We start from the raw sequence: 72,089 nt of genomic DNA on the forward strand, positions 1-72,089 counted from the left end.
ATCTGTTTCCTACAAAAAATTACCAACTATTTACTTCATAGAGAGCCAAGGATTTACATATTCTGGATATTTCATGTAAATGGCATCATAATATATTATCTTTTGTGCCTGTTTTATTTCATATAATGTTTTAAGGTACACGTTCTACCATGTAACAGTACTTCATTCCTTTCCATGACTGAATAATGTTTCTATTTTTATTTGAGAGTCTTATCTTAGTTATATACTTGTTCACTTACATCTCCATTTATTTAGCATTCCTTACAGTATTAATTTCATTCCTTTTTCTACCTAATGACTTAATATTTTTTCTCACGTCTTCCATTCTAGTGCTAGGCATCTCAGATGGTGGAAAAAGCACAGGCTTTTTACTCAGAAATGTCTAGGGTCAAACTGTGGTTATGTAAGGGATAAGAAGATGGTAGTCAATGAAACACTGCTACACAAGCACTAGGATAGCTAAAATTATTAACACCAAGTTTATAAAATAAGAAATACCAAGTGTTCAGGAGGATGTAGAACAATGGAACTCTCACACACCCATTTGGGAAAACTGCTTGGCATTTTTTTACAAAGTTAAAAATACATGCATTTGCCATGTAAATCAATAATTTCCTTCCTAGGTATTTATCCAAGGTAAATGAGAGAACAGCTCATAAAAAGACGTGAACAAAAATGATCATAGCTATCCTATTCAAAATAGCCAAACAATGAAAGTCATCTGTGTGAGTCTGAGTCCTCTGATAGGGCTGGGTAAAATGTGCTAGATATGTATCAGGGAAAATCCCGAGAGAAAAAATGAGGACAGAGTTAAGGGAGATTAGAAGAGCCATCAGATCATCATGCAGGTCTGATATCGACTGAAGGAGAGAGAGAAGGAAGGTTGGCTGAAAGCATTTTTGACTATAGTGCTGTTCTAAGAACAGTACAGTGAGCCAGTTCAGGAGTCCTTAAACCAAAATCGCTCATCAGAAAAGTCCCATCATCCAGGAATGAACCTGTCTTGGTATTCATATCACACTCTCATTGCAGGAAGCACCCTGTGGGAAATGTGGCTTTGGTGACAAATTCTAGAGCACAGATGAAATGTTCCTTAACAGGAGAATGGATTTTATTTATTTTTAATTTGAAAAAAAATTCCACATACAAGAAAGTTGTTTATTTTTTCTATATATGCTAGCTTTTATTAGTAGTGTTTTATTGGAGTATAGTTGCTCCAAGTGGATAGTACTGTTAGTTTCTACTGTATAGCAAAGTGAATCAGTCATACATAAACTTATTGGGTTAACCAAAAAGTTCCTTTGGTTTTTAAGTAAAAATAAGACACATTTTTTTTCATTTTCTCCAAGAACTTTATTGAACAACATATTCACCATTTTGTTCCACTACCATTTGCCATTTTTCAGGCAATTTGATAATTCCATCTTCACAAAACTTTTTATCTTTTTGAGCAAAGAAATGTTCCAGGTGTCTTTTACAGTCTTCCAGGGAATTGAAATTTTTTCCATTAAGAAAATTTTGTAAAGATCAAAATAAATGGAAATCTGAAGGTGCAATGTCCAGTGACTACAGCAGATGAATCAGAACTTCCCAGACAAGATTTATCAGTTTTTGCCTGGTCATCAAAGAAACATGAGGTCTTGCATTATCCTAGTGGAAGATTATGTGTTTTCTGTTGACTAACTCCAGACACTTTTCATCAAGTGCTGCTTTCAGCTGGTCTAATTGGGAGCAGTACTTGTTGGAAACCATCCATTGGTTTTCTGGAAGGAACTCATAATAGAGGACTCCCTTCCAATTCCACCATGTACACAACATCACTTTCTTTGGATGCAGACCTGTCTTTGGTTCCCGTGTCCCACAATCTCTTCTGTTCCACATTATTGTACAGTATCCACTTTTTGTCACTATTTGTTTTAAAAACAAATTTAAAATATTTTAGTTACATTTCAGTAGAGAATCACATTTGGAAGTATGGTCAAGAAGTTTTGTTTTGTTTTGTTTTTCTGCTTATGTGGAACCCAAACATCAAAGTGATTGACATAACCAAGCTGGTGGAAATGATTTCAATGCTTGATTTGGATATTTTGAATATACCAGTAATCTCCTGCATGACATAACATTGATTGTTCTCAATTAATGTCTTGATCACTATTAACTTCAACTGACCTACCCAGCCATGGAAAACTGTCACACAAGAAATCTCAGCACGAAACTTCCCAAACCACTTTTGACATGTTCAATCACACAGAGCACCTTCTCCATACATGGAGCATTTTTTGTGTGTGTTTCACTTGCATTTTTAACTTTCTTGATATAATAAAGCATAATATGCCAAAATGTTGCTTTTTTCTTCCATCTTCAATATTAAATTCACTAAATTTTGTAACTTTTTAAATGCATGCTGACATAACAGCTGCATTCTAACAAAATTGTTAGAATGTTAAAAACAAGTAAGCCCTACTAGAGACATCTTACCAAAAGAAGAGAATGAACTTCTTGGCTTTCTAGAACTCTTTTTTTAGATTTCCTTCCCATTTAGGTCACCATAGAAAACCAAGTGATTTACAGTAGGTTCCCTGTGCTTTACAGTAGGTTCTCATTAGTTATCTGTTTTATATATAGCAGCTTATATATGTCAATCCCAATCTCCCAATTCATCTCCACCCTCCCCCCATTACCCTTTGTATCCGTACATTTATCCTTGACGTCTGTGTCTCTATTTCTGCTTTGCAAATAAGTTCATCTACACTATTTTTCTAGATTCTACATGTATGGATTAATATAGGATATTTATCTCCTTCTGACTTACCTCACTGTGTATGACACTCTAGGTTCACCTATGTCTCCACAAATGACACAATTTCATTCCTTTTTATGGCTGAGTAATATTCCATTGTGTATATGTACCACATCTTCTTTATCCATTCCTCTGTTGATGGATACTTAGGTTGCTTTTATGTCCTGGCTATTGGAAACAGTGTTGCAATGAACATTTGGGTGCATGCATCCTTTTGAATTGTGGTTTTCTCTAGGTATATGTCAAGCAGTGGGAATCCTAGATGATATGGTAGTTCTTTTTAAGGAACTTACATAATGTTCTCCATAGAGACTCTATCAATTTATACAATTTATATTCCCATCAACAGAGTAAGAGGGTTCCCTTTTCTCCACAACCTCTCCAGCATTTGTTTGTAGATTTTTTTATGATGGTCACTCTGACCCATGTGAAGTGATAACTCATTGAAATTTTGATTTGTATTTAAAAGACACTCCTTGAAAGAAAAGTTATGACCAACCTAGATAGCATATTCAAAAGCAGAGACATTACTTTGCCAAAAGGTCCATCTAGTCAAGGCTATGGTTTTTCCAGTGGTCATGTATGGATGTGAGAGTTGGACTGTGAAGAAGGCTGAGTGCCGAAGAATTGATGCTTTTGAACTGTGGTGTTGGAGAAGACTCTTGAGAGTCCTTTGGACTGCTAGGAGATCCAACCAGTCCATTCTAAAGGAGATCAGTCCTGGGTGTTCTTTGGAAGGACTGATGCTAAAGCTGAAACTCCAATACTTTGGCCACCTCATGCGAAGAGTTGCCTCATTGGAAAAGACTCTGATGCTGGGAGGGATTGGGGGCATGAGGAGAAGGGGACGACAGAGGATGAGATGGCTGGATGGCATCACTGACTAGATGGACGTGAGTCTGAGTGAGCTCTGGGAGTTGGTGATGGACAGGGAGGCCTGGAGTGCTGCAATTCATGGGGTTGCAAAGAATCAGACATGACTGAGCGACTGAACTGAACTGAACAATTAGTGATGTTGAACATCTTTTCATGTGCCTCTTTGCCATCTGTATATCTTCTTTGGAGAGATATCTGCTTGGGTCTTCCACCCATTTTTTTTGATTGGGTTTTTTGGTTTTTTTGGATATTGAGCTGTGTGAACTGTTAGCATATTTTAGAGATTAATCCCTTGTCAGTTGCTTCATCTGCAAATATTTTCTTCCATTCTGAGGGTTGTCTTTTTGTGTTGTTTATGGTTTCTTTTACTGTGCAAAAGATTTTGAATTTTATTAGTTTTATTTTTATCTCATTTGTTTATTTTTGTTATTCTCATTACTCTAGGAGGTGGATGGAAAAAAAAGATCTTTATATGATTTATTAAAGATATTTATCAAAGATTTATCAACACTCTTGCAAATGGTATTCTGCCTACGTTTTCCTTTAAGAGTTTTACAGTGTCTGGCCTTTCATTTAGGCCTTTAATTCATTTTGAGTCTATTTTTGTCTATGGTGTTAAGGAGTGTTCTAATTTCATTCTTCTGTATGTAGCTATCTAGTTTTCCCAGCACCACTTATTGAAGACATTCTTTTCTCCACTGTATGTTCTTGCATCCTTTGCTGTAGATTAATTGACCATAGGTGTGTGGGTCCATCTCTGGACTTTATATCCTGTTCCACTGATCTATATTTCTGTTTTTGTGCCAGGGCCATACTGTCTTGGTTACTGTAGCTCTGCAGTATAGTCTGAAGTCAGGGAGCCCGATTCTTCCAGCTCTGTTTTTCTTTCTCAACATTGCTTTGGCTATTTGGGGTCTTCAGTATTTCCATACAAATTGCAAAAAATTTTTGTTTTAATTCTGTGAAAAATGCCATTGGTAATTTGATAGGGATTGTAATGAATTTTTAGATTCCTTCGAGTAGTACAGTCATTTTCACAATATTGATTCTTCTAATCCAAGAAGATGGTATATCTCTCCATTTGTTTGTGTCATCTTTTATTTCTTTCATCAGTATCCTCCACTTTTCAGAGTACAGGTCTTTTACCTCCTTAGGTAGGTTTATTCGGAGGTATTTTATTCTTTTTGTTGTGGTGGTAAATGGGATTTTTTCCTTAATTTGTCTCTCTGATCTCTTGTTGCTAGTGTATAGGAATGCAAGAGATTTCTCTGTGTTAATTTTGTATCCTGCAAATTTACTAAATTCAAGGATTAGATCTAGTAGTTTTCTGGTGGCATCTTTAGGATTTTCTATGTATAGTATCATGCCATCTGCAATCAGTGACAGTTTTACTTCTTCTGTGCCAATTTGGATTCTTTTTCTTTCTTTTTCTTCTCTGTTGTGGCTAAGACTTCCACGACTATGTTGAATAGTAGAGGTGAGAGTGCTGAATAGTAGAGATGAGAGTGGACACCCTTGTCTTGCTCCTGATCTTAGAGAAAATGTTTTTAGCTTTTTAACATTGAGAATAATGTTTGCTATGTGTCCCTCATATAAAGCCTTTATTATATTGAGATAGGTTCCTTCTATGTCCACTTTCTGGAGAGATTTTTTTTTTAATCATAAATGGGTATTGAATTTTGTCAAAAGCTTACCTATTAAGGTGATCATATGGTTTTCATTCTTCAATTTGTTAACAGTGTATCACATTGATCAATTTGTGTATATTGAAGAATCCTTGCATTCCTAGGCTAAATCTCATTTGATCATGGCGATGATCTTTTTAATGAGTTGCTGGATTCTGTTTGCTAGTATTTTGTTGAGGATTTTTGCATCTATGTTCATCAGTGATATTGACCTGTAATTTGTGTGATGTATTTGTCTACTTTGGTATCAGGGTGATGCTGTCCTCATAGAATAAATGTGGGAGTGTTCCTTGCTGTAATTTTTTGGGAAGAGTTTGACAAGGATAGGTAGGTGTTAACTCTTTTCTAAATTTTTGATAGAATTAGCCTGTGAAGTCATCTGGTCCTAGACTTTTGTTTGTTCGAAGATTTTTAATGATGGTTTCAATTTCATTACTTGTGATTGGTCTGTTCATATTTTTTTATTTCTCCCTGGTTCAGTCTTAGAAGGTTGTACTTTTCTAAGAATTTGCCCATTTCTTCCATGTTGTCCATTTTATTGGCATATAGTTGTTTGTAGTAGTCTCTTATGATCACTTGTATTTCTGTGATGACAGTTGTAATTTCTCCTTTTTCATTTTTAAGTTTATTAATTTGAGTCGTCTCCCTTTTTTTCTTGATGAATCTAGCTAAAGGTTTATCAATCTTGTTAATCTTCTCAAAGAACCACCTTTTAGTTTCACTGATATTTGCTATTGTTTTGTTTTTACTTCATTTCTGTTCTAATTTTTAATATTTCTTTCCTTCTACTAACTTTGGGTCTTTTGTTCTTCTCTCTAGTTGATTTAGGTATAAGGTTGGGTTGTTTATTTTTCTTATTTCTTGAAGTAGGATTATATTGCTATAAACTAATGCTTTTGCTGCATCCCATAGGTTTTTAGGTCATAATGTATTGGTTGTCATTTGTTGCTAGGTATTTTTTTATTTCCTCTTTGATTTCATCAATGATCCATTGATTATTTAGTAGCACACTGTTTATTTAGCCTCCATGCATTCCTGTTTTCTATTTTTTTTTCCTGTAATGTACTTCTAATCTCATTATGCTGTGGTCAGAAAAGATGCTTGATATGATTTCAATTTTCTTAAGCTTACCAAGGATGGATTTGTGACCCAAGATGTGATCTATCCTGGAGAATGTTCCATGTTCACTTGAGAAGAAACTATATTTTGCTAATTTTGGATAAAATATCCTATAAATAGCAATTAAGTCTATGGTATAATGTGTCCTTTATGGCTTGTATTTCCTTACTGGGGCTTCCCTGGTGACTCAGCGGTAAAGAATCTGCCTGCAATGCATTTTCTGTCTGAATGTTCTATCCATTGGAAAATGGGATGTTCAACTCCCCCACTATTGAGTTACTGTCAATTTCCTCTTTTATGGCTGTTACCATTTGCTTTATGTACTGAGGTGCTCCTACATTGGGTGCATGAATATTTACTATTATCTTTTCCTTGGATTGAGCCCTTGATGGCTATGCAGTGTTCTTCCTTGTCTCTTGTAATAGTCATAAAAGTCTATTTTGCCTGATACAAGTATTGTTACTCCTGCTTTCTTTTGCCTGGAATATCTTTTTCTGTTCCTCCACTTTCAATCTGTATGTGTCCCTAGATCTGAAGTGGGTTTCTTGTAGACAGCATATTTACTGATATTGTTTTTGTATCCATTCAGACAATCTGTTTCTTTTGGTTGGGGCATGTAATCCACTTACATTTATCAATATGTATGTTGCTATTACTATTTTCTTACTTGTTCTTGGTTTGTTTTTGTAGGTCATATCCTTTTGTGTTACCTGCCTAAAGAAGTCCCTTTAACATTTGTTGTAAAGCTGGTTTGGTGGTACTGAATTCTCTTAGCCTTTGCTTGTCTATAAAGTTTTTGATTTCTCTGTCAAATCTGAATGAGATCCTTGCTGCGCAGAGAATTATTGGTTGTTGGTTTTTACCTTTCATCACTTTAAATACATCAGGCCATTCCCTTCTGGCCTATAGAATTTCTGCTAAAAAATCAGCTGATAACCTTATTGGGATGCCTTTGTATGTTATTTGTTGCTTTTCCCTTGCTTCTTTTTGTTTATTCTTTGTATTTCACTTTTGATAGTTTGATTTTATGTCTCAGTGTGTTTCCCCTTGGCTTTATCCTGTATAGGACTTTCTGTGCTTCTTGAACTTGGGTGACTATTTCCTTTCCCATGTTAGTTTTCAACTATAATCTATTCAAATATATTCTCAGACCATATTTCAAATGTTGGTATATTTAATATTGTTCTAGAGGTCTCTGAGACTATTTCTTTTCACTCTTGTTTATTCTGCTCATCTGCAGCTATTTTCACCATTCTATCTTAAAACTCACCTATTTGTTCTTTCTCATTTATTCTCCTATTAATACCTTCTAGTGTATTTTTCATTTCAGTTATTGTTTGTTCTCTTGTTCTTCTAGGTCCTTGTCCCTCTAGGTTTCTTGGATCATCTTGATCCATACATCCATTTTATTTCCAAGGTCTTGAGTCATCTTTACTCTCATTACTCTGATTTTTTTTTCAGTTATATTATCTATTTCACCTTCATTTACTTTTTTCTTGTGGGTTTTTACCTTGCTCCTTCATCTGAAACATATTTCTCTTTCATCTTATTTTGTCTAACCTACTGTTTATGGTATCCTTTCTCCAAGTTGTAGGGTCGTAGCTCCTCTTGCTTCTGTTGTCTGCCCCCTGGTGGGTAAGATTGGTCCAGAGGCTTGGGTAGGTTTCCTGGTGGGAGGGACTGGTGCCTGCACTCTGGGGGACAGGGCTGCATCAGGTATGTGTTCTGGGGTGTCTGTGAGCTTACTACAACTTTAGGCAGCCTGTCTGCTAATGGTTGGGACTGTGTTATTATCTCTCTGGTTGCTTGGAGTTAGGTGTCCAGCACTAGTACCTGCAGACAGTTGGAGCTGGGTAGTGATGTCAAGATAAATACCTTCAGGGAGCACATGCCAATTAATATTCCCTGAGTCAGGCACTTCTCCAGCACTCCAGTATCTTAGACTCAGTGTTCCCACCCTGGAGACCAAGGCCCAACTCCTGCCTAGGGAACCAAGAGCTTGCAAGCTGCATGGCATGGTTGGAGAAAAGGGAAAAAAGTAAATAAAGAAACAAAGCCCCCCCCCCTAAAAAAAAAGAAACAAAGCCCAAGACAAGTTATAAAAAACAAACAAGTCAACAAACAAAACAAAACAAAAATCCAAGAAAAAACCCAAGAGAACAACCAAAACCTGACCTCCAAAATGAAATCAATCAATAAAGAGTAAGCTAACAAAAACAAAATATAAAAAACATAAAATAACCAAAAGGTAAAAAGAAACATAAAAGACACATTTTAAAAAGACATATTAAATATCTTTAAAAGAATAAGAATAAAACAACTGAACAAGACCAAACAATCAAAAAACAATAGTAATAATATTTTCCTGTGGCTTCCACTATCAGTGTCCTTGCTCCCACAGTGAGTCACAGCCAACCCTCATCTCCCCAGGAGGCTCTCCAATACCTCTATCTAGTCCTCTGGACCTGCTGTGGGTATTGTGGGGTGGCTTAGACTCTGAACCCTGGGCTTATCTTTGGTTTTGGCCCCACCTCTACATGTGCACTACCCTCAAGGGTCTGTTCCCCACCTAGCTGAGAGGGAGTGAAACCAGGGGCTGATTGGGGCACACTTACTTACTCAGGAGGGTCATGGCACCCACAACTGGGGTATGTACATAGTGCCAGTGGCAGCAGACAGTGGCATGCAGTTGCAACAGACTGGGGCATGCTCTCTCTGGTGGAAGTTTCTTCCAGAGCCCACAGAGGCAGGAGCTGGCATGTGGTGGTGGTGGTGGTCCAACCCTTTGTGCACCACTCAACAACAGCTCCTTGTTTCCTAGGCAGACCACACTTCCTCTAGGAGCATTCCTGGCCACAGAGCCCCTCATTCCTGTTCCCTCTGTTGTATCCATGCAGCCAACAGCAGTCTCTTCCCCAGATTTGATCTCCTAACCCCACACTTTAGCACTCAGTCCCCTCCAGCGTTGGCTGAGTTTCCCAGGGCTGATTTCTGAGAAGTCTTTGGCATGGGTGGTACTCAGGACCTCAGAGTCTACATGGGTAGAGGCTTTGCTTGAGGGGTGGATTAGCCTGCTCAGATGAGTGCCCTTTCCAGTGCCTGCAGAGGCAGAATCCAGCAGGTGGGAAAGGGGGTTGCAATGGTGGCTCCAACCCTTGCATGCCACTCAACAATGATGCCTTGGCTCTATCGTGTTTCAGGCATCTTCCACAAACTTCTCCTGCTGTGGTGCTCCTCACTCCTGTCCCTGCAGGCTGTCTTTTCACACCCAACAGCTGTCCCCTCCCTGGATTTGCACTCCAAGTCCCACTTTCCAGCACCCAGTCCCCCTCCATAAGAGGAGACAGATGACTCAGGCTGGGGTGCTGGGCTGTGACCCAGACCATGCACACAGTCCCTACTTTGCCCAGCCTTCCACATAGCATTCACTGCATTCCCCTCCAATCCTCAAAAGGTCCCAGCAGATTTCCCCACTGTGAGGGAGTTTTTCTGAGTGCAGGGACCTCTCCTCATCTTCAGCCTCCTGCCAGGCATGCTGGTCCCTTCCCAATTCCTCCTTTTTTTCTTTCTTTCATCCTATCTGGTTGCAAAGGAATTTTTCTTATTCTTTGAGGTGTCTGAAGTCTTCTGTTAATGTTCAGCAGGTGCTCTGTGAGAATTTTTCCATTTGTAGATGTATTCTTGATGTATTTGTAAGGAGAGCTGAATACTGCATCCTCCTATTCTGCCATCTTGACTGAGAATGGGTTTTTAAAACCGTGGGATATTTACACCATACAATACTGCTGCTGCTGCTAAGTCGCTTCAGTCGTGTCCGACTCTGTGTGACCCCATAGATGGCAGCCCACCAGGCTCCCCCATCCCTGGGATTCTGCAGGCAAGAACACTGGTGTGGGTTGCCATTTCCTTCTCCAATGCATGAAAGTGAAAAGTGAAAGTAAAGTCGCTCAGTCGTGTCCAACTCTTCGCGACCCCATGGATTGCAGCCTACCAGGCTCCTCCGTCCATGGGATTTTCCAGGCAAGAGTACTGGAGTGGGGTGCCATTGCCTTCTCCACCATACAATACCACTCAGCCATAAAAAAGGAACAGACTATGGATACATACAACAAAAAGAATCAACTTATAAACATGCAGAGTGAAAGATCAGACACAAAAGACTACATGAAATTCTACTGGGTTGGCCAAAAAGTTCACTCAGGTCTTTCCCAAATGAACTTTTGGCCAACCCAACAGAATGGGAAAAACTAAAGTGACAGCAAATCGCTGATTGTCTGGGACCAGTGATTGGAGGACATTGTTTACAAGGGGACACAAAAGGCCTTTTAGAAATGATAACAAAATATTTAATATCTTGATTGTGGTGCTGATTATACAACTGCTTACATTTGTCAAAATTCATCAGCTTGCACATTTAAAATGAGCCCTTTATTATATGTAAGTTATTCCTAAAATGTACTGAAACAATATTTTTACAGAGATTGCTTGGTGCACTGAATACCTAGTCCCTCTTTTTCTTTAATAGCAATAGTCCACCTTTATTTGGGGTAGCAAATTCACTTAGCTGAAAGAGTGCATTTCTCTAACTCCCCTCCCCACCCCAGCTATATACACCTGATATAAGCTTCCTAGCAAGGAGATATAAGCAGAAGTGCTATGTTTAACTTCTCAGAAGATAGCATAAAGAGAGCTGACTTGCCTGGGGGAAAAATTACTCTTTTGTTTTCCCCTGCTTCTAACGGCTGCCTGATGTGCATATATAGCAGACTAGGCTCAGCAGCTGTCTTAGACTATGAGGTAACCTCCAGGAAGGAAACTAATACTGAGGATGGCAGCACCAAGAAATTGGAGCTTAGGTCCTAGGTGGTGCCAGGGAATCACCATACCAACTCCAGACCTCCCACTTCTAGACTTTTGTATATGAGAGGGAAATAAACCTCTATCTTATTTAATACATTCTTATCTGGCATTTTTTTCCTATTATATGCAGTAGAACCTAATAATAACTGATTATGTTGTTTAGAATCAGACCTGGGCTCAAGTCCCAGCTCTGCCACTTACTAACTGTGTGGCCTTGGATAAATAATTTCACCTCTGAGTCTCTGCTTTCTCATTAGTAAAATGGTACTAACACACTTTGCAGGGCTAGTATGAGGGAGGACTCAAAGAAAGCATACACTGAATGTCAGCATATAATCTCTCCCTTTTAGTAAAGCAGCAGGCTTTCCCCTTCCCAGAAAAGACTACTAACCATACAGAGTGAATAGCCTCATGGGTCACCAACTGCTTAAATACACTGGATAAAAACACATCTCTGGGCTCCCATAGCCTCTACTAATATGCTTTCCACATTGTAGTCACATTTATGCCTTTATCTCTCTCTCCAGCCTCTCTTTCCCTGTCCCCACTGAGATCAGACCTAACTCTACTCCTCTTTCCCTCCTACCTGTATTCTGGAATGACCCTCCTGAGTCTAAATCAGTCGACAAATATTGAGTGCCTATCATGTGCCAGTTTCCAGGCCAGGTTCTAAAGATAAAAAGTTAAATTGGCCATGTTTTTTGTCCTTTTATATCTCATGATCTAGCAGAAAAGTCAAACAGGTGAGTATAATTCAGCTTAATTCAGTGTAAAGTGCAGTGACTGACAAGAACTTTACCACAAGGCAAGAAAATGTTACCTCCATGAAGGGAGAGGCTATCTTGTTCAATTTAATCAGCACTCAATAAATATTTATTGATGGAATGAAGGCTATTATGGTAGCACAGAAGACAATACCTAAACCAGGTGGAATAGGGCAGGAATTAGAAACTGCCCAGGAGGAGGGTAGTTAACTTCCTGGAAGAAATAAGGCCTGGCTGATTTTTAAAGGAAAAGGCGGGTATGGAGAGGAGACAGCATGAGCAATAGCACAGAGGTGAGAAACAGCACAGTGGGCATTTGGGGACAAGTAGTTCATTGTTGCAAGAGCATAGAATTTAAGGCCAGGAACTGAAGCTAGAGAGGAAAGCTGGGTCAGATAACAGAAGACCTTATAATTCATGTTATAAACACTTTCAGCTTTATCCTAGAGAAGATGGGGAGGCATTGGAGAGATTTAAACTGAGGAGTTGTTCAGTTGCTCAGTTGTATGACTCTGCAACCCCATGGACTGCAGCATGCCAGGCTTCCCTGTTCTTCACCATCTCCCAGAGTTTGCTCCAACCCATGTCCATTAACTTGGTGATGCCATCCAACCATCTCATCCTATCCTCCCCTTCTCCTCCTGCCTTCAATCTTTCCCACCATCAGGGCCTTTTCCAATGACTCAGCTCTTTGCATCAGGTGGCCAAAGTATTGGAGCTTCAGCTTCAGCACCAGTCCTTCCAATGAATATTCAGGGTTGATTTCCTTTAGGATTGACTGGTTTGATTTCCTTGTTGTCCAAGGGACTCTCAAGAGTCTTCTCTAGCACCACAGTTCAAAGGCATCAATTCTTTGGCACTCAGCCTTTTTTTTAATATATATATTTTATTGAAGTATATTGACTTACAATGTTTCAGGTACATAGCAAGGTGATTCAATTATATAAATACACATATTTAATTTTTGAAATTATTTTCCATCATAGGTTATTGCAAGATATTGACTACAGTTCCCTATGCTATACAGAAAACCTTTGTTGCTTATTGAGTATATATTTTTTAATTAGAAATCTAGCATTCTATTCAGACTAAATCAAACAAGTGGAATCAAAATGTCATAATTTTTTAGTTAGGCAAAAATTCATAAGTTTTCTAAAATATATATTATACATATTTATATCTATGTATACAAAAGCTGTTTTACTATACTTGATAAAGGCTTGAGAAAGAACATTAAAAAAAGAGATGGAGAAATTGGAGAACATAAACTAAATGAAATGGGAGCACTGAATATGAAATAAAAAATGTGAAACAAACTAGATAAAAGTAAAAGATCATCATATAGTCCAGTTGTTTTTAAACATGACTGTTCGTTAGAAACATATCTGGAGCTCTGGAGAAAAAAGCCTCTTTTATTGCCCAGCTCTCACATCTGTACATGACTACTGGGAAAACCATAGCTTAGACTACATGGACCTTTACAGGCAAAGTAACATCTCTACTTTTTAATACGCTGTCTAGGTTTGTCATTGCTTTTCCTCCAAGGAGCAAGCATCTTTTAATTTCATGGCTGCAGTCACCATCCACAATGATTTTGGAGCCCAAGAAAATAAAGTCTGTCACTGTGTCCATTGTTTCCCCATCTCTTTGCAGGGGAGATGTGGTCAAATCTACAAAGGAGGTAACTCTGACAACAGTATGACAAACAGATTTGAGCAGGTCAACTACATACAGGTTTCTTGCTATAGTCCAAACAAGAGAAAATGAGGACTGAAACCAAACTGTAAGTGAGGATAGAGAGGAAGAGATGGAGTTGAGCCGGGTTCAGTGAGTAAAACTAGCAATATTGTTGAGAATAAATATAGGGAAGTAGGAAGAAGTTTAGGGCAAATTTTTAGATTTTTAACTTGGGTAACTGGATATAATGGTAATGATGTTCTCTACAATAAGGAACATAGGAGAAGCAGGCTTTTGGAGGACCAGTCAAATCCAGTTAAGACATGACAAGCTTAGAGACCATATGGGACTTTCAAGTGACCATCTAGGAGGCAGCTATTTCTATGTCATGTTATATATCACACATCAAAGTTCTGGATAAGATTTCAGAGTTATCAGAATTCCTCAAACTAATTATTGGCTCATCCATCCAGGAGTAGAGCTTGCTGTGTTTGGACACAACTAAATGTAGGGCTCAAGCCTCCTGAAGTGTTCCTCAGTTGTCAGATTCTCTTTCTATAACTCATACTCTTTAGCTGTTTCCTCCAGGTGGAGAAAAAGTTGGCCACTGACCACCCTAGCCCTGTATCTTTACAACACACTATCCAAAAGGAAGACAGTCTTTCCTATTATTTCTAGCAGAAGACTAAGGAGGCCTCTGATTAGGCCAACTTGGACAGATACTCATCCTTTCATTAATTACTGTGTTGAAGAGAAAGAAATAACATGATTGGCTCAGTTGGGGCTTCCTAGGTGGTGCTAGTGGTAAAAAATCTGCTTGCCAATGCAGGAGACATAAGAGACGTAGGTTCGATCGTCGGTCAGGGAGATCCCCTGGAGGGTATGGTAACCCACTCCAGAATTCTTGCCTGGAGAATCCCATGGACAGAGGAGCCTGGAGGGCTACAGTCCACAGGGTTACAAAGAGTTAAACACAACTGAAGTGACTCAGCAAGTGCACACAGGTCTCAAGTCTACTTCTGTGGCAGGGAGGATATGAGCACCACAGATGACACCTCACAATACCAGTAAGGGAGGAATTCTTCAAAAGAACCAGAAAGAGGATGGAAACACACATTGAACAGGCAAAAGCCTACTGTGGCAGTTGAAATTATGAGAGTAGATTTCACTATGTAGGGAGTTTGTAGATTGAGAAGAGCAGGAGGCAGAGAGGAAGAGGAGCCCATTAATAAGAAATAGATGATTATGAGAACACACAGTTTGATATCATGGACAAGAGGAAATTATTTCCAGGAGAAATTAGGAGTGATGGATAGTGTCAATGCAGAAGAGTAGTGTAAGGACTTGGCAATTAGGAATGAGAACACTAAAGTGAGCATAAAGCCAGACTACAGTTAGTTGAGGTGTTTGTTAGTTACATGTGAGTGTAGACAAGTTTTTTTGAGAAGTTTGGATGACAAGCTCTAAAGCTTAACCTATCAACTATATTCTGAATCAAAGTCCTTTTCATCTTTGGGGTGTTGCTCCCTCAATAAACCCTTTTCCCTGGAGCCTATAACTCTCATGTTCTCCTTCCTATTTCATTGTTAAATATGCACCTATCCACTGACGAAAAAAAGTGTTGGTTTCCTTTTTTCTTTCTTTTTTGGTATCAGGTTACAGTCCTATTTAGGTATTCTACTCTGATGTTATAGAAAGAACAGAGGACCAAAAGCGAAGAAAACTAGGTTATATTCTGATTCCTTTCAGTAACATTGGATAAGTAACTTTCCCTCTCTGGGACTTAACTTTTCATTGGTAAAATGAGCAAATTGAAATCAGTTACCTCTTAAATTCCTTTCATGTCTAATGTTCTGTGTCTGAAAAGACTCTTCCTTCCTTCTCATCTTTCTTTTGGCAGCCCTGCCCTCTATCAACTATGCTTGTCACCAAGACTGAGACAACGCATTCTCTCAACATGCCATCACATCTGTCAGCTCAAACCTACATATCTATGATTTCTACAACTCTCCAGACTCCTATTTCCAGTTGTCTCCAGGATATAACCATTTTGATAGCCAAACCTGGCACCTCTACAACTGTTCTCAGAAACATGGCATTTTCCCATACGTACAGAAGAGCATCTTTCTTGCTCTTGGCACTTTCTTCTATCTTTCTCCCAATCCAATTTCTCATGTTCTCACTTATTCCTTCAAAGTCACTCTCATCAAGATATTACCATTTCAGAACATTTGGAGGTGCCTGATTTCTTACCATGAGACCTAGCTTATGATTTCCTACTTTTCAATACGTTCAATAATTTGGCCTCACCTTATTCTACTAATTTCATTTCCCCAATTCAGTTGAATTCACTTCATTATGTGAGTTATTAAAAAAATCACTGTATTAACAACTTTCCAATTGTGTTCTTAAGAGACTGGCTGGCTTTGTAACCCAAGGCGTATTATTTCATTTCCCAAGCCTATTTCCTTAACTATAAAATAAGCTTAGTTTTACCTACCTCACAGAGTGAAGGAAGATGTATAAAGACAGCTAGAAAAGTGTCACAAAGCACTGTGATTGGGTACGGGACAATGTGTCACACTCACACATGCACACAGATGGCTTTACAGGCTTGCCTTCTCCCTCTCACCTTTGCTCATGAGTATTCTCTGCCATCTGGAATGCTCTTCCTCCTCTCCTCTTGGATGAAACATTCTCAATATTTCAAAGACTTTCTCCTATTCTTACTGATGACTATGACATCTTATGTAGTACCAAAAATAAGAATCACCATGTATTTCAACTATTATATGTGTCAGTGGAGTAGAAGATATAGTTTCTCCACACAGACTGTAAACTGAGAGGGAGGATAGTCTACAGCACAAAGCTGAAAGCTGTTTTTCACCACACTCTTAAGCTGCATGACTGATCTGGTTTAGTTTAATTGGGTAAACATTTTAGTTTGGCAAGAAACTGATATAGGGGACTATGGAGTCATAAAACGTGAGTCTGAATCCTGGTTGCACCACTATATCCCTTTGGGAAACTTTTTTTTAAATATAATTTTATTTAATTGGAGGCTAATTACAATATTGTATTGGTTTGGCCATACATCAACATGAATCTGCCACAGGTGTACACGTGTTCCCCATCCTGAACCCACCTCCCACCTCCCTCCCCATACCATCCCTCTGGGTCATCCCAGTGCAACAGCCCCGAGCATCCTGTATCCTGCATCTCCTTGAGTCCCGGTTTCCTCAACTGTGAGATTAACGATAATACCATCAACCTCAAAAGACTGCTGTGATTAAAGATACTGTGGCAGCAGGCAGGTAGCTAGATATGAGCAGAGAAATGGGGGCAGGAACCAGGGTGCAAAAGATCGTGCAGCTTGTAAACAGCAGGGGTCCATGGACAGACAAAACAGACTGACATGAAACCACACCTTTTGGGTGATAAGTGTTGGGGAAGCAAAGAAAGGTGGGGAATCTCCTATGTTCAAATGTGACCTGTTGCTCATTAGGCTCTCATTACATAAAATTGGCCTTATACATAAGGACCCATCAAGAGCCAACACCATGACAATTACAAACTAAATAAGGACAAAAATCCCTCCCACCCTCTGGAAGATGAAGCTGGGATGAAAATCAGGGAATACTACCCCCAAACCCCTCTTTCCCCAGTGATTATTCCATCCCTTCATTTGTGTACCTCTCATAACTGGCTCGCCAAAGAAACCCAGAGCAACAGCTCTGTCTGCCCACTCTTCTCCTGAGAGTATTCTTGCTCAAAGTCACTTTGCTTTCTTAACTTCCCTGCTTGTCTCCTAATTCTTTTGCAATGAGGCAAGAACCTTAACTTCACTGGGAACAATAGTGAACAGCTATTATGGAACTTCCCTGGTGGTCCAGTGGTTAAGACTACATGCTTCTAATGCAGGAAACATAGGTTCCATCCCTAGTCAGGGAATTAGTCCCACATGCCCGTGGAGTGGCAAGAAGTTTAAAAACAAACAAACAAACAAAAAAACAGCACCTGGTAAATATTCTTTGCTCAGTAAATGTGACTTCCTTTCTAACTTGCTGGCTGTGCAATCCTACACAGCATTCAATATTTTCTGATGACAGTATATCTGAAAATACTAGCAGCAAATATCCCCCTGCCTTTCAGCATAAGAAAGGCACATGCAAATCCTCCTTTTCCAGTGTTTTTTATTTGTACATTTAATATTCACAAATCATTTTACAGACTTATTCTTTTCACAGGTTCTTTATAGGAAAGATGAGGATTAAAACAGCATATTGAAGAGGACCAAGAAATACCAGCAGTGATGATGCAGAGTACAAAGGCTCTGAAAGAGAACAGAGTGAACAAAAGCAGAATGTGGCCAATTCCTAAGAGGGTGGAACACTAACTTCATTAAGGCAAAACCTTTATTTACTGTGTTATTTCTCCCTCCCACCTAGTTTACTCAAGTAGAAAAGCATTCTATTCTCATACTACTACTGCTCTCTGAGGTCTTAGGAATATAGCTGGTACTATTTGTGACCAGCGGCATCTCTTGACTATAAACACATGAATAGACAAGTTAAATTTTGATGTGTTAACTATCCCTCTAGAAGAAATAAAACAAAGAGGCAGAAGCTGCTTGATTCTTAAGACTTGATTCTTAAGATTCTTAAGATCCCTTAATGGGGAGGGATATATGTGTCTGGTGGTGCGAGGAGGGGAGGGGCTCAAGGAGTGAGGGCAGCAAACCTAACTCTTCCCAATGTACAACTGCTCTTGTGTTTTTCTCAGATGCTGCTAATGTACTGCTCTAGTACTCAGAAAAAAAAGAACAAGTTATTGACCACCTACAGCTGTAGGTTGTAATGGCTAATAATGGGGAACATACCCTGGGGAAGGGGTGTATTTATTTCATATGCATAACAATGTAATTCAAAACTATTGTCCTACTATGATCTCAGATAATGTGTTTTTCTATTTTAAATCAATTTACTGTGTGACCTTGGACAATTTACTTAATCTTTCTGTCCCTCAATTTTCTACCAGTAAAGTTAGGATTTTGGAAAAGACCCTGATGCTGGGAAAGACTGAAGGCCGAAGAAGAGGGCAACTGAGGATGAGATGGTTAGATGGCATCACCAATTCAATGGACATGAACTTGGGCAAACTTCGGGGGATGGTGAGGGACAGGGAACCCCAGCATGCTGCAGTCCATGGGGTAATGAAGAGTCGAATACTATTTGGTGACTGAACAACAACAAAATGAGGATTGTACCACTTTATGTTGAAGATTGGAGGAGACGCACTGGCCAAATCAACAGACACAGAAAGATTGATGGCTGCCAGGGGGTGGGGAAAAGGGAAAAGGGGAGTGACTGCTAATGGATATGGGGTTTCTTTGTGGAATCATAGAATGTTCTAAAATGAGATAATGGTGATAGGTGTACTATTATGTGAATATACGGAAAAATCACTGAACTGTACATTACTTTAAAAAAGGTGAATTTTGTGGTAAAGTGTATCCCAATAAAGATGTTATAAAAATTCTTAAAAAAATAGAAGTGTCTGGTTCACAGTAAGTGCCCAATAAATGTTAGCTATTATTAGTAGTAATATTACCGTCACATTATTATTTAGCCATCCTATGGCTCAAATAAATCCCTAGAAATTATTTTTAATAAAAGCCCACAGAATCCAGAAAAGTATTTCTATTTTACATATATGATATATGGATTAACATTCACACATTTATTTCTACCCAAATTGTCTGAGAAATGAACAGTTTAATTAAGAATCACAATTTCAGTATTCTACTCTGGAATAAAACAACTGCATGCAATGGATCTCTGATCATACCGTGATAGGTTTTAGGTAAATTTCAATGACTTGATGTTAACCAAGAATCTGAAATGATGGGAGATTTTCATTTTCATCTCCAGGAATAAACAAGAAGTCCAAACACAGTAAGTGCTTAGATTATGTGGTGTACACTGTTAAACTTTCAAATATATGCCTACTAGCCTTCTAATCACTTTTTGGGGAACACTTTATAAAAAAACAAATACAGTAAAATGTTTACCATGCCCTGTGATTCCCCTCACCTTGCCCGAAAGAAAATCCCCAACACAACAAAAAGATACAACTCAACTCATGCAATAAGTCACTTAAGAGGCAAAAGGCAAAAGATCTGACAATTAGTGACTGAATTTTAACACTGCTGCATAAAGATATTTGCATCAATTGAGTTTTTTCTAATCTGAACAGCAATTAAATCCAGTGTTCATCTTTCCTATTGCTAAAAGAATATGACAACCAGTCAATCCCAGAAGTAGGAGCAGCAAGTGATAAACCACAATGGCAGTAATGCACCACATTAGGCAATGATGCTTACACGCTTGAATTTCATCTAAAACATGAAACCTTCCAATTCTTGGAACAGAGTTTCCTTTGTTCGAGTCCTTTTCCCTTCTGGTCTTGCTCTCTATAATTATCCATGTGCCTCTGCAGCAAATCAGGGAAAGTTGTTTGGAGGGTTACAACTTTCAGATATTCAGATCTTCTGAGACAGAAAGCAATGCACTTTTTTTGCATATATTAATATTTATTTATACCCTCAAACTTACCACTCATTTTCAGAAAGATAATTTCAAATAAAACTATTCCCTAAGTCACCCAAAACCAACAGATTAAAACAGAACAAGTTACCTTAACACCCAATACGTGTAATACCCTCCCTCTACCCCCAACCACACACAGACCCCCACCAAAGCTGTGGCCTTAGGAATTTCTGATCAAATATTTAGCCTGAGTAAAATTCAGTAAATATTTAATTCCCTTTTAAGAAGCATGATTATTTCTTTAATTTTACATTATAATCAATGGGACAGATTACAAAACAACTTTGGAAGAGTGTGTTTCATGAGAAGTTAGAAAATTTCAGACAGTGGAAACAGATGACAAGTTAGGACCAATTTCAAATTTAGAACCAGTTTCAAAATATTTCAAAATATAAATATTTATCAATTCAAGGATGAAATACTGGCTTTGTCCTAACAGGATTTATTTTGAAATTGTAAAGGGAAATTGAAACAAATACATAACCAAAATATCTGGACAAGACTGGGACATAGAGAGCCAACTTTGCAATGCTCTGTAATTGAATATCATTCCAAGGACTCATTTGTCCTAGTACTGTTCACTTGGTCTTGGTTAATCTAGGGATGGGGAAAATATGCTTTTACAATTACATATCTATGTGTAGGCCATCTTCAAATACAAATGAATAAATATTTAAATTTAATAAATGGAATAAGAAATTGCTATCTTTATAAGTAACTGTATATTTACAATGAATGTTTTCTGCATGACTCCTAATCTTTGTCTATTAAGAGTTCTTCACTGTGCAATTTACAGAAGGCAGCAGTTCATATTACCTTAAAGGAGCCCCAGTTAGCTCAGAATCAGCCTGTCTCAGACACTCTGCTCCCTTCAGACTTGTGTGCATAAACAGCTGAGAATACAAGTAGGTGCACATGTGCAAAAAAGTAGCTGTCTGAAAGAAATCTAACTGGTTTTACAAATAAAGTCTAAAACCAAGAAAATAAACTGCTATTTCCCAACCTGAAAAACACACCTAATCAAAAAACTGCTAAGCCCATTAGTAGAAAAGGTGGCAGCTGTAAACTCAACTCATCCTATGTAATGCTTTAAGCATCTAGCTGTTCTGTCAATCAGCCATCAGAACACTAAATCTCTCCATGTTCATATGGCTGAGTGCAGCCTTCTATTCAGCTTTACTTTCTAGTTAGAGGCCAGACTACACAGAACAGTAAGAAATTCCTTACAGCTATGTTGTATCCAAACTGCCTCATTCTACCCTGAATAGAAAGTGCCCACATGATAATATGCATCAGGGACCTACCAATCTAAATTTCTGAGGTCTTCTACTTGGGTAAGTTCAAGCATTGGTCCACTAAGAGCTTCAGTAGAAGAAAAATTACATGTTCACTGCTAATATCTTAGCTTGCAAATGCAGAACTTGGGAGTAAGACTGAAAATTAAAGTGTCACTGAGCTGCTATTTAACACGGCAGAGAGGTGACTATACAGAAAGACTAAAACAACTTATGCTTTAGATGTCCTTTTTTTTTAAGCAACAAGTTCAGAATTGTCTCTAATCAAAATCTGAATTTTGGTTAGTGCATGTTTTCTCCTCCCACATCTATGAACCCCCTTCCCAACCTCTGTCATTGTCTTTTTAAGCTTAAGAGAAATAAAATAGACAGACTATCCCTTCTTATTTATGAAAAGAGAAGAATATTCTAATAGTCATAAGGCAATATGTTTAAGAGCTGCACTTGAACTGGTATTCTCAAAACTGAAAATATAGTTACCAACTCTATTCAACTTGCAGAATGAATCCATGTTGCTTTCCAAGTCATTGGCTGTCACCCAAATGAACCACAGTGATCCCATCATGCCTTAGGAGGCATTATATTTTGTGTACTATGCACACATATTTTAAAGAAATAACATTAAGAGGGAAAGGACAGCTTTTCAAACATTAGTTCCTTACATAAATGGTGATGGTGCTTTATGGCTCCTTTATAATCACCTCACACACCCAGTTACCAAGTAACTCCAAAATAGACAAAGGAGGGCCAGAGGCAAAGCTTCATGGTGAACTGCATCTCTGAGGTGAGTTTTGAATTCCCTGGTTTTTAACTTCCATTTACTGAGGAGTGAAGGTGAGAATCATCCAACTGATGACAAAATAAAACAAGAAAACAGGATAAACAGCAAGGGCTTTGCGGTTTGGAGGCTGGCTATCAGCAAGAAAAGCTGTAGAAGCTAAACAAAACAAAACAAAAGGAATATTTAATACGAATGTCACAACTATTAACATTTACTAAACTTGAATGTGCTTGGCATAGTCTGGGACACAGAATTATATACTACAAGTTCAGTTATATTTGTGACCTTAAAACTGCATTTGGCAGCAGCTGAGAGCTGCTTGGTTCAAGTATAGAAAGCTTCTTTCCTACCATTTTAGATAGAAATCTTTCTAAAAGGGGTTTCTTACACTTTTATGAGAAGCTACTGAACTGTACTAAAAAGGATTACAAAGCTCCTATGGCAAATGGTCTCACACTGTTGTATTTTTTGAGTAATTGTTCTTATTATCAACTGTTTTATTATTTATCTATTTCTCTGGCTGTCCCAGGTCTTAATTGCAGCACACTGGATCTTCATTGCCACGTGTGGGATCTTCACTGTAGCATGTGGGCTCTTTAGTCACACTATGCAGGCTCTAAGTTGTGGCATGTGGAATTTTGTTCTTTGACCAGGGATCAAACCCCAAGCTCCCTGCATATGGAGCATGAAGTCTTAACCACTGGACCACTAGAGAACTTCCTATTGGCTCTTTTAGATGTCAACCCTCTTGACCATTCAGGAAATACCTACTCATCTTTTTATTCAATAATGGTCCTTCAAGGAGATCTTTCCTGAACAACCATCTGGCATCCTACCACGCCAGGTAGAACTGCCCACTTACCTCTTCTGTGTCCCCACTATACCTGGCACAGACTTCCATTGCCCACCTGGAACACTTTATGGCCCTTAAGTGTTTACATGCCTAGACTGTAAACTCAGAGGACAGACACCATGCCTAGCACAGTGCCTGACACATAGTTTTTGCTTAATACACTTTAGCTGAATTACAGGTACCTCTCTCTCTTCTAAGATTCTACTTGCTGAACCCTGTGGGCCTGGACACTGGATAACTAAGCTATTTAGAACTACATGTACAGTAAATCATCAGACTCTAAGTGAGGGAATGAGGGGTTCTTCCATAGGCAGTTTTTAAATAGTATTTGGGAAAGCAATTCTGGCATTCCCAAACCTTAGTTTGGATCACTTCTTGGCTTTTAACCATTTTCTAAAACAAAGAGATGTTACTGCACACAAAAATATTAGGCAGCCTATCTATCCCATTAAAAAGAAGCTAGTGAACACTTTCAGTTTAAGGTGGGATTTCAAGAGAATTTTAGGGATGTACAAATAATGAATAAATAGCATTCATTGCCAATGCTATAGGCTCTCCTTAATCTTTAGCAGAATTTTCTACTGAAGCAGAAAAGTACTATGTAATGATATTTAACAACCTATACTGGGTGGTGCTATAGTACAGTTCTAAAAAGGTATGTGATCTACTTGGGCTTCACACTTGACTCCCCTATTCTCTAGTTATGTGTCCTAGGACAAGTTGCTTAACCTCCCTGTGTCTGTTTCTCATCTATAAACATGGGACCAATAATAACACAGTTTTTATTTATTACAGTTGTTGTGAGGGTTAAATGAGATGACATATATCAAGTACTTCTGACAGTGCCTGGCCTACAATAAGTAATCAGTAAATGTTAAATATTATCATGATTAATTTGTCTGAAAAAGGCTCAAGTCATTTCTCAAGTCACCTATGCTTCCTATACGCCAGGACTAAGCTAGGTCTAGTGTAATCTCCTTTCCCAACCCTATCCATTATTTAAAGATTGAAGAAACAAGAAAGATGTGACTTCACATCTCAGAAGTGCAGATAGCCAACTCAGATAAGATGGACATGATCCCTACTGAGAGCAGATGGCTCTATGGATAACATTAGCACGACTCATATCACTAACGTGACTTATAAGTTACACTGCTCATCTGGTCTTTGTCTCTAACCCATATTTTCAGTCTGCTCTGCTACCACAGAGATAAGTACATTCTTACCTACTATAGACCAGGCAAACATGATGATCACCACAAAAAGCCGGACCATGAAGTTTATTGGTCCTGGCTCAGCCAAAAGTACCAGCCGGCAAACCAGCAGTGCCATTGTCAGGGGAAGTATACAGTATCCCAGCACACAAAGGCTCTGAAAAAAAGATCTAAAAAACAACATATATCCATAAAAATCATAAATATAGTTGATCTATATCATGATACAATTTATTATACAGATTTCTATGTATCGTGGATCATTACTTTCCTCCAGATAGATATTACCTATACCCTAATGTTGATTTTATGAGGATAGACCTCTGTATTAAACATATGCCTTAGTTTTTCTCTCACCATACTCTCCTTCTCTCTACTTAAATGCCTTAACAGTCAGCCATTTAGGACCTACATGATCTACTCTAATTCCTAGAGACCTCTTTCTCCCACTAAACCACTAAGATTTTGTTTCTTAATCTTTTCTGGTTTATAGACCTATTTGAGCATTTGTTGAAAGCTATGGGGCATCTGTTCCCAAAAACAAATGTAATCTTCTAACACAAAATGTTCTGCACATCATTTCAGGGGCTGGAGAGAGAACATCTGAAGCTTACCAAAGGACCCCAGATAATTTAACATAATTTAATTCAACTAGGTTATTTCTGTTCGGTGTCTTTAAGAGAATTTTCTTTTTGCTCTCATTTATTTTGATTTTTCTTTTTGAAAAATATATAACAAGCCAGACTTCCTTAAAAAATCTAAGATATGCAACCTGGAAATGGAAAAAGGATGCATTTAAATAATACTCACATGTTTCCTCCAAGAAGTTTTGAGTTGAGGGTGATGGTAACTGCACCAAACCAGACAATGACAAACACTTCTGCAAACTGGGGCCCTCCATCTTTTTCGCTATCTACAGAGCCTCTTTGAAGCATTCTGTGACAAGGAAATGGCATGAGAATTGCCTAACCGTATTTAGAGCAACACAGTTAAGGTATGGGTTCTCAAACTTTGAATGAGGGTGCTGCTCTATATCTTACCTGAAGATCTCTTATAGGGTGTACAAAAGGAAAATGCCTCAAGTATATGGCAAGGCTCCCTTATTTCAAATTCCAAATCCCTCAGGACTACAAGGGATGCTCCCTTTGATCTTGTGGAAATGTTTAAATGGATTACTGAAGACCTTTTTTGGTTAAGCAGAGGATATAAACTGAAGGGCTAAGTGTGACTCACGGACATGAGGTTGCTGGTCCATATAATACTTTTAAAAGGTTTTAAACTCAAGTTGATATTATTTTAAAATTGGGAGATTTCACATAAAAATATGTATTTCTGGATTTTCTTAAAAAATCAGAAGAGGTTCTATCACTGGGTCTGCATTTCTACATGGCAATAATCAGGTGCAGGTGACACAGCAGCAGATTCCTTCACAAGGGCTTTTGGTCACCAATTTGCAATACATGAATATACACATTTGAATTTGTAATTCTTGGGTTAAGGTTATAGCTCTGGCATTTAAAAATGCAAACAGCCTGTCTGTTTAGTTGTTGATCTTTTAAAAATCAAAGCATACAAATTATCACTAAAAGGCTTTCTTTGAAACTGAGTAATTGAACAATCACTTAAATATTAAGAATTTAACACATAAACCGTTTTGAATTTTGGACTTACACTTGTACTCTGTGTCATTTTTTTCAGTAACAGAATAACATCACTTCAAAAATTCTTTTTTAACAACCTCTTCTTATTACAAAGTAGAGACAAATCACACCGTAAGTCTTGCGCTGCTATGCTATTTGCCAGCACAGGCTTTTGTATTCTATGGTTCTGCATACTCCATTCCAAGTCCTGACAATTTGATGAGATGAATGCTAGCCCTGATCACTTGTTCTCTGGAACTCCTATTATTTCAGCATGGTATGATAGAAAGAGGATTAACTGGACTGGAAGGCAGGAGACTCAGATATTGATTCTAATTCTGTCACCAGATATGTAAACTAGAGCAAATCACTTGATGTCTTAGGACTCCGATTTTATTCTCTGCAAATAAGCAGGATTAAATTCCATAATCTCTAATCTTTCAAAACTAAAAAAGGATATGCTCAGAGCTTTTAATATAAACACTTACATCAGGCACTAGATTATGTCCCTTGATATGGTTATTAAAAGCATAAGATAGAGCACTCCACGTTTTTACCTAAATTACTATGCACTTGACTTTACATTTTAAAAGGGTTAGAGAAGCCAGTAAGAAATTTGAATCTACAATCACAATAGGTTACGCCTGGAAAGGACCCACAACCATCCACTTTTATAGATATGGGAAAGGAAATCCAGAGAGGTTAGGCAGGAAGAGATGTGTAATAATCACAGAGGTAGAGAATGGGCAGTCAAGGAAACCTGAAGTGGAATTCCAGGTCTACCACTGATTGATTATGTGATGTTTAGTTCAGTCCTCAATCTCTTTGAACCTGAGCTTGTCTGTCAAAAGAGGAGAATAATATTCACTTCTTGTTATGGGGATAAGAGAAGGTATTTAAAAATTTTTTTAGAGGCCCAAAGTCACTCTGCTGATAGCAAAGTTAGGATCAGAACCCAGAAATGGATCCTAGTGTAGTATTTTTTCTACTCTACCAGTGGTTATATTACCCTCTCCAGCAGAACTTTTGCTTTCCTTCTTCTGTCCTCTTCCTCTTTACATACAGTGAGTATGGAAAATACAACACTTTGTGAAACATGATCTTGCTTTGAACACAATCACTTCTAATTTAATCTCACTTGTACTTTTAGTAAAATTTTAAAAGAATTATGTTTGCAAATAAATACTACTTTAATTGTTTAGTACTTAAAACTTTAAGATACTTAATTCACTTAGCTTAATGATGGGGGAGGTAAATGAGTGTGAATAAATGCTGAAATGACTAAAATATAGTAATGACTATAGAAATGACTAAAACAGGGTAAGAACTCACTGATAAATGGGGGGGTGTAATTTTCATATCTTTAATTCCATCACTCTTTGAACTGATCTAGAAAGCTACTTGACTTTTTAGATTTAAATGCATAAGGAGTATAATTTGTCAAAGAAGTCCAAAATGAAAAATTCTGAAAATGAAATGCAGTAGAAATTAATAATGCAGTTGAAGTTAAAGTCTTCTATGGACAAGATTGATAAATCATTTTGATACCATGAATCATAAGTAACTGTTAATAAAAATTGGAGTATCCAAAAAAAAAAAATCCCCTTCAATTTTGAAACTCCATGAAAAAAGTTTAGTCTATCTCAAATGACAAAGAAAGGAAATATAAGTACTTACAATGCAAGTGTCACACAAAGGATCAAAGGGCCCCATAAATCCCCTACAAGAAAAGAAAAGACAGAAAATTGTTAAGACACAGGCATATAGTATTTTCTGTCTTTTATTCTGCCAATCTTGGCATTCAGACATCAAGGCTTTCTCTGTCTGCCCAAACCTTCCACCTCTCCTATCCCTCTAGTGGCCTTCTCTGCTTCCCAATTCTGAATGCTTCATATATCCTTTAAATTTTGTTCATTTCAAACAACACTAATCACCCCTCTCCTCAGCTACTACAGTAAAGAATCTGCCTGCAATGCAGGAGACCAGAGTTCAATTCCTGGGTCAGGAAGATCCTCTGGAGAAGGGAATGGCAATCCACTCCAGTATTCTTATCTGGAGAATCCCATGGACAGAGAAGTCTGGTGGGCTACAGTCCATGGGGTTGCAGAGAGTCAGACACGGCTGAGCGACTAACACACACACCACCTACTAAGCCACATTCCAGCAAGCTATCATTAAAGACCAATAGGCAAGGAGTCAGAAGACTTAAATGCCCCACCCTGCACAGTCGGAAAGAAGACTAAAGCCAAGTCACTTCACCAATCTGAGACTATGTTAGACAAGGCAAGTATAATCAGGCTCATCTCAAAAATATGAAAAATGAAGTTGAGAAGAAGTGATGTGCTCAAGTTAATATAAACAGTTAAGTGTGGGGGTAGGACCAGAACCTATAAACAAAACCAGAATCTTCTGATTCTTACTATAAAGTCCTTTCTACTCTACAACACAGCTTCCCTTTCATAATTACTACACTCAACTAGTACAGAACTGTTGTTCTTATAAAGTGAGAAAACAGCCCAACATTGGTAATTTCATAGGGTTAAATATTAACAAATAACATGAAAACTTTTTGAAAACTATAAATGCTCTGCCAATATCAGGTCTAAGCATGGTGGTTCTCAACCAATAGCTGTTGAGTGATTAATACACCAATAGTTCAGTAACATAAAGCTTAAAGCACAATTATCTTCCTCAAACAACATGTAAAAAGGTACATACTACTTCTAACTTTAACTTCACTTGTACATAACTTTACCTGAAAGAGTAATTTTGACACCACTGTGGAAAGTTTGTAAAAGATGTAAAAAAGAAAAATCAAAATCCTAACACTCTAATAGACTATGTTTACTAGGTAAACAATAAAATGTTCATCTCCCAAACTGAAACTCCAACCTATTAAACAATAACTCCCCAATATCCCCTCAGTCCCTGACAACCATTTTACTTTCTGTCTCTATAAATCTCACTATTTTAGGTACCTAACCTAAGTAGAATAATATATATTCTTTTGTGTAAGGCTTATTTTACTTAGCATAAAGTCTTCCAAGGTTCATCAATGTTGTAGCATGTATCAGAATTTCACTCTTTTTAAAGGATAAGTAATATTCCATTCATATATGGTACATACCATGGTGTATATAACATACTTCATTTACTCATCCATCCACCAATAGACCTTTGAGTTGTTTTCATCTGCTGCTATGAACATGGGTATACAAATATCTCTTTGAGTTCCTGCTTTCTAGTCTTTTGAGTATATACCCAGAAGTGGAAGTACTGAATCATGTGGCAATTCTCTACCTAATTTTCCAAGGAACCACCATGCTCTTTTTCACAGTGGCTGTACCATTTTACATCCCCACCAGTAGTGCACAAAGGTTCAAATTTCTCTACATCCTTACCAATATTTGTTATTCTCCATTCCTTTGATAAGGGCCATCCTAATGGATCTGAAGTGGCATCTCATTGGATAAGACAGCTTTTGTGAGGAAGAAACTTCAGCCTCAGAAAAGTTACCTGTCTTATCCAGGATCACACAGCTTGTGATGGAATCACTATCCAGAATCACACAGCTAGTGATGGCATCACTATTCAAAACCCAGATTTGTCCATGCTCTTTCCACTATATACCAGCTGTAAGGCGATGGGACCCCACTCCAGTACTCTTGCCTGGAAAATCCCATGGATGGAGAAGCCTGGTAGGCTGCAGTCCATGGGGTTGCAAAGAGTCAGACATGACTGAGCGACTTCACTTTCACTTTTCACTTTCATGCACTGGAGAAGGAAATGGCTACCCACTCCAGTGTTCCTGCCTGGAGAATCCCAGGGATGGAGGAGCCTTGTGGGCTGCCATCTATGGGGTTGCACAGAGTCAGACATGACTGAAGCGACTTAGCAGCAGTAGCAGCAGTAGTAGTAGCAGTAGCAGCAGCAGCAGCAGCAGCAGCAGCAGCAGCAGCAGCAGCAGCAGCAGCAAATCATCTGTCAGCTTCAACCCACAGTGTACTTTGCTGAAAAAGCATTCTGACACTGCATCCAATCACCACACAGTGATGGCACATTTGCCACATATCTGACATCCCTATGTTACAGCAGAAATGCTGCCAAAATAGAAGGTACACTCATATCCAACATCATTGTTACTATTCTCAAACAACTGAGTCTTTTTTTTTTTGATAAAGGGTACTAAGAAAAGCCAAGAATGTTTGAAAAGAAAAACTAAAAGTCTAACAATTTTGAGAATAAATTCTAAATAATAGCATAATTTTCTGCAAACACTGTTTTGGAATTCTTAAAGCAGTCAACAATGATTATTCTGAAAATAGAAATGTCAATAAAGTACTATTAATTTGTTAATCCTTAATGGGTATTAGCTATTACTCTAATGTAACATTTAAACATTTTGTCTTTCCCTTGGAGATCATTAAGTTTCTTGGCTGAACAAAGTCACTATGTGTTTGCCATTTACAGAAATATTTTTTGCAGTGTCTATTGCAGCAGGTGAAAATATACAGTCTATATTTATTGATGAGGACAATATATTAAGCAAAATCTTCCAATCTCTGAAATTCCATCCTCAATTTTTAACTTTTTTCAAAACATTCCTCTATAATATATTCACTTACATATTTTTCATCCTGTAAAATGATATCAGTTTTATTACCACAAAGCCTTATAAATGCTTATGATAAGGTATGATGAAAAACAGCAAAGCCTCAAAAACCACACATACTTACAATCTCTCAAAAGAGTATTACTTTTCCTTGGGTACAAAACATGCATGAATTTTTTCCCAACAGCTTTTAGATCACGCATCTGAAAGATAAAAACAATATGCTGTACTGTAATGACCAAGGCTACCAAGTAGCCCCTTGAATTTGCTCAATTTTTTTTTTTTTAATTTCAATCCAACTCGTCTAACTCCTTCACCATACAAACAAACCAGAGAGGTGGGGTTTTTGTACTAACTCCTTTTTCTATTAACTTTTCCTTTAACTCCTAAAGCCAACATCTAACTTTTACTATATTCATCAGTTCTGTTGATTTTGATTTTTTAAACTCTGCAAAAGAGAAATATAGCCCTCTTAATATGCTACTTAAAGAAATGAAAATAATAGCACTAGTAAAATCTGTTCTGCAAAACACAGCATCTAACTTTCAGTTCAACATGATAAGGTCACAAGAGCCAAATGGCCTGCTCCTAAGCTACCACACTCTTCACAATATGTAAAATCAATTAATTTTCAACATTCCCATTCATTCTGGAAAAAGAATCCTAGAAGTCAGATTTTTAAAAATCAAGACATTTGAAGAAGGGTACAGTTATTTAACTTCTCAAAATATAGTTGAGGTAATTCTGTCCTAAGTTTTTCACCTAAAAATTTCTTCATGTCATTAATAGTTATTTGAAAACATGATTTTTAATGGTTGTTAACCGTTCTACCACATAGCTGTAACATAATCTACTTAGCTAATTACTCTTCTGTTCAACTTTTCCCCACTATAGACTGCTGTAACAAACATCTTTGTATAAATATTTTTCTTTTAAAATTATCTTTGTATTGAATTTTTTCTCCTTATACTATACCTAGAGAAACAGAATTATCACCTTAAAAAAATGTGAACGTTTTAAGTTCCTTAATATCCATTACAGCCAAAATGATTTCCAAAAATTATTCTCTAGGGGAGAATCTTAAATTTCAATAAATAAAATACACTGAAAATTAGTGAACCAAACAAAAATATTTTACAAAGTGCTATTAGTTATTTAGCCCATGACACTGAACAGAAATTCTCTCAACTCATCTAACTTACAATGGTATTCTGAACAGACTCATTTAATGTAGAGCTGTCAAATTCCCGAATGCGCGATCTCACAGGAATGGTGATTTCTCCTTCCACAGGGATGTCTTGTGAGATAGATATATCAGAAAGGCCTGCAAACTGAGAAGAGTTAGGGAAAAAATTTAAAGCTTGTAATAAACTGCAGGATTCCCCCAAAGACATCATTTCCCAGTGAGCAGGGCTATATCTTTTTATAGGGTTTTATACAGTTTTTAAAGTAAGGTGTTAGTTCACCAAACACTGAACAGTACAGTAAATTAAAATTCTCAAATACTTGTTTCTTTTAAAGAAGGAGATGGAATATGATGAAAAATATTATAAAGTAAATGGCACAGATATTTTATGGGCTTTCCTAGTGGCACAGTGGTAAAGAATCTGTCTGCCAATGCAGGAGACACGGGTTTGACTCCTCAGTCAGGAAGATCCCCTGGAGAAGGAAATGGCAACCCATTCCAGTATTCTTGCCTGGGAAATCCCATGGACAAAGGAACCTGGTAGGGGGTCAGTCCATGGGACCACAAAAGAATCAGAGACGACTTAGCAATGAAAACAACAACAATAGATATTTTCTTGGCCTCAAATAGTTTCTTTCAAGCATGAAATCTTAACAGGACATAGCTAGTAAGATTGCAGAACTATTGAAAAAAAGTGACCTTTCAGTGATCACATCTTAGCACTGTCATTCTTTTACACTTCTGCTCTTTAGTGGGCTCTAGTGGCCTCTGCTGGCTAAGAAGGAACATTATGTAAAATCTAAAAGAAAATTGGGAAGAACACAGAAACAGTAAAGCACGTTATTTATCCTCTTTTTTTTTCTTTTACCAGATTGTTGGCAACCACAGGACAAATAACATTTCCAAAGTGAACTGCAAGACTGCAAACTTTTAAACTCTTACATTCATATGTCAAATTTGATTATTGTGACTGAAACTCTAGAATCTTCAAGTTCCTAAGAAAAGAGAAGCAATCCCTCCTCATACGGTTCTTGGTCCAATGGGTCTAATGTTTAGTGTGAAAAGGTTGCAGGTAAATGAAAAACAAGACAGTACAATAAAATTTTAGAAAAAATGAAGTTCTTCAGAAAACTTATAAAAAACAACTTTTTGATCACAGTTTTATTAAAAGTACTTGAAAATTCTCCACCCATTAGACTGGCAAAAACCCAAGTTTGACAACACACTCTGCAAGTAAAGCTGAGGGGAAAGAGCACTCACTGTTGGTGGGAAGGCAAAATGGTACTACGCCCTACTGAAGATGAATCTGGCAATATCTAGCAAATTTACATATGGATTGCTCACCATTTTTAGGAGTCTAAAGCAGTAAATATATAAAAAGACACATACACAAAGCTCCTCATTACAATACTACCTGTAAAAGCAAAAAAAAAAACAAACAAAAACAACAACAACAACAAAAAACAACCTAAGAATAACCCAAATGTCCATCAACAGAGAACTAGTTGAATAAAGCATGGTATGTCATAATGGAATGCCATGCAGCTGTAAGAGGAATGAGGATATCTCTAAAGAACCATCTGGTTGGCCAAAAAGTTCCTTCAGTTTTAAAGTAAACATAAAAGACACATTTTTCATCTTCTCCAAAAACTTTACTGAACAATGTACTCACCATCTGTTCTACTACCTTCTGTCAGTTTTCAGGCAACTACGTAATTCCATCTTCCCAAAACTTTTTATCTTTTTGAGCAAAGAACTATTCTAGGCGCCTTTTACAATCTTCTAGGGAATTAAATTTTTTTTTCCATTAAGAGAATTTTATAAAGACCAAAATAAATGGAAATCTGAAGGTGCAATATCTGGTGAATACAGTGGATGAATCAGAACTTCCCAGCCAAGCTATTATGTTTTTGCCAGGTCATCAAAGAAACGTGAGGTCTTGTGTTATCCTGAGGAAGACTATGTATTTTCTGTTGACTAATTCCAGACACTTCGCCAAGTGCTGCTTTCAGTTGGTCTCACTGGGAGCAGTACTTATTGGAAGTAATCTGTTGGTTTTCCAAAAGGAGCTCATAATAGAGGACTCCCTTCCAATCCCACCATGTACACATCATCTTCTTTGGATGAAGACCAGCCTTTAGTGTGGTTGGTGGTGGTTCAACCTACTTGCCCCATGATCTCTTCTGTGGATATTGTCCAGCAGTGTGGAACTTTTTATTGCCCAACACAATTTGTTTTTTAAAACGGAATGTTTTCGTTATGTTTCAGTAGACAATCACATGTGAAAATATGGTCAAGAAGTTTGGGGATTTTTCCTGCTTAACTTATGTGGAACTCAAGCATCAATTAACATAACCAAGCTGGTGCAAATGATTTTCAATACTTCATATGTATACTTTGAGTAGGTCGGTGATTTCCTGCCTGATAATATAACTTTGATTGTTCTCAATTAATGTATTGATTTGATCACTATCAACTTCAACTGTTCTACCCAACCATGGAGCATTAACTAGCACACAAAACTTCCCAAAGCACTTTTGACATGTTCTATCCGTCACAGCACTTTCTCCATATACTGTACAAATCTTTTTGTGTTTCAGTTGCATTTTTACTCTTCTTGAAATAATAAAGCATGATATGCCAAAAATGTTGCTTTTCCCCTCCCATCTTCAATATTAAAAATGGCTACACAAAAATTCACCAATTTTGGTAAGTTTTTAAAAAATGAATGTGATATGACAGCTGTCACAAGCTAACAAAACTGGTTCAAATGAAGTTAAAGACAACTAAGCATTTCTTCTCAGTAATCACCCTCTCTGGTTTTTTTTCAGTCTAACCTTATTGAAGCTTTTGATGGCCAAGTCTAAGTAATCTCTCCTGGTAAACGTCACAATGCACTTGAAAAATGTGGGTTATTTTCAAATATCTTTTGATATTGATTTCTAACATAATCCCACAGTGAGTGAAAATGGCAACCCACTCCAGTACTCTTGCCTGGAAAATTCCATGGACAGAAGAGCCTGGAGAGTCCATAGGGTTGCAAAGAGTGAGCCACAACTAATTGAGCACAAGAGAACAGATTCTGTATAATTTCAATACCTTTAGATCATGAAACTTTTGCACTTTATGTCCCTGGATATGTTCCAGTGTCTCTGAGTCTACAGTCTATGGGAACGTGAATAGAATTTGTATCCTACTGTTGTGTGAACTGGTTAACAGTGCTTTTCAGATCTACTATATCCTTCTACTTCTTGGTATATTCATTTATTAACTATTGAGAGTTTGATATTGAAACTCCAAATAAAAATCTTAGTTTATCTACTTAAAAATAATTGTAATATACAATGGAACTATATGCAACCTTTGCTATATATGCTGCACTTTGCTTGAGCAGCCGTAAAGAGAGACCCCACGTCCAAGGTATGAGAAACCCAAGTTAAGACAGTAGGCACTGAGAGAGGGGATCAGAGGGCAGACAGAAATTACAATCACAGACAACTAGCCAATTTGATCACGTGGATCACAGCCTTGTCTAACTCAATGAAACTAAGCCATGCCAATGGCTGGGACATGGTGGAGAGGTCTGACAGAATGTGGTCCACTGGAGAAGGGAATGGCAAACCACTTCAGTATTCTTGCCTTGAGAATCCCATGAACAGTATGAAAAGGCAAAAAGAGAGGACACTGAAAGATGAACTCCCCAGGTCAGTAGGTGCCCAATATGCTCTGGAGATCAGTGGAGAAATAATTTCAGAAAGAATGAAGGGATGGAGCCAAAGCAAAAACAATACCCAGTTGTGAAAGGGACTGGTGATAGAAGGAGGGTTCGACGCTGTAAAGAGCAATATTGCATAGGAACCTGGAATGTCAGGTCCATGAATCAAGACAAATTGGAAGTGGTCAAACAGGCGATGACAAGAGTGAACATCGACATTTTAGGAATCAGTGAACTAAAATGGACTGGAATGGGTGAATTTAACTCAGATGACCATTATATCTACTACTGTGGGCAGGAATCCCTTAGAAGAAATGGAGTAGCCATCATAGTAAAAATACTCCAAAATGCAGTACTTAGATGCAATCTCAAAAAAGACAGTATGATCTCTGCTCATTTCCAAGGCAAACCATTCAATATGACAGTAATTCAAGTCTATGCCCCAACCAGCAATACTGAAGAAGCTGAAGTTGAATAGTTCTATGAAGACCTACAAGACCTTCTAGACTAACACCCAAAAAAGATGTCCTTTTTATTATAGGGGACTGGAATGCAAAAGTAGGAAGTCAATAAACACCTGGAGTAACAGGCAAATTTGGCCTTGGAATACAGAATGAAGCAGGGCAAAGGCTAATAGAGTTCTGCCAAGAGAACGCAGTGGTCATAGCAAACATCCTCTTCCAACAACACAAGAGAAGACTCTACACATGGACATCACCAGATGGTCAACACTGAAATCAGATTGATTATATTCTTTGCAGCCAAAAATGGAAAGCTCTATACAGTCAGCAAAAACAAGACCAGGAGCTGCCTATGGCTTGGATCATGAACTCCTTATTGCCAAATTCAGACTGACATTGAAAAAGTGAAGAAAACCACTAGACCATTCAGGTATGACCTAAATCAAATCCCTTAAGACTATACAGTGGAAGTGAGAAATAGATTTAAGGGACTAGATCTGATAGACAGAGTGTCTGATGAACTATGGATGGAGGTTCGGGACATTGTACAGTAGACAGGAATCAAGACCATCACCCTGGAAAAGAAATGCAAAAAAGCAAAATGGCTGTCTGGGGAGGCCTTACAAATAGCTGTGTAAAGAAGGGAAGTGAAAAGCAAAGGATAAAAGGAAAGATATACCCATTTGAATGCAGAGTTCCAAAGAATAGCAAGGAGAGATAAGAAAGCCTTCCTCAGTGATCAATGCAAAGAAATAGAGGAAAACAACAGAATGGGAAAAATCAAGAGATCTCTTCAAGAAAATTAGAGATACCAAGGGAACATTTCATGCAAAGACAGGCACAATAAAGGACAGAAATGGTATGGACCTAACAGAAGCAGACGATATTAAGAAGAGGTGGCAAGAATACACAGAACTCTACAAAAAAGATCTTCACGACCCAGATAATCACGATGGTGTGATCACTCACCTAGAGCCAGACATCCTGGAATGTGAAGTCAAGTGGACCTTAGGAAGCATCACTACAAACAAAGCTAGTGGAGGTGATGGAATACCAGTTGAGCTGTTTCAAATCCTGAAAGATGATGCTGTGAAAGTGCTGCACTCAATATACCAGCAAATCTGGAAAACTCAGCAGTGGCTACAGGACTGGAAAAGGTCAGTTTTCATTCCAATTCCAAAGAAAGGCAATGCCAAAGAATGCTCAAACTACTGCACAATTGCACTCATTTCACATGCTAGTAAAGTAATGCTTAAAATTCTCCAAGCCAGGCTTCAGCAAAACATGAACCGTGAACTTCCAGATGTTCAAGCTGGTTTTAGAAAAGGCAGAGGAACCAGAGATCAAATTGTCAACATCCGCTGGATCATCAAAAAAGCAAGAGAGTTCCAGAAAAACATCTATTTCTGCTTTATTGACTATGCCAAAGCCTCTGACTGTGTGGATCACAATAAACTGTGGAAAATTCTGAAAGAGATGGGAATACCAGACCACCCGACCTGCCTCTTGAGAAACCTGTATGCAGGTCAGGAAGCAACAGTTAGAAGTGGACATGGAATAACAGAATGGTTCCAAATAGGAAAAGGAGGACGTCAAGGCTGTATATTGTCACCCTGCTTATTTAACTTCTATGCAGAGTACATCATGAGAAATGTTGGGCTGAAGGAAGCACAAACTGGAATCAAGATTGTCGGGAGAAATATCAATAACCTCAGATATGCAGATGACACCACCCTTATGGCAGAAAGTGAAGAGGAGCTAAAGAACCTCTTGATAAAAGTGAAAGAGGAGAGTGAAAAAGTTGGCTTAAAGCTCAACATTCAGAAAACTAAGATCATGGCGTCCGGTCCCATCACTTCATGGCAAATAGATGGGGAAACAGTGGAAAATGTCAGACTTTATTTTTCTGGGCTCCAAAATCACTGCAGATAGTGATTGCAGCCATGAAAGTAAAAGACTCTTGCTCCCTGGAAGGAGAGTTAGGACCAACCTAGACAGCATATTCAAAAGCAGAGACATTACTTTGCCAACAAAGGTCCTTCTAATCAAGGCTATGGTTTTTCCAGCAGTCATGTATGGATGTGAGTGTTGGACTGTGAAGAAAGCTGAGCACCGAAGAATTGATGCTTTTGAACTGTGGTGTTAGAAAAGACTCGAGAGTCCCTTGGACTGCAAGGAGATTCAACCAGTCCATCCTAAAGGAGATCAGTCCTGGGTGTTCATTGAAAGGACTGATGTTGAAGCTGAAACTCCAATACTTTGGCCACTCCAATACTTTGAGAAGTGCTGACTCATTGGAAAAGACCCTCATGCTGGGAAAGATTGAGGGCAGGAGGAGAAGGGGACAACAGAGGATGAGATGGTTGGATTAGGCATCACTGACTCGATGGACATAGGTTTGGGTGAATTCCGGCAGTTGGTGATGGACAGGGAGGCCTGGCGTGCTGCAATTCATGGGGTTGCAAAGAGTTGGACACGACTGAGCGACTGAACTGAACTGATATGCAAACTTGTTTGGTATTTTCCAAGTCTCTTATAAATGTGTTATCATATTTTCATAATTTTTAAAAAAAAGCACAAGAGAACTAAGCACTTCTTGCGGCCATCTTACAAATAAAACCAAACAAACTTTTTCACCACCTCAATATTATGGCGTGTTAAAGAAGAATGTGAAGAAAAGTTTGTATACATGCTACATCTACGAAAGGGATACAAATATATATTATATATATACACATACACATATCTGAATGTTACCTTCTAAAAATAAGAAATAAATCATGCAATATGACTTAGAAATGATCCCTGAAAATATAGTCTTCCCTCATGACTCAGACAGTAAAGAACCCGCCTACAATTCAAGAGACCTGGGTTGGGAAGATCCCTTGAAAGAAGAAATGGCAATCCACTCCAGTATTCTCGCCTGGAGAAACCCATGTACAGAGGAGCTTGGCAGGCTACAGTCCACTGGATCACAGTCAGTCAGAATGACTGAGAGACGGAGCATGCACACACAAAGTGACTTAAGTCACATGTAATGTAAGTAGTATTTATAGATTTTTTTTAAAGCTTCCTATTTAGGAAAGGAGGGGAAAAGGTGGAGGAAATAAGGAGAGAAGTTAGGCTTCTTAGAATACACACTGCTCTGTATTTATGACTTGTATTTATGACAGAATTATTAAACAAAATTAAAATTTAAAAGTAGTCCCTAAAACTGAAAGAAAAACGGAACAAATGAACCTGCTAAATTAAATACCTAACCACACAAAGAGCAACTATCTCAAGTGAGTTTAGAACACTGTAGTTTGATTTCTAATCAGGATACAGAAAGCTGGAATGAGCTGGAATCCACTAGAACAATGAGAAAAAGCTAGATTAATTACAAAATCATAATTTTCCTTGAACCTGTCAGAGCTGAGGTTTTAGGGCAACCAAGTATCATGAAAGAAATCTAAGGAAAAACAGGCACTTCCAAGAAGAGATGGGACATGAGCACTGGCTCATCTGCAGCAAAGCATGAGAACAACACTGGGCATCACAGATGGTAAAGAATACAGCTAAAACTTAAAATGAACTGCTAAAGACCACGTGTGGACTGTTATGACAGGATAGCACCCTTTTAAGCATTAGACATAGGGGGAGTTCACATCCACTTGCAGGCTCTTCTCCACAGACTTCCACTGATCCAGGTGTGGCGGCGGGAAGCAGCTGCCTCTTCTGAGAAAAGCAGAGAGACCAGCTCATACCCTTCTCTCCTACAGAAAAAGAGCCTTAAAGCTGCTTGGGGAAGATCAGCAAACCCTGTTGTTTTCAGAGCACAGGTGAAGACCCACTGTGGCTGGGGAAAGGGAAAAGACAAACCTCGCTACTCCTGGGGGAAGGATGGGAAATCATCATAATGCCAGGCTATTAGAGTCTCCTTCAGCTAGGGGCTTCCCTTGCAGCTCAGCTAGTAAAGAATCTGCCTGCAATGTGGGAGACCTGGGTTTAATCCCTGGGATGGGAAGATCCCCTGAAGAAGGGAAAGGCTACCCACTCCAGTATTCTGGCCTGGAGAATTCCATAGACTGTATAGTCCATAGCGTCGCAGAGTTGACCATGACTGGGCAGCTTTCGCTTTCAGCTAGGGAAAGAGACAGATCACTGAGAAAGTCTCACCCAGGAGACTCAGGGACACAGGGCAGAGGGTGGATCAAAACAACAAAAAGTCCCTACCTCCCAGGTCTCCACCACCAGACTACAATTATGGAGTAACAAAAGCCAGCAATCTAGTGCTAAGGGAGGGGCTAGAGCTTAGAGAGAAACCCACTATTTTATGCAGAGGCAAACAGAATGCAGAAAACGAAACATGGAGAAGAAACATTAAGAAAAACACTGGGCAAACCTACTGCCCTCCCTATGCACAAAGTAATAGGAGAGAAATTTGAAGCTGATGATGCATTTGACAGTTCCCCTATCAAGGACAAAAGCCAAATACAGGTTCAACTCCTTACTAGACTGACTTAATCCCTATAGTAACAACTTAACAGAAAAGATGTGCCATTTCCAGGCAGTCTCTACTACTAAAAATGATAGCCAGCAATCAATAAAAAATTACCCCCTCCCCATAAACACATACACGGAAAAACAACACACTCTGACAACACAAAGCAATTAAACCAAACTCTGAGGTGACTCAGACGTTATAATTTCAGCAGAAAAAGTTACTATATGATTAATATGTTAAAAGGCTCTAGTAGAAGACATATGCAAAAATGATGGTGAATTTCTGCAAAGAGATAGAAACTGTAAGAGTCAAATGGTAATGCTAGAAATAAAAGAACATAGTAACAGACTCAACAAGGTCAAATAAAGAAATCAGTGATAGGTCAGTGAAAATTATCTAAATAGAAACAAGAGCTAGAAAAGAAAAAAAAACATATATCAAGTCATTCTACTGTATACCTTAAATTTATACAACATTATATGCCAATATTTCAATAAAACAGGAATAAAAAACATAAGACCACCCCAAACAGAATACAGCATGCAAGACCTGTGGGGTTGATATTAAATAATCTAATTTGTATATTATTGAAATCCCATGAGAGAGATAATGGATCTGAAAACATATTTGAAAAGATAAAGGCTGAACTGTTTTCCAGAATGACAGAAGACCTCAAATGATAGATCAAAGCCCAGAAAACCCCAATCAAGAAAAATACCTAAAGACAAAACAAAAGCAAAAATCCACAAACCTAGACACACTCACACTGAAAACCAAAGATAAAGAGGAAAACCTTAGAGACAACCAGAGAAAAAAAGACATTGCAATCAGGAGAAAAACACAACAGACATCTCACTCAAAATAATGTAAGAAAGAAGACAAACACACCTTTAGAGTGCTGAATGAATAAAACTGTCAACCCACAATTCAAAAAACAACAAAAGTAGCTATTAAAAATGAAAGGCAATACTTGTCTCAGGTTCATGGGAGACCACCAGCTACATCCATGGACCATGGGGCTCCGTGCAAGACACATCCGCCTGTGCCTTTGGCCTCTCCTCTGGAAAGAGGAAAAACATGGAGCAAAGGGAAAAGGCCCTGAGGTCATCCATACTAAACTCAAAGGCCCAGAAACTTGGAGCCTTCCAGAATATCCGTGACTTCCTGTTCCTGATGTCCCAATGAATAGGACATCAATGAAAGTTGAAATGACAGCTGTCTTTTCAGGCATATGTGATTTTGCCATGCAAAGGAACCAGAATCACAGATAACAAAGATGCTTCTCAGGACGGCAAACTCCAAACACTTTTATTCATTCTCCCAGTATGATCTTAGAATCAAGTATCTTTTGAAAACCGTCTACATACTTAAAATGGGTGAATTTTACTGAACAGGCATTATACTGTAGTAACATTGATTGAATTAAAAAGCCATTTAAAGAAGGACTAGTTTTAACTTCTTTGAAACGACAATGCTGCTGTAAAGCAATGACTGACTATTTCCTGCCTTGGATGAGGGAGAACTGCTTTCCCTTTTGGTTTCTCAAAGAAAAGTGTAAACCTCTCCTGCTCCCTAAAATAAAATGAAATAAAATTAAAGTTTAACAGCATCAAAACATGAATTATTATTTTATACACATGAAACATACTCTAACCAACTTTCAAGGTAACACTGTCTTTGCTGAATAAAAGTCTTATAATAACCCCCCCCAAAAAAGATGGCAAAATAGACTTTTCTCAGATGAGCAAAAAGCTGAAACATGCATTCCAAGAAATGTTAAACGATAATCTTCAGAAAGGAATATGGTATCAGAAGGAAGTTTGGATTTACACAAGGAAATGAAGCTCTCCAGAAGTGGTTTAAATGAAAGTCAACATAAAAAGCACTGTTTCTTATTTTTAATGATTCTAAAAGATAACTGCCTAAAGCAGAGGTCACCAAACTTTTTCTGTGAAAGATCCAAATGTAAATATTTTAGGTTTTGAGAGCTAAATGGTTGCTGTTGGAACTACTCAACTCTGCTTCTGTACCATGAAAGAAGTCAAATACATAAAAAAAATGAAGTGCAGCTGTGTTCCAATGAAACTTTATTTATAAAAATAGGTGGTGGGTCAGATTTTAAATTATAAAAATACAACATTTAGGAGAGAGCTGGAAATTTGAACACTGACAAGACATTTGATATTAGGGAATTATTGATTTTTTTACATGTACTAATGATACTGTGGTTATGTTCTTTAAAACAGAATTCTTATCTTTTAGAGATACATATTAAATATTGATTAATGTAATGATGCCTGGGATTTGTTTTAAAATAGTATGGAAGGGAAATGGGTAGGGCTACAGAAGAAAGAAGACTGGCCATAAATTGGTAATTATTATTGAAGGTTGGGTACACAAGAGTGCACTTTACTATTCTACTTTTGTATATGTTTGAAACTTTTCTCAACAGAAAGTTAAAAAATAAACAAAAAATTCCTAATTTTAGGGGCCACCTAAGTTCGTTTTTCTTTCTGCCTCCCCTACCCAGGCCAAAATGAACCTAAATATAAACAAATCTCTAGATCTTAAGAGTTTACAGGAAATATGTGGACAGAGGCACCTACTAAAAATACCACAGCCAAATACAGAAAGTGGAGAATTCTACAAAAGAAATGACTTTAAACAAATAAATTACATCAAAAAGAGAAGGACACATATATTAAAAGACATTTATTATCCAAGTGCAATTTGACCTTGTTTGGATCCTGATTTGCACAAACTGTAAAAACACATTTTTTTTTTAGAAAATTGGAAGGTGAACAGAGATTAGATGATATTAAGGAGTGATTATTATTATGTTATGTGTGATAACCAAAGTAAACAAACAGACCTTACCTATTAGAGAAACATAGTGAAGTATTTATGGGTAAAGGAATACATCTGGGATTTGCTTTAAAATACTCATAAAAGATCATGAAAGACAAGGAAATACTGAAGAACCATTACAAACTGAAGAAAACTAAGGAAAAATAACAACTAAAAGCAATGTGAGATCCTGGGTAAGATCCTGGAACAAAAAAGGGCATTTGTGGAAATCCTGGTAAGATTCAAATAAGAACTATAGTTTAATAGTGTTGTATCAACGGTAGCTTCCTTGTTCTGATCTTTGTACTGTGGTTATATACAATGTTACCACTAGAGGAAGCTGAGTGAGGGCTATACAGGAACTCTGGGCCATTTGTGCAATTTTTCTGTCTAAAATTAGCTCAAAATAAAAAGGTTATTTTAGAAAAAAATGTGATGAAATAAATGAAACAATAGAAGAATGCTGAAAGTTATATGAGATTTATTATACTACTCTTTATTTTATTTAAATATTTGAAGAACTCTCCTGGTGGTCCAGTGGCCAAGATAAGACTCCCAAAATAGGGAACCCAGGGTTCCATTCCTGGTCAGGGAACTAGATCCCACATGCCACAACTAATACCTGTCACAGCCAAATTAACAAATAAGTAAGCAAACAAACATTTTAAAAAATAAAAGTAAATATGGTAAAATATTTCACTTCCTTACTTCTGTCACCATCTCAAACTGCTCTCCTCTTCTCTGATCAAACTGCTCTTAACTCTCTTACTTGCTTAATCCTTTTTAATCTGTACTGGTGTTCCCACAACTTTACTGACATTGCCAACAATGACCTCATAATCAAGAAATATATGAATCCTGGGATATCCCTGGCAGTCAAGAGGACTCTGTACTTACAATGCATGAGGCATGGGTTTGATAATGGCATCCCACTCCAGTACTCTTGCCTGGGAAATCCCTTGGACAGACGAGCCTGTAGGCTACAGTCCATGGGGTCGCTAAAAGTCGGACACGACTGAGCGACTTCACTTTCACGCATTGGAGAAGGAAATGGCAACCCACTCCAGTGTTCTTGCCTGGAGAGTCCCAGGGACAGAGGAGCCTGGTGGGCTTCTGTCTATGGGGTCGCGCAGAGTCAGACACGACTGACACAACTTAGCAGCAGTAGCAGCAGGGAACTAAGATCCTACATGCTACAGGTTGTGGCCAAAAATAAATAAATAAAATCTGCAATTAAAAAAGGGAAATATAAGAATTCTTTCTCGGTTTTGTCTTCTGAATATTCTTCTGCACTTAATGCGTAAACCACCTCATTTTGAAGTCATTATTCTCTCTTCACTACTATGATACTGTCCTTTCAAATTCCAGGATTTCGTGTTTTGAGTTATCTTGTTGCCTGCTACAGCTAGGGTAGGCAAGGCAGTGCAGAACGAATGGGCTTTGAAGCCGAATGGCCCTACCTTGGAAACAACACTGCTGTAAGAATTAGGTAACACCTGCAAGTCATGTAACACGCAATCAACGCTCAACATGTGGCATATGGAGAGCCTTGGTTAAGGGTGCAATTCTCCTGGAGGCTGCTGCTGCTAAGTCACTTCAGTTGTGTCTGACTTTGTACAACCCCACAGATGGCAGCCCACCAGGCTCCCCTGTCCCTGGGATTCTCCAGGCAAGAACACTGGAGTGGGTTGCCATTTCCTTCTCCACTGCATGAAAGTGAAAAGAGAAAGTGAAGTTGCTCAGTTGTGTTCGACTCTTAGCAACCCCATGGACTGCAGCCTACCAGGCTTCTCTGTCCATGGGATTTTCCAGGCAAGAGTACTGGAGTAGGGTGCCATCGCCTTCTCCGAGCACAGGGAGCTAACCACTCCTAAAAGACCAAACGTAAGATTAGAGGATTGAGGTCAAGTATGAGTACTGTGAGGACTTCCCTGGTGGCTCAGACAGTAAAGCGTCTGCCTACAATGCGGGAGACCTGGGTTTGATCCCTGGGTTGAGAAGATCCCCTGGAGAAGGAAATGGCAACCCACTCCAGTACTCTTGCCTGGACAATTCCGAGGATGGAGGAGCCTGGTAGGCTTCAGTCCATGGGGTTGCAAAGAGTAAGATACGACAGAGCAACTTCACTTGAGTACTGTGATACAAACCTGGTCTCTTGGGAGCGGAAGAAAAAAATGATCCAGTCAATCACGCCTATGTAATGAAACCTCAATAAAAACTAGATATGTGGGTGAGCTTCCCTGGTTGGCAATATTCTACATACTGTCTGTCATATATCAACGTATCAGGAGGGTAACAAGGTCCTGCCTTTACTCCACAGAGAGAAGACAAGGAAGCTTTGTATTACAAACTATCTCAGACCTCAACCTACACATCTCCCCCTCTTGCTGGTTTGGACTGTACCCTTTTGCTATAATAAAAGTGTAATTTTAAGTATATCATTGTCCTGAGTTCTATGAGTCATTCTAATGAATTACAGAGCCTGACCATGAAGTTGTAGGCAGTAGTTCAGAAGTGAGGGTAGTCCTGGGAACCTCCAAACCTGTGGCTGGTATATGAAGTGGCCAATCTTTTGGAAGACTGGGCCCTTAACTGGGGAAGTTTGGCCTAACTCCAGTTACTTGGTTTTGGAAGTGACTGTAGTCACTAATGGAGAAGGAAATGGCAACCCACTCCAGTACTCTTGCCTGGAAAATCCCATGGGCAGAAGAGCCTGGTAGGCTGTAGTCCATGGGGTCACGAAGTGTCAGACACAACTGAGCGACTTCACTTTCACTTTTCACTTTCATGCACTGGAGAAGGAAATGGCAACCCACTCCAGTGTTCTTGCCTGGAGAATCCCAGGGATGGCAGAGCCTGCTGTCTATGGTGTCGTACAGAGTCAGACATGACTGAAGCGACTTAGCAGCAGCAGCAGTAGTCACTGAAGTGCCATGTGATTCCCACTCACCCCTCATCCCAACCCTTCCTCAATCTCTCTTCTCCAGAGACTCACTAACATTGCTCAGTGAACTGAGTCAGGATCTGAAGCTCTCCAGCCCCATATATGAGACAGTGCTACCAGGCCCTCAGCTAGTGGACCTTACTCTCTGACTAGCCCCTTGGTGAGGATAAAAGGTGACTTGGACCTCATGTTCCTCCCCTTCTTCTATGCTGGCAGGCTTGTGCACATACATACATATATGTGCATTTAAACACATGTGCACACTTTGCTGCCTGACTTGGGCCAATGAGAGGAGCAAGTAAAGGCAGGGCCAAGAACACACAGTAAATGTGGGGACTGCAGCCTTAAGAAAGCAGTTGGGAACAGATGACCAACTACTGACCAAAATTCTGAAGAGAAAAAGAAGTCAACAAGGTCAACAAGTGGGCTGGGGCGGGTGAAACCAAGCAGGAAAACAACTTGGTCCAAGCAGGTGGGTAGGGGCTTAGTGTCATGGTCCACCTGGGACCAACATCCTTCCAGACCCTAGGCTACAGCGATTATTATGGCTCTTTTTTCTGCTCCTTAAATAGACAGGCAATAGACAAGCATTACCCAAGATTCTATATTCTCAACTCTATACAGATGATTCCAAATCAATCTCTCTAGTCCTGACCTCTTGTGAGCCCTGAAGTCCAGATTTTAGTGTCCAACTACCTGCTGAATATCTACTGGACGGCCTGCCAATCAATATCTGGAACTAAACATTTCCAAAAGTGAATGAATCAACATTTAGGGCCCTCATCCTCTTCTATATTTCTGTTCAGGGTATCATTTTCCTCCCACCTATCTATAGCCTCGTTTTTCAAAATGTGATACCGGGAGCAGCAGCACCATCTGGGAGCTTATTAGAAACGCAGGATCTTAGGCCTCATCTCAGACCTATTAAAAGAGAACCTGCAATTTAATAAGATTCCCCAGATGATTGCTAGCATGTTAAAGTTTGAAAAACACTAAGACACATTCTCCCTAGCACTGCAAATCCTCGAGGATTCTGCCTTTCTCAAATCTTCACATCTACTGCTGCTATAATCCAGGCAGCCATCACTTCACTCCAGAACTACTGCAACAATTGCACGGTATTCTAGATTCCACACATTTTCCATGGTAACTTTCCCTTTGTTATGTTGTCAAATTCATGATTTAAAACCCTTCCCTCCTCAAAAATTTCCACTGACTCATTGTTGCCTGTTAAACCTCCCAGCATAGTGGTCAATAAAAGGAAATAACACTTATTGCATGATTATTATGTGCCAGGCACTCTACCAAGTGTTTTATGTGTATTAACTTATTCAATCCACTGAACAACCCTGTATTACTTTATCTCCATTTTACAGATAGGGAAACTGAGACATGGAGAGATTTTGGTAACTTCCCCAATATCCCACAGTGAGTTAAATGACAAGAGCATAGAACCAAACCTAGACAATTTGAACCCCAGAACACACAAAGCCACTGTTCTATACTGCCTCTCTACTACAGTAGCTTTATCTTTTAAGGCTTCTTTTCTAATACCTCCCTGTGCTTCAACCAAAGTAATCTCTCTGTTGTTCTACAAATACATTAGTATCTCCTAACCTCTGTATCTTCACCGATGAGAGTCTGTGTAGCATTAATGGTAATAGTCTTGGTTTCAGAAGCAGACCCAGGTTCAAATTTCAGCCTGGTCACCTTAGGGAAATCATCAAATCTCTCTGAGTCTCATCTCCTCACCTGCAAGTAAAACACAGTCTAAAAACCACCTAACTGAAACAGTTGCTAGAAAGTTTAGAAAATATGCAAAGGATGTCTAGCACAATCCTGGCACATATCAGGTAATCAATCATTCATAGCTTTATGCTCACATCCTACCCATCCTTTGAGACTCCCTCAAATATAATTTCTACCATGTTGCCTGCTTCATCACCTCAACAAGACATGATAGCACCTTTTAAATTATGTTAAAATGTTATGTGTAGCTTTCTTACAATGTCTTATGTTGGCATTGTATGTTTGTCTTATGCCTAAAATCAGACTGTAAGCACCATAAGGACAGGACTCTTGTATTTCTTAAAGCAACTAGCATAGTGTATTACACTTTGTGGGAGTTCAACAAACACTGCTGAATAGAAGTGTATTGGATACAGAGTAATGAGTAATCAGAACCACTAAAATTAATTGGGGGAAAGCTTCATAAAAGAGACGTGGGGCAGTTTAGACGAAAAACAGGAACTAAAAGCATCTAAACTCCTGTAACTATGGCATACCATGCCCTATGCTTATATTAGTTCATTTAGTACTCTGACTCTGTGGTGACTTACTATCATTTTCCAAAAGGCAAAACTGGGGTTCAGAGTGATTTCCTCAAGGTCACAAATACTCCATGAGAACTTGGACCTACTCACTCTCTTTCACTGTTGAATCCACCATGCCTAAAAGAGTGCCTGGATCATAGTGGATGCTCAATAAATATTTGACAAAAGAATGAAGAGATGAACAAATAAAGCTAGTAAGCAGAACCATAACTAGAATTAGTTTCACCTGACTCCCAGATCAGTCCTCTACTATGTTGACAATTTAAAACAGAGAAAAGGAATGTACCATTTATTGAGCACCTACTCATAAACACTATTTGGGACATGACTAAATGTTGTTTGGGAGGTGGGATGGGGGCAGAATGTCGAGTTGACACTACTCAGTTATGGTACTAATTTTATTAGACATTTCACATAAATTATGTCATTTCAACTTCCTAAAAACTCTTTGAGGCAGGTATTTTTATCTCCATTTTACACATGAAGAAATACTCTCCATTAAATGACTTGCCCAAATTCACACAAGTGCCAGAATGGGTGATTCCAGGCCAAGTAACATTAACTCCAAACCCTGTGTTCTTAAATACATGTTCAGGCTTTGGACTTGTAGTACTTGCAATAGAAATTCTGTCCTCTGCAGACAGGAGCAAGAGATCATCATGAAGTGGACTGCAAGAGCTGTGACAAGGGAGGGCAGGGATTAAAACAGGACGACTGGGGTTCACTGAACAAATAAATAATCAAGTTATAATATCCCATGAGAATCAATCTCTCATTAATCCCAGAATCCTGCTACTCCCTCGAGGACTGGTGACAAGTCTCGATAAAATAGGGGACAGCAGATGCAAAGATACTTAAATCGCCTGAAGCTCAGCATTTAACAAAATGAAGGGGAGGAAGACAAGTGGTGAGAGCCTGTGAAAGGAAAGTGAATTGAGAGTTTCACAAGAAGGCGTGGAAAGGAGGGGGGCGGCAGCGAGGGGAATGGGGGGTGGGGCAGTTAGCCCAAAGAACAGGTAGACGGTTGGGACTGGATCTGGCATCTGATACTGGAAGGGCCTGTCGGGAGGAAGGAATTCCAGTACTCTCAAGTACAAGCCCGTTACCCTACTTCCTTAAGGGGCACTTTGCCTCACCCTCGGTCCCCTTTGTCGTAGATCCCAAGCTCACCAGGGGCCTGGGCGTTGTTGTCCCCGGGTCTCCTGGAGACTCCACCGCTTCTGCCATCCTGGCCCTCCTCCCGGTCGCTCCCACAGGCCTTTGCGCAACCTGAGACGTGGAGGCCACGGCCCGTCAGCGCGTCTGCGCGCGGCGGCCGCGTCACCAAAAAGCGCCTAACAGCTGCTGGGGGCCCTGGCACTCGTCTCTCGTCTTCTGGGTGTTGGACAGGGGATTCGTGTCGCCTCAGTTCCTTTCTTCGGGGCCAGGAGTGTCGCTAAATACGCTCTCTTTTTAACATTCATCCCTGATTTTCAGACAGCTCCGTATGCCAGGGAACTGCCGCTTCCTTCTCTCACTCCTCCCCCGGCTCAGCGCCACTCCCTCTCCAGTGCCTGCTTCCGGCTCTCAGGCGGAGGCTCAGTGTGCCGCCCCCAACCTCACCCCGCAACTGCACCTTAGGGGAAAACCCTGCTCCTCCCCCAGCGGCCGAGCGACTGTTTACCAGCTGCTGAATAAAAAGATGAAGCCTTCCCTACCAACTGCTCCTTCTACTGTTGCCCCTAAGCGATCTGGGGCAAGTACTGAAGATGTTCAAGGCTGAAAGAGGGTGAATACTAAAGTAACTTTTTTAAAGAATACTCCTGCATGTCCCTATCTCTTTTTCTGTCTCATCTCGGGACTTTCTCAGTGTTTCAGACTCCAGTTCACCTCTCCCCAGGCTAAAATGAGATCAGGCAATACATCCATTGTTGATGTGAGCAATATATGCTAGAGTGCCAGTTGGGGCAAATAAATACTAGTTTTCCACTTTTAACAAACAGGGTAGGAGATGATGTGAAATAGGGAGCTTAATTTTTTATTTTTATTTTTTTGGTTGGGCAATCTAGGAAAGCACACAAGTAGTAAACATAAAAGAATGTGGCTGTAGTGTGATAAAATTCCCAAACTAATGAGGTGTGTGTGTGTTGTTCTGTTTTGTTTAAATATTCTTATAATTCACCTTGTCAGACTAAGCACATTTTCAGTACTTGTGCAAATACTGATGGGAATAATATTAAAAATTAGGCCAGTAGATATGAAACTTTAAAAAAAATGTTACAAGAGAATATTATGTACAATTCCCCAGGCTCAGCTTCAGCCTCCCATACATCCTCCACCATCCCTACCAGTACCATTCTCACCCTCAATGCCACCCCTACCCTGTCCTGACCTCAGCACTCTTATCAGGTTACCAAGTCCCTTCTGGCTTCCCTGAGGCCTTTAGTAACCTTTTCTGTTTCCTTGCCAACCTCCAAAGTAAGTTCTCTCTCTCCAACTGAAAACCACAACTCTAACACCCAACCTTATCTCTTGGCCTCTTTGCCACTAATTTCAAGATGGCCTTGGTGCTGGCTTAAGAGGAGGACAGGCCATACAACAGTTGTTGAGAAAGTCAGTGTTTGGCTTACCTAGGCATTATTTCAATCTAAAAATGCCAGTGTTTCTCATTTAACTAATAGGGTACAAAGTTGAATGTGAGATAATATGCTATGAAGAGAAACTCAGGAAAGAAAGTTGAAGAGGAAGGGGTGGCATAGGGCTACATTCCTAAAATAGTAATTATTTTATGTTCTTAATTGCAGTCACATCTCACAAAATTTCCAAATTGATTCATTACTGTTTAATATGCTATACTCATTACCCTCTGTGAACATTTACCCCACATCAGGAGTCACAGGACTTGCCCCAAATAGCTTAGAAACTTTGTAAGTGGTGGAAGTGGGATTAACAGACCCATGGGTATGAAGAACTTTGTTAGTTGTTCTAACTCTGAAAACTACTGGAAAATATTGAGGAAACAGGCAGTTTCCTGAAGAGATGGTCAAAATTAACTCAAAAAGGAAGCAGCATATTTCATTAGGACAAAATTTTGGAAGAAAATAAATTTTAATATATAAAAAGCAAGGTGCAGAACAGTTTACATGGTATGCTATCATCTCTGTAAAAAAGTACCAGGGAATGTATATCCATGTATTTGAATATTCAGACTATGTCCCAATGGCTACAAAGAAACTGATAACAGTGGTTGCCTCTGAGGGAGAAACTGGTGGACTGACAATAAAGTGGGAGGGACTGTTTATTGACTTTCAAGGGAAGGCTAGTCATTGTATGACCTTTCATCCAGTTTGAAATTTTTACTATATGCATGTGTTATGTGTTAGTTAAAAAAAAAAATGTTGACAAAGAGCTATCCTCCCCTCCCAGCCCCAAGGTACTGAATGGATTTGAAGGCTACTGTTAGGGAAGAAGAAATTTTCCTCTTTTCATCTACATTCTTCTGGCTTGTCTAAGAATTAAATTGACAGGAGAAAGATTAACAGGAGAAAATCAAACAAGGTTTAATAACATTTCTGGGAAGAGACCAAGAAAAACTGGTAATTCACCAAAATGGCCAAAACCCTCACCTTAATTACCATCCTCAGCTAAAAACAAAATAGGCTTTTGAGGGTAGGGAGAGTCAATATGGGAGGTTGCCAGGAAAAGCAACAGTAAACAAGGGTGATTAAGGAAGATTTAAGTAATTCATATTTATGACCATGGTCAGAACAAGTATGATTGGTTGGCCAAGTGAAGGCCTCCAATCTAGCAATATCAAAAGTGGCTCAAACAGAAATATAACTTCTTTCTTCTAGAATAATTTTTCTAAGACCAAGTGACAAGTGAAGTCGCTCAGTCGTGTCTGACTCTTTGCGATTCCATGGACTGTAACCTACCACGCTCCTCCATCCATGGGATTTTCCAGGCAAGAGTACTGGAGTGGGGTGCCATTGCCTTCTCCAGAGGACCTTCCTAACCCAGGGATTGAACCCGGGTCTCCTGCTTTGTAGGCAGAGGCTTTACCGTCTGAGCCAAAAGGGAAGTCCTAATTTAGGGTTGTCCAATTAGAGCCTTGGAGAAATCCACCAAGAAGTACTTATTTTTTAAAAAAATTAATTATTTATTTTACTTTACAATATTGTATTGGTCTTGCCATACATTGACTTGAATCCACCATGAGTGTACATGTGTTCCCCATCCTGAACCCCCCTCCCACCTCTCTCCCCATCCCATCACTCGGAGTCATCCAAGTGCACCAGCCCTGAGCACCCTCCCTCCTGCATCGAACCTGGACTGGCGATTTGTTTCACATATGATATTTTACATCTTTCAATGCCATTCTCCCATATACTCCCACCCTCACCCTTTCCCACAGAGTCCAAAAGACTGTTCAATACATCTGTGTCTCTTTGGCTGTCTCATATACGGGGTTATCATTACCTTCTTTCTAAATTCCATATGTATGTGTTAGTATACTGTATTGGTGCTTTTCTTTCTGGCTTACTTCACTCTATATAATAGGCTCTGGTTTCATCCACCTCATTAGAACTGATTCAAATGCCTTCTTTTTAATAGCTGATAATATTCCATTGTGTATATGTACCACAGCTTTCTTATCCATTCATCTGCTGATGGACATCTAGGTTGCTTCCATGTCCTGGCTATTATAAACAGTGCTGCAATGAACATTGGGGTACACGTGTCTCTTTCCATTCTGGTTTCCTCAGTGTGTATGCCCAGCAGTGGGATTGCTGGGTCATAAGGCAGTTCTATTTCCAGTTTTTTAAGGAATCTCCACATTGTTCTCCATAGTGGCTGTACTAGCTAGCATTCCCACCAACACTGTAAGAGGGTTCCCTTTTCTCCACACCCTCGCCAGCATTTATTGCTTGTAGACTTTTGGATAGCAGCCATTCTGACTGGCATGAAATGGTACCTCATTGTGGTTTTGATTTGCATTTCTGTGATAAAGAGTGATGTTGAGCATCTTTTCATGTGTTTGTTAGCCATCTGTATGTCTTCTTTGGAGAAATGTCTGTTTAGTTCTTTAGCCCACTTTTTTATTGGGTTGCTTATTTTTCTGAAATTGAGCTGCAGGAGTTACTTGTATATTTTTGAGATTAATTTCTTTGTCCGTTGCTTCATTTCCTATTATTTTCTCTCATTCTGAAGGCTGTCTTTTCACCTTGCTTATAGTTTCATTTGTTGTGTAGAAGCTTTTAATTTTAATTAGGTCCCATTTATTTTTGCTTCTATTTCCAGTATTCTGGGAGGTGGATCATAGAGGATCCTGCTGTGGTTTATGTTGGAGAGTGTTTTGCCTATGTTTTCCTCTAGGAGTTTAATAGTTTCTGGTCTTACGTTTAGATCTTTCATCCATTTTGAGTTTATTTGTGTGTATGGTGTCAGAAAGTGTTCTAGTGTCATTTTTTTACAAGTGGTTGACCAGTTTTCCCAGTACCACTTGTTAAAGAGATTGTCTTTCTCATTGTATGTTCTTGCCGCCTTTGTCAAAGATAAGGTGTCCATAGGTGCATGGATTTATCTCTGGGCTTTCTGTTTTGTTCCATTGATCTATATTTCTGTCTTTGTGCCAGTACCATACTGTATTGATGACTGTGGCTTTGTAGTAGAGCCTGAAGTCAGACAGGTTGATTCCTCCAGTTCCATTCTTCTTTCTCAAGATTGCTTTGGCTATTGGAGGTTTTTGTATTTCCATACAAATTGTGAAATTATTTGTTCTAATTCTCTGAAAAATACCGTTGGTAGCTTGTTAGGGATTGCGTTGAATCTATAGATTGCTTCAGGTAGTATACTCATTTTCCTATATTAATTCTTCTGATCCATGAACATGGTATATTTCTCCATCTATTAGTGTCCTCTTTGATTTCTTTCATCAGTGTTTTATAGTTTTCTATATATAGGTCTTTAGTTTCTTTAGGTAGATATATTCCTAAGTATTTTATTCTTTTTGTTGCAATGGTGAATGGAGTTGTTTCCTTAATTTCTCTTTCTGTTTTCTCATTGTTAGTGTATAGGAATGCAAGAGATTTCTGTGTGTTAATTTTATATCCTGCAACTTTACTATATTCATTGATTAGCTCTAGTAATTTTCTGGTGGAGTCTTTAGGGTTTTCTATGTAGAGGATCATGTCATCTGCAAACAGTGAGAGTTTTACTTCTTTTCCAATCTGGATTCCTTTTATTTCTTTTTCTGCTCTGATTGTTGTGGCCAAAACTTCCAAAACTATGTTGACTAGTAGTGGTGAGAGTGGACACCCTTGTCTTGTTCCTGACTTTAAGGGAAATGCTTTCAATTTTTCACCATTGAGGATAATGTTTGCTGAGGGTTTGTCATATATAGCTTTTATTATGTTGAGGTATGTTCCTTCTATTCTTGCTTTCTGGAGGGTTTTTATCATAAATGGATGTTGAATTTTATGAAAGGCTTTCGATGCATCTATTGAGATAATCATATGGTTTTTATTTTTTAATTTGTTAACGTGTTGTATTACATTGATTGATTTGCAGATATTGAAGAATCCTTGCATCCCCGGGATAAAGCCCACTTGGTCATGATGTATGATCTTTTTAAATATGTTGTTGGATACTGTTTGCTAGAATTTTGTTAAGGATTTTTGCATCTGTGTTCATCAGTGATATTGGGCTGTAGTTTTCTTTTTTTTGTGGCATCTTTGTCAGGTTTTGGTATTAGGGTGATGGTGGCCTCACAGAATGCGTTTGGAAGTTTACCTTCCTCTACGATTTTCTGGAAGAGTTTGAGTAGGATAGGTGTTAGCTCTTCTCTACACTTGTGGTAGAATTCAGCTGTGAAGCTATCTGGTCCTGGGCTTTTGTTTGTTGGAAGATTTCTGATTAGAATTTTAATTTCCGTGCTTGTTACCAAGAAGTTCTTGATGTAGGTAATTGACCATAAATACAACAATTGCATTAGTTTTTAAACTCTACATGGGACTTGTGCCCCTGAAAAACATTTTGAGTTATGTGCAAAAGTCAAAGAAATGAAAACAACACTATAAATAATCATGTGGGTCAGATCCAGCATCTGGGCATAGCTATCTCCTTCTAATGTCTTCTTCTTATCCTGGAGTGGAAGTAGTTTCTCCTCTGTTTGAGTATTATTTTAAGGTGAGTTTGAGGTCAGCAGTCTTCTCTATTGACAAGTCCAGTGCAGGGGCCCTTTCTAAGTGGGAAACAAGAATCCAAGAATCAATTCTCTTTAGTTATGCTGTGCATAACTGGGGCTTCCATGGTGGCTCAGATGGTAAAGCGTCTGCCTGCAATGTGAGAGACCCAGGTTTGATCCCTGGGTCAGGAAGATTCCCTGGAGAAGGAAATGGCAACCCACTATAGTACTCTTGCCCGGAAAATCCCATGAACAGAGGAGCCTGGTAGGCTACAGTCCATGGGGTTGCATAGAGTCAGACAGGACTGAGCCACTACTTAAGTAAATAAGTAAGTAATGCTGTGCAAGAGTTAATTAGGAGAATCTGACAAAGGTCCTTTAATCTAGGTTAGAGAGAGTTGTTTTAATGATATCTTTTATATTATACATCATCTCCTGGTTTTAGACCATAGGTCACCCAGTCTTCATTCAAAAATAGATCCATGTGATAAACTTCAGAAACAATCTTAGCATATCCTTCTAATAATTGGACTAAACTTTTGTCACAATGCAAGACAGTAACAAAGACATTCATGAAGGGAGTCTTGGGCAGTAAATACAAAATCTCAAAGGCAATTAACAACATTAGAACTCAGCATTCATAGAAACAATCATTTTCTCTCTAAAATTACCCTCATTTCTACAAAATATCCCCAAGTGAAGATTAACTTGTTTGCAAAAGAAGTCTGGTTTCAGTAAATTTTGCCTGATTATTTGCATAAGTATAACTAATCATGCAGGCTTTTTTAAGTTGGCTGTGCTGGAACCTTCCATAAGAAATCTCAGATTGAATTTTAATAAAAGGCCTCTCAAGGTCAGAAAAGTCATACCAAAGACTTGTCATCAGATCTGCCTGTACTATTTATATCTATATAGATATATAGATACATATAGATCAGGTGAATATCCCTCTGCTTGGGATCCTCAAAATATTTTGAGGTTCTTGGACTTCAAGGAAGTAACCTTCCTTATTTACCTGGTAAGGCTGCTGGGCTCTCTGTAAGTAAGGTAACAGGTTGTTTTTCCAAGGGGCTTTCTTATGGTTGTTGTTCAGTCACTCAGTTGTGTCCAACTCTTTGCAGCACCATAGACTGCAGCACACCAGGCTTCCCTGTCCTTCCCCATCTCCCAGAGTTTGTTCAAACTCATGTCCATTCAGTTAGTGATGCCATCCAACTATCTCATCCTCTGTTGCCCTCCTCTCTTGCCCTCAATCTTTCCCAGCATCAGGGTCATTTCCAGTGAGTCAGCTTTTCACATCAGGTGGCCTAAGCATTGGAGCTTCAGCTTCAGCATTAGTCCTTCCAACGACTATTCAGGGTTGATTTCCCTTAGGATTGACTGGTTCAATCTCCTTGCAGCCCAAGGAACTTGCAAGAGTCTTCCCCAGTACCACAATTCAAAAGCATTGATTCTTTGTCATTCAGCATTTTCCATTGTCCAACTCTCACATCCATATATGACCACTGGAAAAAGCACAGCTTTGACCATATGGTCATACTCATTGGTCTTTTCCAGTGAGTTGGCTCTTTGCATTGGATGGCTGGAGTGTTGGAGCTTCAGCTTTAGCAACAGTCCTTCCAATGAATATTTAGGTTTCTTTTCTTTTAGGATTGACTGCTTTGCTCTCCTTGCAGTCCAAGGGCATCTCAAGAGTCTTCTCCAACACCACAATTCAGGGCCATCAGTTCTTCAGTGCTCAGCCTTCTTTGTGGTCTGGCTGTCACATCTGTACATGATGACTGGAGGAACCACAGCTTTGACTTTGTGGACCTTTGTCGGCAGGGTGATGGCTCTGCTTTTGAATATGCTGTCCAGGGAATATAGCTGAAGATGTCAAAGAAATCAGAAGAGAGTGAAAAGAAGTGGAAACAACGTTTTAAATGTGTGGATTGAAACTTTATATAAAATTTTTAAGTATAATGTGAATTAACAAACAATAATGGGAATCCTTGTGCACTGTTGATAGGAATGTAAATTGGTGCAGCCACTATGGAACACAGTTTGGAGTTTCCTCAAAAGAGGAAAAATAGAACTACCTTATGATCCTGCAAGCCATTCCTGGGTATATATCTAAAGAAAATGAAAACAGATATAAAAAGATATCTGTACTTCCATGTTCATTGTGTGTTCACAACAGCTAAGGGAGATTCATAGGTGTAGCAGTGCTGGACTTTCTCTGCTCTCAGTGTAGCAACTTATCTCATTCATAATCCTCAAGATGGCAGAGTAGAAGGATGTGCACTCACCTTCTGTGAGAACACCAAAATTGAAACTAGCTACTGAACAACCATCAACAAGAGGATGTTTGAACCCATGAAAGAAAGATACCTCATGTCCAAGGACAAAGGAGAAGCCACAATGAGATTATAGGAGGGGCGCAATCACGTTAAAATCAAATCTCATACCTACTGGATGGTAACCCACAAACTGGAGAACAATAATACCAAAGAAGTTCTTGCACTGTTGGGAAGGTTCTGCTGCTGCTGCTGCTGCTAAGTCACTTCAGTCGTGTCCGACTCAGTGCGACCCCATAGATGGCAGCCCACCAGGCTCTGCCGTCCCTGGGATTCTCCAGGCAAGAACACTGGAGTGGGTTGCCATTTCCTTCTCCAATGCATGAAAGTGAACAGTGAACTGAGCCCCACATATCAGACTTCCAAACCTGGGGATATGGCAAAGGGACTGGGAATCCCCAGGGAATCTGACTTTGAAGGACAGCGGGATTTGATTACAGAACCTCCACAGGACTGGGGGAATCAGAGACTCTTGGAAGGCACAAACAAAACCTTGTGTTCACCAGGACCCAGGGGAAAGGAACAGTGATTCCACAGGAAACTGAGCCAGACCTGCCAGTGAGTGTTTGAGGGTCTCCTGCAAAGATATAGGTCAGACTTGGCCTGCTGCAAGGACAGGAACTCTGGCCACCACAGTCCAGGAAGGTGCATGTTAGCATAAATCCTTTTTGGAGGTCACCTTTAGCCCTACCATGCTGCTGCTATTGCTGCTAAGTCGCTTCAGTCATGTCCGACTCTGTGCGACCCCATAGACGGCAGCCCACTAGGCTCCTCCGTCCCTGGGATTCTCCAGGCAAGAATACTGAAGTGGGTTGCCATTTCCTTCTCCAATGCATGAAAAGCCTGTCAACTCCAGTACTGGGCTGCTGCTGCTGCTAAGTCACTTCCTCAGCCAAACAACTAACTAGGAGGGAGCACAGCCCCACCCATCAGCAGAAAACTGAATTAAAGATTTACTGAGCATGGCCCTGCCCACCAGAGCAAGACCCAGTCTTCCCCCAGCCAGTCCCTGCCATCAGCTGCTGCTGCTGCTGCTGCTATGTTGCTTCAGTTGTGTCTGACTCTGTGCGACCCCATAGACGGCAGCCCACCAGGTTCCCCCGTCCCTGGGATTCTCCAGGCAAGAACACTGGAGTGGGTTGCCATTTCCTTCTCTGATGCATGAAAGTGAAAAGTGAAAGTGAAGTCGCTCAGTCGTGTCCGACTCTTAGCGACCCCATGGACTACAGCCCACCAGGCTCCTCCGTCCATGGGATTTTCCAGGCAAGAGTACTGGAGCAAGGTTGCACAATCCTCTTACCTTCTTCTTTCTTCAGAGGGCAGACAGAAGAAGCAAGAGCTACAATCTTAATGGGCTTTATGTCTCCATAAAGTTCACCTTAGTTCTTTAAAGCTATCTGGTCATATCTGATTCTATGGATTTTCTCAAACATGACATTCCAATCAAAACCATGGTAATATAACCCCAATATTTCCAGTATGTCCTGTTTCAAGACCAGATTCTTATCAAACTTATGCAAATAATTATATTGCCATAAAAATAAGAATACTCACTAAGAGTTTCTAAATTCTGTAGGAATTTGGAGAGAAAAGATGAATGTTACAATTCTGCTTACAAAGTTAAAATGTAAAATTGCTGTAAGTCATAGTTAATTTAAGGGGCACAGTTTCCTTATATTTGGACAACAAAGATTAAAAGCTAGTAATATTTCAGACAAAAAGTCATACAAACTAACATTCAGCCTATGTAATTAATTCTTGTTGACCATGATCTTCTGTTAACAGTTTTATGAAGTCATCAGGGTTTCCAGTAGAATTATTTAATTTCTTAACTAGTTCACTGATATGAGCTGAAAGTTATCAGAAACCTGATGTGTCAAAAAGTTCTTTCTATGAATATTTTTGAAGATGAAGCATTTTTGCAAAAGCATCAGAGTACAAAAATAACTGTCTATTGAAGACAAAAGACTTAAAAAGCAAGGTTAAAAACCTCTTTACAATGCAATTGTCAAAGAAATTTGCTATTGTAGTGGCATATAATATTAAAATAATAGCTAGAATTATGATTGATGACATCACACCAGGACATATTTAAATTTTAGAAATTTCATTTGATTTCTAGAACATTTATATTAATGACATTTATCTATACAATGCAACCTAAAAACGTTTATCACTACTCATTTAACAATGCTTCCCATGTAATTTAACTTACAAAATAAGTCTTAATTAGTTTAATGTCTTTCTTTGAAAAGAGAAAACATACTCCAAAGGTGTTAAAACCTCAAAGTTAGCTAGAGGTCAAAAGAACTTCATTTAGAATTTGATTTAGGGGAATTTTGTCAACTATATTAAAAAGGTTTTAAAACACTTAATCAAATAGGATCATAGGTCACTATGTAACCATACTTAGTTATCCACCCAAAAGTGATGAAAGATTTCAAATGCAAATACAGAAATTACAACAGTTTACTCAAAAGGTAAAAACAAACAACAACAACAACAACAAAAACACTTTACAATCTATTGTCAAGAGCATATCAATATCTGTTATCAGCTCAGTCGCTCAGTTGTCTCTCTCTCTCTCTCTCTATATATATATATATACATATATATACATATTCTTTTACATGTTCTTTTTCATTATGGTTTATCACAGGATATTAAATATATTTCTCTACACTAGACAGTAGGACCCTGTTGTTTACCATTCTATATGTAATAGTTTGCATCTGTTAATAAAAATATAGAATGCTTCTGAAATTTGTGTGTCATCCTTGCACTGCTGCTGCTGCTAAGTTGCTTCAGTCGTGTCCGACTCTGTGTGACCCCATAGACGGAAGCCCACCAGGCTCCCCCGTCCCTGGGATTCTCCAGGCAAGAACACTGGAATGGGTTGCCATTTCCTTCTCCAAGGCATAAAAGTGAAAAGTGAAAGGGAAGTCGCTTAGTCGTGTCCAACTCTTAGCAACCCCATGGACTACAGCCTACCAGGCTCCTCCATCCATGGGATTTTCCAGGCAAGAGTACTGGAATGGGGTGCCATTGCCTTCTCCAGTCATCCTTGCACAGGGGTCATGCTAATCTTCTCTGTGTGATTCGAATTTTAGTATATGTGCTGCCAAAGCCCTCACTCTCTCTCTTTTAAAAATACCTTTAGGACAAAATTACTTTATCATCCTGGAAATAAATGTGTTCCATTCCTCATATCTTTTTTCTTGAAAGCAAAGATGTTTTCTTTATTAATTTTAGTGGTTTTAATTACATATTTTAATTAGAATTCTCAACTCTTAAAAACCTTCATTTCTAACAAAAACTAAGAAGTAAGCCATTATGAATATTAGCATTCTGTAGATTGGCAAACTTCTAAATACTGCTTATGATTTTTTAAAACTATGTGCTTTTTTATAGAAGATATCTCCATGTGGCACCAAACATATTTACTAAATAGTCCTCAATATCTTTAGTTTCTCTGTAAAAGGAAGCTTGTGTTTAGTAATTAATGTTTCAGTATTTTATTAGAGGATGATCTAGATATTCAATAAACTTCTGTCATTTACCTTAAATTAGCAAAACTCTAAAATTTGAAGTTGCCAAAAAGATTTAGAGAAATCTTAAGTAGACACACCATAAAACATGATTATTCTTAGAGCTCACTTAAAAACTCTGAACATACACTTAATTTACTATTAAAAATTTTATTATATCAAGTCATTTTTCTGGCTGACAAATTTTCAACAGAGGTAATAAGATCTTATTTAACTTCTTATAAATCTAGGTACAACAAAAGTATTATATTTAATGCTGATGACTCTAAAGACATGTCTATATTAATAAAGAACTAAACTATCTTTAATATCAAACTTTAATTCAGTACTGAATATTTCCCAAATCTTGTGAAACTGAAATTCATTTTAGTTTCTTTTATGTTTCTGAGAGTTTATCTAAGTGCTTAATTTTCTTTAAACCAACTAAATAGGACTCTTACAAATTAATTTTGACTATACCACACATCTACAACACTAATCCATTGTGCTCTGCATGCGTGGGTTCGTATCCCATCCTGTCCCCTCCCGCTGTAGTGTGGCAGTGAGGTTTTAGTGCCTTGTGAACAAGGTATAAATTGGTGTTCCATTACGGATGAACTGTGTAACTTTCACACATATGTGTAGACACACACAAACAGAGATCCCTTAGTTCCCATTCCAAATTTTCAGCCTTGTCAGGTACAATAAATCAATACCCATTCGTTATAGAAAAGGTCAGATTTGAATTGGGTTTCTGGCAGATGGTCACTTATTTAGGTGGCTAAACCCTTTTTTTCACTAGACACTGAAGAATTATATTTTTCCTTGACAAGTCAAGTTCCAAATGGCCTATCTCCTTATTCATTTTCTTTCCATAAAAATTACATTCCTAAAATTTGCACTTAAAAGATGGCCTAGATAAAACTTTCTGGAGAAGACCATGTAGAACATTTACATCTCAAAGGCTCAGGGAGAGAAATGCAAGATCCTTCTAGAAGGGCTTTGTTCCTGTAAGGCCAGAATTTTTTTTCTTTTAATACTTACAAACCTCATAAGATAGATAGGGGAAATTTGGGTTAATTAGTGTTGTTTGTTGCTCGCACAGTCATGTCCATCCCTTGGCGATCCCATGGACTATAGACCACAAGGCTCCTCTACCCATGCCATTCTCCAAGCAAGAATACTGAAATGGGTTGCCATTCCCTTCTCCAGGGGATCTTCCCAACCCAGGGATCAAACCCACGTATCCTGCATTGCAGACCGATTTTTTTTTTTTTTTTTAACCATCTGAGCCACCGGGGAAGACTAGCGGATGTTTGAGGGAGAGAAAACAAAAAAAAAGGATTGATGGGTTTTTAATTGTTTCTCAAGCCATACCTCTGGTCCTGGAAAGAGTAGATTTGTAAAATTGAGTACTGCTGTTTTTTAATTCCTCAAGGAATTAAGTGCATGCGTCCTTTGCCCAGCCACTTCAGTTGTGTCTGACTCTTTGCAACCCTATGGGCTGTAGCCCACCAGGCTCCTCTGTCCATGGGATTCTCTAGGCAAGAATACTGGAGTGGGATGCCATGCCCTCCTGCAGCGGACCTTCCCAACCTGAATCTGCCTGCATCTCCTGCATTGCAGGCAAATTCTTTACCCACTGAGCCACCTGGAAAGCCCATCAAGGAATTGAGTAGCCACATCTTTGGTGGCTCAGCTGGTAAAGAATCTGCCTGCAAATGAGGGAGATTGGATTTGATCTCTGGGTTGGGAAGATCCCCTGGAGTGGGTAGCCATGCCCTTACCTTACCTTACCTTCTGCCAGCTTTCTCTAACTGCATGCATAGAAACTAAATTTGGAATGTCAAATGAGTCTCATCTTGGCCATTTCAGGGCAAGAGTTCCTTTAATTCACAGTGTAAAAGGACTTGTGAATATAAATTCTCTAAATTGGGAAAATCCTCCTCAATGTCTGTTAACTGAGGAGTCAGGTACCTTTTTATTCATAGCCAAATAAAACTCAGGATTGTCAACCAATAATTGGTAGATCTGAGAATAAGAGACATTATTCAATTTCATCTGGACATACATAAACCTGGTTGGGGTATTAAGTCAGAGGTTTTCTGACTCCCCTCATTTCACTGTTTGGGAAACTTATCCACTTTAAAGTTGGTTTGTTGGAATGAAATTGCTAATGAAATTATATGGTGGACCCGTGTGCTGTTTGTGAGTTGAACTCCTCTAGATGTCACCCTAGAGTCATTTCAGCTCTTTTATGTGTCTCAGCTTCTCCTTCAGTCTAAAGCCACCATGGGTGCTTAGAGTACTGCTTGGTCAACTTTTACATTGTGTGTCACTGGGTGAGCAAGTTTTTAATTAATAAGTGATTTTCCCCATTGGACTACTGCATGGTATTAGGACTTGCCTTCACCACTCCCATAAATTTCTCAATTGTGGAAAAAGCCATAATTGTCCAGAAAGAGCTGTGTCCCCCCCACTTTTTTTTTTTAAAGCAGAGAACTCTCATATGGTATCTTCACTTTAATTCTGACAAATTCTATTAAGGTAGTCAAATTGAGAAAAGATGTTAGGCCTGTCTCCTACCTAATCACCAAGTCCAATCTCTTTCAACTGAGCAAATCTTCCCAGTGTTTCTCAACCATGCACTTTTCCCCAGTGTCTCTAAACTGGGAAAATCCTCACTGGTCTGGACTTGCTGAGGAGGAGGATGAACATAGGACCAGGGCTCCTAGTATAATATAGTTCAGGTGAGAAGTATGCCTTGGGTCCCTTCATGGTTGCCAAAATCGTCAACAACCAAAAATCCCCAAACAATGTGAGAACTGTAAATTTCAGTTTTATTTTGGAACTTAACTGAGTACTATTGCCTGGGAGAGACAGCCTCCCAGATAGCTGTGAGGAACTGCTCCAAAGAATTAAGGGAGGAGCCAGTATATATATGATTTGGGGGGAAGGCTGAGAAATACACATAGCTGTGGTCTGAGGAGGACTTACAAATAGGTGAGAAAAGAAGAGAAATGAAAAACAATGGAGAAAGGGATATACCCAACTGAATGCAGAGGTCCAGAGAATAGCAAGGAGAGATAAGAAAGTTTTCTTAAGTGAACAATGCAAAGAAATAGAAGAAAGCAATAGAATGGAAAAGATGAAAGATCTCTTAAAGAAAATTGGAGATATCAAGGGAACATTTCATGCAAGACTGGACATGATAAAGGAAAGAAACAGTAAGAGCCTAACAGAGGCAGAAGAGATTAAGAAGAGGTGGCAAGAATACACAGAAAAACTATATAAGAAAGATCTTAATGAACCAGATAACCATGATGATGTGGTCAACTTTATCTAGAACTGGACATTATAGAGTATGAAGTCAAGTGGGCCTTAGGAAACATTGCTATGAGCAAAGCTAGTGGAGGTGGTGGAATCTTAGCTGAGGTACTGAAAGTCCTAAAGGGTGATGCTGTTTAAATGCTAAACATATTGTCATCAAATTTGGAAAACTCAGCAGTGCCCACGGTACTAGAAAAAGTCAGAAAGAAGGGCATTGCCCATCACAAAGAAGGGCAATGCCAAAGAATGTTCAAACTACCATACAATGTTGCTCATTTTACATGCTAGCAAGGTTATACTCAAAAACCTTCAAGCTAGTCTTCAACGTTACGTGAACAAAGAACTTCCAGATGTACAAACTGGGCTAAGAAAAGGCAGAAGAACCAGAGATCAAATTGCCAACATTTGCTGGATCATAGCAAAAGCAAGGGAATTCCAAGGAAAATCTAATTCTGCTTCACTGACTATGCTAAAGCCTTTGACTGTGTGGATTACAACAAACTGTGGAAAATTCTTCAAGAGAAGGGAATACCAGACCACCTTACCTGTCTCCTGAGAAACCTGTATGTAGGACAAGAAGCAACAGTTAGAACTGGATGTGGAACAATGGACTGGTTCCAAATTGGGAAAGGAGTACACTAAGGCTGTATATTGTCACCCTGCTCTTTTATGCAGAGTACATCATGTGAAATGCTGGGCTAGTTGAATCACAAACTGGAATCAAGATTGCTGGGAGAAATAACAACTTCAAAAAAGCAGATGATACCACTCTGGCAGAAAACAAAGAACTAAAAAGCTTCTTGACGAGGGTGAAAGAGGAGAGTGAAGAAGCTGGCTTGAAGCCCAACATTCAAAAAATGAAGATCAGGCATCTGGTCCCATCACTTCACAGCAAATAGATGGGGAACAATGGAAACAGTGACAGATTTTATTTTCTTGGGCTCCAACATCACTGCAGATGGTGACTGTAGCCATGAAATTAAAAGACACTTGTTCCTTGGCAGAAAAGCTATGACAAACCAATAGAGTGTATTAAAAAGCAGAGACAATTACTTTGCCAACAAAGGTCCATATAGTTGAAGCTATAGTTTTTCTAGTAGTCATGTATGGATGTGAGAGTTGGACCTTAAAGAAGGTTGAGTGCTGAAGAATTGATGCTTTTGAATTGTGGTGCTGGAGAAGACTGTTGGGAGTCCCTTGGGCAAAAAGGAGATGAAATCAGTCAACCTTAAAGGAAATCAACCCCGAATGTTCATTGGAAGGACTGATGCTGATGCTGAAGTGCCGATATTTTAGACACCTGATGCGAAGGGCTGACTCATTGGAAAAGTCCTTGATGCTGGGAAATTTGAGGTCAAGAGGAGAAGCGGGCAGCGTTGGATGAGATGGTTAGATAGCATCACTGACTCAATGGACATGAGTTTGAGCAAGTTCTGGGAGAAAACGAAAGACATGCTGCAGTTCATGGGGTTGCAAAGAGTTGGTCACAACTTGGTGACTGAACTACAAAGCATACATATTGGTAAAATGTTACTGCTAGTCGTGAGGTTCCGGTATCTCAGTTATTTTAGTGTTTTTTATGTATGGGAAGGTGCAAGAATCTGGAGTCAGTGAAATTCTTCCTTAGATATGCATTGCATCTTAACTATCTAGGGGCCCATATATACAAAACACAGAATGCTTCATCCTAAATTCCTTTCAGTGTGTGCTGTGTCAGTGACTGCAACAGCTAATGACTTGGTACTTGAGAACTTGAATGGTGGGTGATTTTTTTTCAAATTAAGTATATTAATAAAGTATGAATAGAAGTGTGCTTACTTAACATGGTAAAGAAATCTGTATCAAACCAAAAGCAACCTCTTCCTATACCTGGCATTCCCATGAAACACAAGAACAGGAGAAGAATGCTTATTATCACAAATATTTGATACTGTTCTGAAAGTGCTAGGCAATGCAATTAGACTTTCCTCACTTTGGGGCCAAAGCCAGCCTTGCTCATTCTCTCTGAGGCCATTGGTCCCCATGGACATCGTCATCCATTAACCCCATCTTAACCCTCTCTCTCTAATATACAAGCAACGTTCCAGCTCTATAAACTTTAGGCATGTTTTCCACTTTCAATATTCTCCTTTCTTGGCACTTTCCTCTTCCAACGTATAGCATTTCTCTGTATAAACACTCCACCCTTCCTAGTGTAAATATAGTTTCTCTTTTCTCCCGTTGTAAAAAATTAGTGATAAACCTTCCCTAACCTCTCTATTTACCTCCACCTCTTTTCCTGTTGCTGTCTTGCCCCAGCCCTTCCCTTATTCCATTCTCTAACCATTTCCCCCTTCCCTGAGGTTTTTATAACTTTTATCACTACCTCAATCTCCAAAATAAGTTATCTCTCTAACTCCTCCACCATGTACTTTATCCCTGAACTTTCCAAGAGATTCTGACAACTGGGCTAGGAAGAGGTCAGGTTATAGTGCAGTTGTAGATTTAGTCAGTATTCAGGTTACCTGGCGGAGAAGGCAATGGCACCCCACTCCAGTACTCTTGCCAGGAAAATCCCATGGACAGAGGAGCCTGGTAGGCTGCAGTCCATGGGGTCGCCAAGAGTCGGACATGACTGAGTGATTCACTGTCACTTTTCACTTTCATGCATTGAAGAAGGAAATGGCAACCCATTCCAGTGTTCTTGCCTGGAGAATCCCAGGGATGGTGGAGCCTGGTGGGCTGCCATCTATGGAGTCGCACAGAGTTGGACATGACTGAAGTGACTTAGCAGCAGCAGCAGCAGGTTACCTGGATGCCATTTCAGGCTACACACACCTGTTCCCTATTTAAAAAATATGGTAGAAGACTGATATAGGATGTAGTAGAGTACTTTGTTTTTGGATAGGTGAGCCTTAAAAAATCCACAGCTACTCTTAATATAAAAAGTTGTGAAAACATGAACAAACTCACAAAATAGTAATTGACATACTTTTTCAGGTAGAAGTATATCCAGCAATATTTATAATTGTGTATGCCTATATTAATTATTCTGTTTCAAACCATGATACTTTCATTAGAGCAGTTGATATGTTACTTCTTTAATCCATAAAATTGCATTCAGATACTTAGTGTGTGTCTTAGCTGTAATTTTATATCAAAAGAGATTGTTTCCAACTTATTTTTCATACTTACACATTTTTATCTATTATTATTTTTGACTAATATGTTCCCCAGCATTTTAGTATGAATATATTCAAATATATAAACATGTTCAAAGCATAATAGGGTAAAATGTGAAAAAATAGTACAGTGAGCAACCATATACACACCACCTGCATTCTACAATTCACATTTAGCTGTATCTGTTTTATCAGATCACTATCCATATATCCATTTATCAATCCATTCATGCATCATTTGTTTATTATATGCGTCAAAGTATGTTTCAGACATTAGTATACTTCATGCCTAAACATTTCAGCTTGCAGTTTTGAAAGGAAAAGACAGTTGTTTGTGTATTGACATATAAAGATGTCCATGATACAGTAAATTGAAAAAAAAGCAGCTTATAAAAAACATTATTTATGTTAACTGCAAGGATTATGTAGACATAAGAATTTAATTGCCTAAACAATAGACATTTATACCTTATTCCTTCTTATCAGAACTTCACTTTTGTTCAGTATGGCAATGTGTCCAGGCCCAAATATTAAATCATCATTGATTCAAGTCAATCATGGCAATCTTATTTTCTGATTTTCCAGCTTCTTTCCTGACAGGGATAGCCATATGATCCAGTTCTGGCCAATGAGAGCAAAAATGGAGTCATCCAGGGAGCCTTTTTGGAAAGTGTTTGCTTGATTAGATAAAAGAGAGAAATTCGGCTTGTGTGGCTTTCCCCCTTCCCAATAATCTTCTTGCCTTGAATGTAGACATCATATCTAGAGGTGCAACAACCATCTTGCAACCATGAGAAGAAAAAGATGAGGACAAAAGCCCACGAACGAAGAATGGTCTTCTCATGTTCTGTGTAATTTTTAAAATAATCATTCACAACATTATTGTAATATATGAAAAAGAATGTCTTCATTAAAATGGGGATACAATATCAGCACTAACTTAATTAAAAGCCAATTTTGGAGGCTTAACTGAGAAAGTGTGGAAAAGTAGTGAAGTGTGAAAAATTAAGTTAACCACATCTTATTGGATTAGTAGTTGGTCTAATCCTGAAAAAACAGAGCCTGAGACAAGGACTTTCATATATGTTGATGTTGGGAGTTGATTGCAGGCAACAGGAGTAGGAAACCAGTAAGAATGAAGCAGAAATGGTAGGAAAGTCATTGTTGTTGTTCAGTTGCTCAGTCATGTCCGACTCTTTGTGACTCCATGGACTGCAGCATGCCAGGCTTCCCTGTCCTTCACCATCTCCCAGAGCTTGTGCTCTGTGTCCATTGAGTCAGTGATGCCATCCAACCATCTCATCCTCTGTCATCCCCTTCTCTTGCCTTCAATCTTTCCCAGCATCAAGGTCTTTCCTAATGAGTTGGCTTGTCTCATCAGGTGGCCAAAGTATTGGAGCTTAGAAGGTTATGTTTTCAAGCTGTAAAACTGGAGATAGATCTCACTGAGGAACCACACAGAATGTACATGCAGAATCATCCTTTGGAGGGACAGAAGACTGTAATGTTTCTTTACATCCCCCACATCTCATTGTACAAGGGTCACTACATGGAGCATTCAACTCATTGCACTTCCAAACTTATGAATGCTTCAAAATGGCAGAAAAGATTCCTACAGGCCTATGACAGAAAGTGAGATACATCACAGTGTAGACAAGTGATATCAGGTTTGACATGCTTGTAGAATGTTAGGGTTAGGAGGATGTGAGGCAGGGCATGAAAGGTGTTTGATGCCCAGTCCACACACACAATAATAGAGATCTGAAAAATAGTGGTGGCACTGGGAGTGCCAAGGAAGCAAATTTTCTTTCATTTTTCTTTACATTTATAAAAAGAGAGGCAACTTTGTGAAGTGAATAAGCACACAAATTTTGGACCAGAATAGCTGCATATGAAACTCAACTCCACCATTTACTTCTCACTTGACTTTTGTCAAGTCACAAAACTTCTCTGTGCCTCAGTTTCATTATTTGTGAAACAGAGACAATAAGAATCCCTTCCTTATAGAGTTGTGAGGACTACAGTTAAACGTTAGCTACTAATACTTATAATAGAAATACAGGTTTGCTATAAAGAATCAGAATATATAAATATATAAAATACAAAGTTGTGTCCTTTATTTGTTAGAATACTTTTGTTTTCAAGTAAGAGAAAATCTACCCACACTGCTACTTAAGCATTGGAGATTAAAAGTCCCATAAATGGGATATTGAGATGGGAGGCTTTGGGCTCACACAGTTGAAGGGGGACATAAAACTATTCTGTCAGCAAAGTCAGGTCAAATGGCCAAGGGAGACTGAGGTGTGAAATGGAACTCAGATAAACTAAGTGGTGAATGTTAGTATCTGGCTAGCCAAGGGGAGGTGCTCCTTCCCTTACCTCCTTCTTTTATTACTTCTGCCTCTTTTTCTGGCACTTTACTATCTTGCTTTTTAGCAGCAATACCTCCTCTTTTGTAACTAGGAAATGGGAGAATACAGGGCTGCTGTGGAAGAATGATTTTGGCTCAGTTGACAAAAAGAACTAAACAAATATGATATCTAGTCAATGTTTGCCCTGAATAAATTCATCTGATAAGTGCACTTTTGAAAATAAAACAAAACCTATGCAATTAGATTGCCATTAAAATTACAACAGAACAAAATGTGCCTGTAGGACTCTGCATTTCTTCCCACATTTCCCTAACATCTAATTTTAGAAAGGAAGATTGTGAATAAGGAAAGGAGGAAGGATAGAAAAGGATACACTGAGGAATGAAAAATAGCACCTCTCCTTTTACTTTAAGTAATCTACAATATGAAAAGCACCGTATAGGAGTCATTTCAAAGTAAGTTTCCTCTATCAATCAGATTGGGAAAAGGGAACAGTGTGAGTGGACATAACAAAGGTGGACAGAGGGCACTAAATTTCTTAGACTTTGCTGTCCCTTAGGATGAGTACATGATTAACTAATATCTGAGTTACCTGTGTGTAAATTTAGTCCAAATTATTTTCTACCTGTTTGTGTATGAATTATTATAAAACACCATTTCTTTATATGAAATGAGTAAGAAATTAAAGCTCAGGAAGAAACAAGACCACCTCACTTCTTCTATGCTTTGATCCTCTTGGGATATATAATTCATCGATCTACCAATATTTTACTGGCTTGCCTTCATCCAACTGATGTCCTCCCTTCCCTCCTTATTCAGTTTAAATTCCATTGATAATTGCTACTCACTCCTTTTCAACACTCTCAACTCACTTGCCCCACTTTCACTTTAACATTGTTGTTGTTGTTCAGTCATTAAGTCATGTCTGACTCTTTGAAACCTTATGAATTGTAGCAAACCAGGCTCCTTGGTCCTCCACTATCTCCTAGAGTTTGCTCAAACTCATGTCAATTGATTTGATGGTGCTAACTAATCATCCCATCCTCTGCTGCCCTCTTCTTTTGCCATCAGTCTTTACCAGCATTAAGGCTTTTTCCAATGAGTGGGCACATAGCATCAGGTGGCCAAAGTATTGTAGCTTCAGCTTCAGTAACAGTCCTTCAAAATGAATACTGAGGGGGGATTCAGGAAGATGGTGGAGGAGTAGGATGGGGAGACCACTTTCTCCCCCACAAATTCATCAAAAGATCATTTGAATGCTGAGCAAATACCACAAAACTATTTCTGAATGCTGGCAGAAGACATCAGGCACCCAGAAAGGTGTCCCATTGTCTTCGAAAGGAGGTAGGACAAAATATAAAAGATAAAAAGAGAGACAAAAGAATTAGGGATGGAGACCCATCCCGGGGGGGAGGGAGTCTTAAAAGAGAAGTTTTAAAAAC

At 38.8% G+C, this 72,089-nt stretch overlaps 1 protein-coding gene and 1 pseudogene across 1 annotated transcript; both read right to left on the reverse strand.

The window, feature by feature from the left end:
- Nucleotides 1-22,236: 22,236 nt before the first annotated feature.
- Nucleotides 22,237-50,039, reverse strand: YIPF6 (Yip1 domain family member 6). The gene is made up of 7 exons (XM_068962575.1): nucleotides 49,927-50,039; nucleotides 31,987-32,115; nucleotides 30,909-30,987; nucleotides 27,850-27,892; nucleotides 25,343-25,468; nucleotides 24,545-24,702; nucleotides 22,237-22,621 (listed from the first exon to the last, which is right to left on the reverse strand). The coding sequence occupies exons 1-7, from the start codon at nucleotides 49,981-49,983 to the stop codon at nucleotides 22,503-22,505; spliced, it is 711 nt and encodes a 236-aa protein (XP_068818676.1). The 5' UTR covers nucleotides 49,984-50,039; the 3' UTR covers nucleotides 22,237-22,502.
- Nucleotides 50,040-61,287: 11,248 nt separating this feature from the next.
- On the reverse strand, nucleotides 61,288-61,387 carry LOC138072062 (U6 spliceosomal RNA; annotated as a pseudogene).
- Between the last annotated feature and the right edge of the window lie 10,702 nt (nucleotides 61,388-72,089).

This window comes from Capricornis sumatraensis, chromosome X (genome assembly GCF_032405125.1).
Source record: "Capricornis sumatraensis isolate serow.1 chromosome X, serow.2, whole genome shotgun sequence".
Taxonomy (NCBI): Eukaryota; Metazoa; Chordata; class Mammalia; order Artiodactyla; family Bovidae; genus Capricornis; species Capricornis sumatraensis.

What these genes read in the sequence shown, in the direction of transcription:
- YIPF6 (XM_068962575.1), bottom strand. Translation starts at nt 49,983, where the DNA reads ATGGCAGAAGCGGTGGAGTCTCCAGGAGACCCGGGGACAACAACGCCC. An exon ending in CAACAACGCCCAGGCCCCTG is followed by an intron (nt 32,116 to 49,926) that starts GTGAGCTTGGGA and finishes AACTCTTCTCAG; the next exon opens with TTTGCAGGCCTTTCTGATAT. An exon ending in AAACTTCTTGGAGGAAACAT is followed by an intron (nt 24,703 to 25,342) that starts GTGAGTATTATT and finishes GTTGTTTTTTAG; the next exon opens with ATCTTTTTTTCAGAGCCTTT.